Here is a 60,948-nt window from a genome sequence, read left to right on the forward strand (position 1 = left end):
TTACACAATTCAGATGCACTTATCAAAGACTTGGTTTCACACCAAATTAAGTGGAAACTGGGCTGGCCAGAGAACTTGTGGGGCCACGTACAAAATGAAAACTCGAGGCCCCTGTACAGAAAGTAGGAAAAAAACTTTTTCCTTCCTTCTGTGGCCTTTACCACAACTTGTCAGGGTGGTTTTTGTTAATTTGCTAGTTAACGTTGCACTCCTAGGACCGGGAACACTCAGATATGAGTGCAGACACTCACCTGCACCCAGGGCCTCTGCCTGCGACTCAGCACAGCTGCGGCCAGCTGGCTGTTGTTTCCTCTGGCACTTGTGGCAGGACAGAACCCTCCAGAAGTCTAGTCAGGCATCTCGCCCAAGGCCTGCCACCCAAACCCATGGAGGATGTGCGACCCCCTGAGTTAACTGCCACCTTCACGTTCAGAAGCCCCAGGCACCTGGACAGACAGAGGTGAGAGGCTCGCCCCGCACCATCTCACCACCTAACACTGTGTTCAGCCGCCAGCCTGGGCCGAGGACTCCGCCTTCCTGCCCCTCCCGCGGTGTCCCCAGGCACATGCGCCTGACTAATGATGCGTGCGATCCTCCTCGCACTCACATCCAGGCCTCCACAGCGGCCAGGAAGGCCGTGGTCACCGGGCAGTTGCAGGGAAAGGGGGAGCTGGGGCCCCAAAGGGCTTCGTTTACAAAACACAAACTTAAAGATAAATGTTAAGAATTTTGAGATAGCAAGCGCAGAGCATTAAACTTTGAGTGGCTCACTTCCAAGCATGGGACCTTAAATGACTGCACAGCTTGCATGCTCATGAAACTGGTCCTGAGTGGAAAGAAAGAGTGAGAGGCTTTCATTTTATGCCTGCGGATTGTAGCAACAGCATCGAGGTTCACTTGTCAGCAGTTTCCTGCAAAAATGTCAAGAAGACACTGTGAGGTTCTTGGCCATGCAGAAGCTGTGTGATTTTGGAAATTGGGAATTGTTCCTAGAAGCTCAGCCTAGAGCCTGCTCTTATAGCCCTTCTGGTAGTTTTGTAAACCATCTAATAGCTGGCAATAATTCCCTTAGCCCACCCAGAAGGGTTCCATTGCAAACAACAGAAACCACAGTGGATACAGTAAGTGGTATAATTCTCTCTGGAGAGGTATGAAGTAGGAAGATTCCAGAAGTAAACTGACTGTGGTGGTGGCCACTGTTCAGACACAAAAGAAAGCATTTCACATTGCAGAAAGTAATTCAGTGTTAGAAGAAAAACCAATTATACTATAGGAGAGGCGTCATGAAAATGAATAATTGTATCATTCTTCACTGTTCTTTATATTACAAGAGCTGGAGAGGACTGTCAAAGCAGAGCAGTGATATGGTTTGAAAGCAGGGAATGGAAGTAAATTGTGTCCTTGCTCAGAAAGAAGTAGGAATTGTTCCCATGACATGGTAGAAAAAATATGAGCTTCAAATTTAAGTAAATGTACTTGCTATCCTACCTTGAGTAAGTAAATTAACTTCTTCAGGTTCCTCATACTATCCTTTCAGGGTAGAGATAATATGTAAAAAGAACCTAGAATAATATCTGATACACAGTTGATATTCCATAAGTACTGTTATTGTGATAATAAAATCAAAATTTGTTAATATGAACATTAGGGTGCCTTTCTCAGGTCACCCCTGCATCTGGGCACATCACCCAAACAGAACTCTAATAAAGTGATACCACCTCAATCTCTATTGGATTCCTTGGCGCCCATCTCCTATCCTCCTACCCATCCATCCAACAATCTAGTCCATCCTCACACCCGCCCATCTATCCTTTATCCCTCATAAAACTGGAACTGTTGTAAGAGTTGGAATTCAATATGCAGAAGCTTTGAGATTACCTAGTAGTCACTCATGAACTAGAGAAGGAATTTACCCCAAAATAAAGTGAGTTTAAAATCTGTAGGAAACTTTCTCCTCAAAAAAGTTCCATCAACTTTATAACAATCGCAGGGATGCTAAAGATTTCTGTATGTTTGGTGGAGAAGGGGGACAGTGGGAGGTGGGACTTCATGTCAGCTCCATCCACCATATTGAATATTGATGAGAAATCTTTCTGTACCTTTGCATGTGCTATTTCCTCAGCTTGGAATTCCTTTCCCTGGTTGATTTGATAAATTTAAGGTCTATTTTATATTACTACTCTCTTTGAATCTCCTAGCACGCCCAGATGCTAATCACCCCCTCCTCATTGCCAACATTGTATCTTGTGCACACCTCTGTATAGCACTTCCTATAGTAAATTACGAGTATTTGTTTATATATCCATATATTTGAGATTTATACATATACATATACATACATACATATATACATATATAGACATATATATATATCTATATATATATCTTTTAATCTAATATCTAGCTCATTTGGATACATTGGGGTGCTCGATACTTACTGAACTAATCTCAAGCTTTCAGAGCAAGCCTACTCCCAACTCTACCCCATGTTGACTCATTCTGAGGTCCCCCTCTTCAGTTATAATCAGCAGCTCCACCCACTTTTCCCTCCTACCAGAGTGCCCGTGAACCCAGCTTGCTGTGTAGGGCAACAATGCCTCACCCAAATCTCATCCACCCATTCCTGTATCTCTGTTCTGTCCTGTACTCTCTCAGATATGTCCTGGGATTTAAAAGCATGAGCAGAGGAAGACGAAGATGTGTGTGTGTCTGTGTGTGTGTGTGTGTGAGAGAGAGAGAGAGAGAGAGAGAGAGAGAGAGAGATAGGGAGATTGGGAATGTTTAAGGAAGAACAGCATAGTCTACAATGACAGCTGTAGCACGAGGTAGTAATAGAGTGGTTCAAGTGTGTAATATATTGAGCCCTATCATGCTCCATGCTCAAATGATATGTAAAGGGTAGAGAAACCAACAAGGCAGATGTCCCTTCTCCTTTTGCACCATGTGTCCCACCATTCTATACACAATAAATGAATAAATAAATAATGTAATTGCTACTCATAAGTGCGACAAAGGAAGACAATAAGGAGATAAGAAGATGAAGATGTTGCCTAGAATAGTAAGCAATCTAATATTAGTATAATCTATAATCAATAATCTACAATCAATCCAATATTACTGCTATATATCATCTTGTAAATACTACCTGTGTATAATTTCATTTAATCCTTACGACCCTAGGCAATAGGTACAATTATTTCCTCAGTCATAGATGAGAAACCGAACAACAGAGAAGTTAAGTGATGTTCCCAAGGCCACAGATCATGTATTATTCAAGAAATGCTCCTCTGAGAATAGATATCTGAGGAACGAGAATGAATAAGCTGCGTGAGAACTGGTGGAGAGAATCCCGGTCTATAGGAAGAACAAGTACAAAAGCCTGGAAATTGGCAAGAGTTTGGGAGATTCAAAGACTAGAAAAGAGGCTAGTGGGGCTGGATGACAGGGAGTGAGGTGGGCAGAGTGCAGGAGATGAGGCTGGGGTGGGGGAAGGCACAATATCACATGGGCTGGCAGGTCAAATGAGAAGATATCTGGTGAAGCCCAAGTGGCTTGAGCAGTTGCAGTGTAGCTGCAGCGGCAGAAGCCAGGCTTAGTGGGTTGTGGAGAGAATGGGAGGTGAGGAATTAAAAAGAAATATTCATAAGTGCCTAGGGAAGCCTAACTCTTGAAAGAAGGAAGAGAATGAGAAGTTTAAGACGGGGGAGTGGAGAGATGAAATTCTGAGCAAGGTTTGAACGTGCATAGAAGGGCTAGGATTCAAGTACAGTGGAGGGATCAGGTTCAGATCCCTAATCTGACAGTGTGACAGGAGTGATGAAGGATGAGTTGGATACATATAAGCTCGTAGGTGGAATGAAAAAAAGCTGATCATTCTCACATCATTTTCCTGTTATCTCTGTGAAGCAGGTTCTCCAAACGCTGTGTCTCATTCACCTATTGAATATTCATGTCTAAACTTTACTGGAATTAAGGCTGAGTCTGCCCACTCTCAAATCAGGCTCTTTATTCCGATCACTGCTCCTGGCTCCTTCCCTGCTGACCAAAAGATGCTCAGAACAACCTAATGCTTTGTGCCTGTGTTTTCCTGAGACCTGGGAGTTTCTAAACTGTTAAAATGACAGTAACATATGCTCAAAAGTTAAAAATAACACATGAGAATTTATCTGTTTATCAAGGAACTTTGTGGCAAATGGCTCACTATATATGCAAACCTCACAACATGGAATGACCCAAAAGGAATTTCATAGTGCCATATCAAGGAAAACATTTCTACAGAGGGTGGAGAGAAATCTTATGAACAGTCCACTATGGTAGCATTAATACTGTCAACCTATATTTCACATAGATCGAATGGGATCATAGATTCTGATAGACATAAAACTCCACTGGGGCAAAACATCAGTGAACATGTTCAATATGTTCTCTTGTGATGAAATGACGTGTTCATTCTACAACACCCGCCCACAGCTTATTCATCTCCCTTGAAAACATTGTTAATGGCTTTGTTTCTCTCCATTAATATTAAAGATAATAAGGACAATCCATGTAGAAAAAGAATGAGTTACTTGCATTACTCAAAATGAGTTTTACATAACAATTTACTCAGTTTTGGAAGTAAATTCCTTCTTTCTATGAAAAGGCTGGAATTGCTGACTTAAAACAATTATAAAAGAAAACTTTCTCAAACTCTCAGCTATATGATGTATAAGGTCAGAGGACCTAATGTATAATATGATGATTATAGTTGATAACATTATATTGTGTAATTAAAATTTGCTAAGAGAGTAGAACCTAAATGTTCTCACCAAAAAATAAAAGAAAAAAAGATAAACACGTTAGGTGATGGATGTGTTAATTAACTAGATGGGAGAAATCTTTTTATAGTGTATACGTATATCAAATCATCATGATGTGTATTTTGTATATCTTACAATTTTGTCAATTATACCTCAATAAAACTAACATAAACAAAAATAAAGTTAAATGATTTCCATGCATCCTTCCCCCTCTCATCCCCACAACCAATTTTTTTCTCGAAAGCAAAGCTCTATTGGGCAGGAAAGACTATGCACTCTGAATCCCAAGAAAAATTATATTATGTTCAGAAAAATGTTAGAATTAAGTATATTATACTATATTATCCAAAAATCATATAGGACAATTAGAGTATTTTTCTGATTATCTGAAAATCACTATTTTAATCTAGATATTCTAGATTTAATCTAGATATTCTATCGATCAAATTATTCTTGTCATAACAAATAACAGAGACTTTACCATATTACTAGTCTAAAATATGAACAAACAGACTGAGAACTGGGTGGAACAGTTATGGAGAAAATATACAAAAAGTTAAAAAGAAAGCAGTAAGAAGCTCCAACAAAACAGGTCACATTTTTCTAACAATGCTACTATTTGTTTGATCAATGCCTCCCATGGCGAGATGCTTAAAGGCCTATAAGTTAATTGAGTTTTATATTACGAAACATAAAATTGCTTCTATTTATAGATTTTTGAATTACAATTGAATTTGGGAAGAAAGTTGGTTTCTACTAAGTTGTTAGGTTTTATAATGTTTTACTGTTAAGGAGGAAGAAACAGGAGTTATACTTGGATAAGTTGTGGGTATTGTTAAAAGATAAACTGAGGCATATTAAAATTTTAAGAGTTTATTTGAGCAAAAATCGATTCTAGTTGGGCAGCACTAAACAAGAAGTGATTAGGAACGTTCCACTGACAAGAACTAGGAGAAAGACTTTTATTGTAAAGATGTGACAGCAAAGCAGGAAATTATTTGATTGGCTATAGCTTAAGCATTTGCTTAATTTGTAAAAGCCTAGTTAGCTGTTTGTGATTGGTTGTCTTAAGGTTTTGATTTCTTAACCTTGAGGCATTTACAGGCTTAGGTTTTAGTCTGCTTACATAGGCTGCTGAGGTATTCACACCACCTCAGTCTAATTGACTCCTTGTTTAATTAATTTACCAGTACATATTTTTAGTTAGAAGTTATCTGTTCATTTGAGATAAGAATGGTAACTAGTTAGGGTATGGAGACAATACCACACATGACTAAGTTGAAAAAAAACAAAGATCTGAGATGATCCTGTGGATTCTCTATTGAATTTAATTAAATTGAACATTACTTTGCTTTTAGAAACTTTTAATTTGTTTACCTGTGGTTTTTCAAATAACAAAAAATACATTTTTATTTCTGTTTTGGTAAATGGATCAGTTAAGGGCCCTTTCAGCTGCAAGCAACCACAACCACCACCACCAGCAACAACTAAAAGTGGATTGAATAATCGAGGCGCTAACTTTCTTCTATGTAATAAAATGTTTATGGAAAGCTGTCAAGGGCTGGTCCATGAGCTCCATGATATCATCAAAACCCCCTGGTCAGTCCTCCTCTCTTTCTGCTCTATCTTGGCATGTGACTTTCCTCCACATGGTTACGAGATGGCTACTATACCAGAGCAGAGCAGGTTAGCATATCCCTTATAGAAAGCTATTTCAAAATTTCACACAATGACTTATGTCTTACTGGCTAGAACTGGGTCAAATGGTCGTCTCTAGTGGAAAGATAGTCGGAAAGGTGAATATTTTACTTTTCAAGTCATTATGCAAAAAAGGAGCAAGAATGAAGAATTGTGAACGGCTTTGGGGCTGCCTCTTTGAGTGAAGGGATGAGAAAGTTTATAAAAACATTAATCGCCATTCGGATCATTTTCTAAATCATAGAAAGAGAACATCTTCTCAGCAAATACTGACTTTTATAAATGTTATTGTTTGGCGCTCTAAGACAGATAGTATTGACTTAGTAAGTCTATGTAAAAGTCATTTACTTATCATTGAGATAAGGCTTCTCAATATGCTCTGCTCCTATTATGATTTGATCTTTGGCTGAGCTTGGTTTTTCAAATGCTTTTATTTAAACCCTGGACACTACTAGACAAACTTCAGAATAACAAAGATCTCAGCCCCACTATTCCCTTTCCAAGGTATATCAAGAAAAACAAAACAAGCATTGCAGGTCTGTCTAATTCTCTTAAGTATCAGCTAGGGAGGCAAGAGGTTAAATGGCCTCACTTATAGGTGATTGTAATATGTAGAATCATTAGGAAGCTCTTCAGAAATTCTGATAAACTAATTTTTAAGAGCTTTCTAGATAATTGTAATATACAGAAAGGGCATTTTTAATAGGAGAAAGAAGGGGAAAAGCTAGAAATAGCATGGAAAACCTCACACAAGCTACTGAACCTCTTTAAGCTCAGTTTTCTCATGTGTTAATTGAATGTGTTAATCCATATAAATATTTAGTTTGGTGCTGGTACATAGTAAAGACTTGATAAATATTAGTTAGTTATTATTGTTTTTGCTGATGTTAATATATTTTTGAAAAATCATTTTATTTGTTAGCAAGTGGAGTTTCTCCAAGCCCGGCAGTAATATATAAGAGCAAAGATATTGCAGGGAGCAAAATTCGTCATTTAAATTCCAGCTTGGCCACTTACTATTTAATTTGACATTGAGCAGGTAAGCCATTTGATCTGAGTCTCAGCTTTCTTATTAAATGTGAATAACATCTGTCTCTCAGGTTGTGAAGATTAGAAGATACTATGTATGCTAAGGTTTAATTTTCAAAAAAGTAAAATCACGACTCATACAAATATTAGATGGACATGTATCAAAGATTTTATTGAACTCTTTAATTATTGAGGGAACCAATAAGATGTTAGAAGTTGGCCAAAGGAGATTTTGACGCACAAAGCTTTATAATCTACCAGTCAAAATTCAGTTGCATGGCATAACAGGAATTATTAGCATTGCCATTAGTTTTCCACAATTTAACAGCTACTATCCCTACAGACCTGTAAAATCATATAGCCAATAGAAAGTCAATTAAAGGCATACATTCTGGAATCAGATAGTCACCTGAGGGCCTGCTAGACAATGACCAGGACTCCGCAGGACAACACCAGTAATCTTTGCCAATTTCCAATAAAGCACACGGCAGAAGATACCTGCCATGTAGTAAATACCGATTAAATGGTGGCTCCAGTTCTTGTTATTCTTGGGTAAGGTGATCATTTACCTAGACAACTCAAGCAAATCAGCTAAATGTATTAAGACAGATTTATCATTACTATGACTGTATGTGTTCATGCTTTATGTTCCTCACTCCACTATAAACATAGCAATTATAATTTTTTAATATAAAAAATTCATAGTCATATTCGAAAGCAAGATAATAGATAACCTGCAGGAATATGCAGGAGCTGAAGACTCAGGCAGCCCAGAGTTGGACTTATGTGGGATGGCACAGCAAGGCGGCTTGCCTACAGCTGGTAGCAAGGACAATGTTACCTTTTGCAAGCTCAATGGCTGGATATCCTGCCTGTAGTTAATAAGAGACAAGAGCCCTAAGCCACCAAGACCACGTCCTGGGCTAGAGATGGTGAAAGGAGAGATGGTGGTGGCAATCAAAAAATTGATAGACAAGGAGGCTTCACGTGGAGGAGGATGGAAAAGCCCACATAAGATTAAAATTTCAAAGGAGGAAAATTAACACTAAGAAAGACAACAAATAAACTTAACCACCAGAGATTAATAATTAATGCAGTCATTAAACGTGGAAGAATAATGACATGAATAAATGTGTTAAGGAAAGAAAACATTTCAAGGGAATATAAATGTTTTGAAGACTGATCTGCCCCTTGACCATTTGTTCTTAACTCCAATTCCACCCTTCAGTGCCCTCCCTCTTAGGCAAACACACCTTCCCTTTCCTGCTCCTCCAATCCTTCCAACGTATTTGTAACCGCTCTTCTGTACCACATTCTCTCTATTGGTTCTGACTGCCTGAGTGGACACCGATTGATAGCGTTGGCTACAACAGCAGAATAGGGATGACATTCAGCATTCTTATATATCTTGAAAAGTCAGGGACACAATTAAAAAACTGTGAATGCCAGCAGAAACTGATTTGTTATGCTAACAAAGCAAACCGCTTACACATTATAGAGATCTATAGAAAGGAGGCCAGTTTTCCCCGGTTAGTAGGATTACAGGTGATTTTCATGTAGTGAGAGGATCAAAATGCTGGAATTCAGCCTAACCAGGCTCAAATCCCAGCTCTGCCACCTCCCGGAATGTAGCCTTGGGCCGAATTTTTAACCTCCTTGCCTCAGTTTCTCTAAAGGCAAAGAGATTGTGATTATTTCAAAAAGTTATTTGAAGAAAAAAAAAGTTAATGAAGTTAAGGAACATAGAAGAGAACCTGGTATATAATACTATATATAATTTTTACAAATTATTTTAAAAATTTTATTTTCCAATTTTAATAAAGGATATATTTATAATTTACCAGAAAACATGTCATAAAAAGAAATATGTGACATTCTATAAAAAGAAAATATGAATAATCTTAAAGTTATTGTTAAGTTCATAATTTTTATAGTGTCAAAAGGCTTTAAAAGCCACATCGTTTTTGTCACACAAACCAACAAGCATATGAAGGAAGTGGGATCATTGTGGGCTATCTTGGAGACTGGCCAACACAATTTGGTAAATGAAGACCACTGTCATACTTATTGCCAAATTAATTTTTTCCCTGAGTCAGTAATGCATGAAGAAAGAGTAAGAGGAACCCCAGCAAATGGTGACTTAAACAAGGAAAAGCTTTCTTTATTTCATGCCACAAGAAGTCCCAGAATAGGGAGTCCAAAAATAGTATGGTGGTCAAGGACGCTTTCAAGGACACAGGCTCCTTCTGACTTTCAGCTCTGCTGCCCACAGTGATGACAGTAGCACTTCCAGAGCCCCCTGGTAGAAAGAGACCATATGGCACCAGCAACTTTCCCGTTACATCTCATTGGCTAGAATCCCCACATGCAACTTCTAGCTGAAAGGCAGACTTGAGTTTTTAGACATTCTTGCCTTTATAGTAGATGAAGGCAAGGAAAAACATGGAAAACTGTTGATCAAGCACACAGTTTCTGCCATATTTTCTAAGCAAAGATTTTGAACACTGCATTTTCCTAATGGTGGATCACAAGGCAATACATTATTGGAGTTACATGATACATAAAAGAAGTACAGAGCCTTACACCTAACAGATTCTCATTAACTATTTCTTCAGCGACTATATTTTATAGTATAGGGTTCTCTCCTAAGCATTATTTAGCTTCTCTTAAGCATTAGCTTTATACAAGTGTTTCCTAATATGACTTTGTATTGTATTTGGGAAAACAGATTTTCCACTACTTAGGAAATAAAAAGAGGAAAACAATGCAATCATTTTATGTGGTTTACTTTTCTCTTAATTTCAGGATTTGTAATACAGATTTTGATCTGTCCATGAAATGCTAAGAACAGCTACGCTTCAACACTGTACTTCCTCAGCCACCCCCTATACACCCAAACCTTTTCCCACTACCCTACAGCCCTGTCCTCACATATAAGTTCTTTTCTATCATTGTTCTTCTTGGTTCAGAATTTTCTTTTTAAATAACTTAAAAATAAAAGGTAAAAGAACAAACTAATTAAATATATTCTCTTTAGAAAGAAAAATGATTTTATAAGAAGCTAACTTCATGAAAGAGACAACCCAAAAAACAAACTGCATTCTGAAAATATCATGAAATGCCAACATAGCATTTTTGTACTTTAAAAAAATGTCCTCCACTTTTATGCCAAAATTGACTTTAAAATTGAAGCTGTTAAAAATACACACTTAATTTAGTAGCTTTTAATTCACAGGGCTTTTTCATGGGTGGGGTTGCAAAGTGGTGAGTTGAATCTTGCCACAGAGGAATATACTGCCTCTGTAAAAGTCAGACTTTTTACTAAGAATAGACTTGTGGGCTGCAGGATAATTAAAAAGCGCTTGGCATAATTGAAGTTCTGGTGAGGAAATGATTAAAGTCATGGCCTTCCATGTTGGGTGTATACAAACTTGAATAAAACTTGTTTAAAACTTGAATACTGGAATGTATGGCTTTAAAAGTATTGCCTTAAGGTGAAAACCATAAAATGCCACTGATACACCATATTTTGATTTTTCAATAGAACTAGAATCGTTAAAATTATATATTGATTTTACATGAATAGTGAAACTTGTTATATCTATTAAAAATATAAAATATCAGCTTTTTTTTTTAAGAGTAGCTTATGCTCTTACTCAAAACAGGCAATAAAAAAAATTACTGAAAAATGTTTGGTTGCCCATTTCAACATTAACAAACATTTTCAATATTATTCAGTATTCCTAGCTTTGTGAGTTACTAAAAGTTAAAATTATTGAAAATTAATTCTTATTTTTTGTAAAAGAACAAGATACTGCTTCTATCCTGGACTAAATTATTTAAGGAATTAGTCTTTCTTTTAAAGGTTAAGCAATATGATTAATCAATTATTTTCAATGGCTACTTTGGGGAGTGGAATCTGAGTGAGAAGCAGCTGAAGTAATACTTGTCATATCATATTCTTCAGTGTCATTTGAAATTGTCTTTAAATAAATATTTAATTTAATTTAATTTTTTTAATTTTATGATTAACAATTTATAATTTTATTTTTTAATTTTATAATTAACAATTTTATTAAATTGTTAATTATAAAATTAAGTTGAAAACTTTATAAAATCAAAAATCACTGAAGAAACTGAAAAAAAATTATGAAAAAAGAATTAACTTGATGGAAACTTGAAAAGTAGCTCCATATATGATATGAAGTAGTTTCAAAACAAAAAGATCCAACCTAAACCTAGAATTATCATCTTAAAACCACATAGGAAAATGGAAACGATTACATATGCTCTTGTTTCTAGTTTTTTTAATCTATTCTAATAAATCAAGAAACCCCAAATTCCTTCTTATTAAATATGAGTTAACGTGTTAACAAAAAGAAAGACCATTTTCCTCATCTTTTTCATAGTAATTCTGAAATCTCATTAACATGCTTTTATTATTAGCCTCAGAGTTCCCAGGCTAGGTGTGGACTCCATGAAATCAGTTAAAGATAAAAATTTAAATTTAAAATTAAATTAAAAAATAAAAATATAAATTATTTTATTACAAATGGCTACAACATTAATTTTTATTTTAAAGTAATATTTATATTGCACCACTATAAAACCAATAAATAATGGAATTTACAATCCCAGACTAAATTATCAAGGACTGGGAAGGGGAGAGGATGGGAAAAGTAGAAAATTCCTTGTCTCATGAAAAGGCATTGAAACGAATTAAAAACTATGAAATAGGCACAATGTATCAGGCAAATATGAAGAAAAAGTATGTAAAAGTGGCATTAATTACACCGTCCAATTATAATTCGAGGCAAAAAAGTTAAGATAAGACAATGAAACCTATTTAAATAATATAATTTATAATAAAGACATAAGGCATCAACTTTGTGGCTACCCACAAAGGATTAAAAAGTAAATGGCCTCAGATATCTTTATGACAAGAGTAGATAATATCCAAATAATAACATCAAATTATATAGAATAAAAACACTGCATATAGAAGGAAAAATAGGCAGAAACACACATGCAGTGGGAGACGTTAATATACATCAGCATTAATTCATGACATAAAATAGACAAAATAAGAAAGATATAAAAAATCAATACTGGTGTAGACAAAGACTTAAATTCTCAACAGGAGAAATTACAAAGACCATATTTTTACTATAACATAAAAATAAAAGCATAAAAATCTTTGAAAACACATAAATGAAATAAGGAAAATACAAACCAAAAAATGCAAACCAAACCCACATGCTTCACTATTATGAGAAGTAGCCAGATATAAATTGAAAATATTCTAATCTCTCAAACTGAGTAAAAATAAATCACTGCAATGGGTTAAAATATATATTATATATATCCAGTTATAATTCTCTAACTGCTAATAATGAAGTGATTCTGTAACCACATACTTCAATGAATGATTTTGAGATTCCTAAGAGAGACATTTTTACTAAAATTAACAAATAATCAAGTTCCCTATCAGATGTTACCAATTAATAGACTGAGAAGAGAGTAAAGAACGGGGTGTAAGATGGGTTACGGTACATTTAATGTTTAATAATTATTAAGGCAATGGGAGACAATATAAAATAGAGTTTATTAACTCTAATTCTCAATTTAGTTAAGTATTTGTATCTATCAGTATGAGTTCTATAGTATTCTTCAAAATCCACCTATTGTAGTTGGTGGACATGTCTCTTTCATCTATAGCAGTTCCCCTGCCTTTATTTTTCATGACATTTATTTATGGAATAAATTGGATCATTTGCCCTATAGAATTCTTTACAGTTTGTATTTGGCGAGTATATTCTCATGGTATTATTTAATATGTTTCTCCATCTCCTGTATTTACTGTAAATCAGTAGTTGGGTTCAAAATCTTGACTGGATTCAGTTTTAAATCTTTTTGGCAAGAATACTTCATAGGCAGTGCTTTATACTTTCAATTGTGTCACATTAAGAGCAATGTAATGTCTGGTTGTCCTAGTATTATTCACGTTAAAATAGATCAGTGGATTCAGGTGATGTCAGACTGATTTATTCATTAAAAAGAATTAATGATCATTGCCAAGATCTATTATTTCATTAGGGAATCTTAAAGTGATTTTTTTAATTCTATTATTATTCTGCATTTATTCATTACTACTTTTCTATAAAAATTTTTACTTGATTAACTATTTAATTATCCTTATATAGAAAGCCGAAATCCTTGATTCAATTTTTAGGATAATGAGTGAATGCCTAACTGCCTCCAAGTGACAAATAAGGTTGTTAGGGTTTTTTGTTGTATTCTTATACACGAGTGTATATCTTTATGTGGATTTTGAAGACTACTATAGAACTTATACTGATAGATACAAATACTTAAGTAAATTGAGAACTAGGGTTAATAAACTCTATTTTATATTGTCTCCCATTGCTTTAATAATTAGTAAACATTAAATGTACCATAACCCATCTTACAATACACTCCGTTCTTTACTCTCTTCTCAGTCTATTAATCGGTAACATCTGATAGGAAACTTATTTGTTAATTTTAGTAAAAATGTCTCTCTTGGGAATCTCAAAATCATTCATTGAAGTATGTGGTTACAGAATCACTTCATTATTAGCAGTTAGAGAATCATAACTGGATCTTTTTGCCTTTAATGGTTTGGGGTTTGCTAATTCATTTCTGAACTATTTAGGATTAGGAAATTGTTGCAGCCTCGTAAAATTTTATTATGGGGGGCCACAGCTTTTATCATTTCCCATGGCCTAGCCTCATTAAACATAGTTCTGCTTGGCTAATGTTCACTACTAACATACATACAGAAGTCTATTATTTATAAAGCTCCCACTGCCAGCAGCAACCTGACGACTATAAAATAGCTTAGGGAATCTTGTTGTTCTGGCCATTGCAGTTATCCCAGTCTGAGTATTCACAGTGATTACAGTATCCAATTAAAATCTAATGCTAGCAAGAATTAATGCCAAAATCATAGGCCACTGCTCTCACTACCTATTTATCATTCCATCAAAGGACATCACACTGAATCAATTAAACTCTAATGTATAAACACATTCTAATAATCTTCCATATTATCCCTCAGCTAAGTCTCACAGTAAATTCTCAAATTATTATTAATTCAACTATTTATATAATAAATAAAACATTTGTTTGTGAATTGGACCTAAGTTTCCATTTTTTATAAACCAAGAGATTTTCTGAGAACTATACAGACAATCTACATTTATTAGCTGAAAAATACTAAGAAATTTATCCAGACTCAGAATTTTTAAGAGTTAATAAAATTATGGATAAGCATAAACTCTGTCACACATACCATTTTGCTTCCATCATTTTCCCATTGCAAATGGTAACTATATTTCAAAGCCAAACACTAAACTCCATGTAATGTAAATTAGGGGTTCCACTGGATGAGAAAAAATATGTAATACACAGAAGAGAAACTGGTGGTAAACGGGCTGACAAGACACTAATTTCTGAGATTATAAGTAGTCTAGATGAGCCACACAATAGAGATCCAGACTGAGGATGAGTATAGGGGTTCTGGTCTACCTACATATTATCTCAGATCAAGGCGTCTGGAGTTAGTACCACTTCTTTCCCCAAGGGCTTGAGAAGATATTCAGAGTCTTTCATAAGAGAAAGGCTAAAACATAAGAGGAAATGCTAGCATAAGATGAATTTCTTAAATAAAGGTTCCCAACCAGTGCCACTAATGGGTTACAAATATGGAGATACTGATCTCAACCCATAAAGTGATCTGGTCAAGACCTATGTTGGCTAGAGATCTGGGCCAAAAACTTCTAGCTATGAGCTTCCTTCTCTATTTACTACAGTGTGACATTAAAAATATCATTTTCTGTATGTGTTGTGGTTTTAAAAAGGTAGAAAGCACTGTTGTAGGGAAAGGAAACAGGTCTTAATCATCTTCGCAGTTTCAGCATCTAGCAGCTACGTTTTCTGAAGGGGCAGTTGCTGATATTGGACATGGCTAAAAGCTGAGAGTTCAGGCTAGGTGCCTCACAGAAGACTGCTTCTGGGGGTCAGAGAAACGAGCAGAGCTTTTAGCGGTTGCTGGGAAATAGAGGGAAAAAATTGGAGGCTGAGGGTCCCAAATATATAGCTTGTTTCCTCGTCAAGCTATTTCCTGAATTCTGATGACTATGTGGGACAATTGGCCAAAATCTTAACCTAAAAATCTGTGAAAAACAAAAGAAAATTACCTGCAGTCAATAAATGCTGAATTATTTGCAGTCCATCAGACTCTCAGTGCCAAGACCAAAAGGGAGATGTCATTGGAAAACAAGTGACCAGAGGTTGATTGAGTCTTATCTAAACGATAAGTCAGGCTCAAATCAGCTAATTGGATTAAGGTGACTATTCCATCATCATTCAATCTGCCTGGAAAAAAAAGAGTGTAGACCTCTGTCAAAAAAAATAATCTTCAGCTTCTACAGCCTTTTAGTAGAAGGAAATTTGTAATAAAAAAATACTTGATTGATCTAGAAGATGAATCAAAGGAGAGAAAAAGAAACATAAAACAAGTGGATCATTTCTGTCAATTCTTTTTTAGATAAATTTTTCCAGCAGACTTACACTGCAAAACACTTTAAGGAAGTTTTTTGGACATAAAGGATACTAAAAATGAATATAAAAAAGAAAGAGTGCAAGAAATAGTTAGAATGAGGGTAAACATAAAACACGTATTTTCCTTATTTTAATCACTTTGAAAGATAATCGTCAAAGCAAAAATAATAACAATGTGTTGTGAGGTTTACAGAATATATAGGAGTAAAATCTTACAACAATAGCAAAAAGACTTGCAGAGAGGCAGTGAAATTATACCATTGTAAATTGTCCTAGACTATGAAGTGGTATGTTAGTACTTGAAGGTAGACTATAAAGACTTAAAGATGCATATTTCAAACCTTAGAGAAATCACTAAAAAATGAAAATAAAAGGAAAATATAGTAAGCAATAGTGGAGATAAAAATTAAATAAAATTATATTTAGTTAATCCAAAAAAGTCAGGAAAAGAGGTAAAAGGGAACATAAAATGACAAATGAGACAATTAGAAAACAATTAGCAAGAAAGATTTAAATTCGATCATATTATTAAATTACATTAAATACAAATGTATTTAAAAAGCAGAGATTGTCAGATTGCTTTCTATAAGAAAATTCTGTTAAATATAAAGGTATAGAAAATTAAAATGAAAGTATGAAAAGTGAAAGTCATAGCATGCAATCATTACTTAGAAGAAAGCTAGAATGGCTCTATTACTATGAAACAAAGTAGACTTCAGAACAAAGAATATTGACAGAGAGAAAAAGAGACATTATGTAATGTTGAAGGGTCAATTCACCAAGAAATGACCATCCTAAATGTATATTCACCTAAAAATAGAATTTCGAAATATATAAAACAAAAACTGATAAAACTGAAAGGGAAAATGTACAAATTCCCAATTATAGTTAGGAACTTCAATACTACTTTTTTGGTAACTGAAACAAGTAGACAGAAAATATTAAAGCTATTTTGAAGGACCTGAAAAATATTATCAACTAATTTGACCTAAAACAAATCTCAACAAATTTCAAAGGACTGAAACAATATAAAGTATGATCACAAAAGAATTAAACTAGAAAACAATTACAGAAAGATATCTGAAAAACCTCTTAGTGTTAGGACATTAGAAAGATAATTAGAAAATACTCAACTGCCTAGAAATTAGAAATGTATTGATAAATAATCCATAAATTAAATGTTAAATCAATATAGAAATCTAAAAATATTTTGAACTAAATGATAATGCAGATATACCAAACCTTGAGGGATACAGATAACTAGTGCTTAAAGGGAACTTTTATGTATATATAAAAAGGAAAAATGCTGAAAATTAATGTCCTACGACAACAATATCTATTCTCACTATTTCTATTCAAAATTGTATAGGAGGTCCTATTCAGTGCTATAAGAAAAAGAAAAGAAAGGCATAAGAATTAGAAAGGAGAAATAAGAATATTTTCATTTACAATTATGTACATAGAAAATCTGAAAAAACATAAACTATTAGAATTAAACAATTTCATCAAATATCTGAATACAAGATGAGTATACAAAAATTATTATAAATCATTATAGCAACAAAGATATAGAAAATGAAATTTTAAAAAAAAATACCACCGATAGGAGCATTAAAAAAAATCAGACACCTAGGACTTACAAAATATGTGCAAGGCATTTAATTAAAAACTACAAAACATTATTGAGAGAAAATTTTCTAAAAACTCTAAATAAATGGAAGGATATACAGTATTCATGAATAGTAAAGATGTCAGTCATCTCTCCCAAATTATGTATATAGATCCGTAAATTTGATACAATCCCAGTTAAAAGCCCCAACATTGAATTTTTTAGATGGACACTGACAAACTGAATCTAAAATTTATATTGAAATAAAAAGGACAAAGAATGGCTAAAGCAATCTTGAAGGACAAAGCTGGAAGATAGAGTGGTTGGTATCGGTACAAATACAGAAAAAATGAACAATGAAACAGAATGGAGAGTTCAAAATGAACCTACACATCTGATTTATGACATCTGATCTATCTGCCTCATGACAAAGGTGACACTGCAGTACACTGGGGAATGAATTTGATTTTCAATAAATAGTGTCATGTCAGTTGGATATCCACATGAAAAAAAATAATCTTATGTCATAGTTTGAACCATATACAAAATCTATTCAATATGGATTGCAGATTGAAATACGGAAGATAAAACAATAAAGCTTTTAGAAGAAAACATAGGAGACCATCTTCAGTAGTTTGGAGTAGGCAAAGATTTCTGAAATAAAACACAAAAGGTGCTAACCATAAAGGAAGCAACTGATAAACTAGACTATATTTGTGATAACTTTATGTATCAATTTGACTAGATCACAGTATGCCCATATATCTGATTAAACATTAATTCTGGGTCTATCTGTGAAAATGTTTCTGGAAGAGATTAGCACTTGAACTGGTGGACTAAGTAAAGCAAACTGCCCTCCCCGATGTGGGTGGACATCATCCAATCCATTGAGGCCCTGAATAGAACAATAAATGTGGAGGAATGGAAGATTCACTGGCTCTCTGCCTGACCATTCGAGCTGGGTCATCAATCTTCTGTCCTCAGCACTCCTGGCTTTCAGGCCTTCAGACTCAAACTAGAATCTATACCACTGGCTCATAAGAACACCACAGGATCTCCTGGGACTCCAGCTTGCAGATAGATCATGGGATGTCTCAGGCTCCATAATCATGTGAGCCAATACCATACATGTTTCTCTGGAGAATCCTCATTAACTCAATATTGAAATAAAGAACTGTAATCATAAAGTCACAGTTAAGAAAATGAAAAGGCAATTCATAGACAAGTAGAAAATATTTTATACATCTATCTAAAATAAAGATTCATATTTGGAATTTATTTTATACTATGATCTAATGTGACTTTTAACAACATAAGAAAATTTTAATACAAATGGATAATCAAATAAATAGATGTAAGAAAACAAATGTCAGCTTTAGGTATTACTTGAACTGCCATCGACTGAGTATTAAAGAGAAAGAAAAATACAGTATGACTAGAATTATGAACATTAATACTACAATTTTAGAACTCCTTATTTTCAAAGCACATTCACATTCCTACTTTATAACTAAAATTGAGAGATGACCAAATTGATAGTCACTTGAATGTCAAATGGCAAATTTTAATTGTTCTTAGTGGGTGCCAGGCATTGGCTAAGCAATGGAATGGCATAACAGAAGTATTTCCTGCCAGCATCTAGTTATTACTTTAGAATAAATGCCTAAGTTGTAAATTATTGAAGCAAACGGCATGAACAATTATATGTTTCAAGAACTTCAAATTTTTTTCATGGGATTTGGTAGAATAATTCACATGTAAGCATTTGTGTAAAGTAATAATTAAAGGCAGACAAGGATTTGTGCATTATGATATTCATGCAGAAAAACTTATAACAGAGAAAACATGGAAACAACATAACTCTTCAACAATGGAACGATACTTAATATATTATGGTATGTTGAGAGATGATCAGATAATAAGTCCCATTGTTAGTATGTGAGAATTCTCATTTTACCCCATCTTTTCAATAGTAGGAATTATCTCTTAAAACTTATTAATTTCTTGGTACTAAAGAAACTTATCTTTAATAAATCTGAACATTTTATAAACATGTTTATTGGCCATTAATAATTCTTCTGAGTTGTCTGTTTTTGTCTTTGGTCCTTTTATATGTTTTTATTAATTTATTAATTTAATTATATTAATTTTATTAATTTATAAGAGCTCTTTATATGTTGGACAGGAAAAAGTATAGCAATCTTTGTGTCTGTTATATTCACAAGTGTTATGCTTTGTGTTTTATGAGTCACCTCATTTGAAATTAAAATTCTTATTTCTTGAAATGCTTCAACATCTGAAGTATTCAGGTTAAAATATAGCTTATCGAATATGACAAGATCAAAAGAGTAAAAATCAAATTAGACTTCTAGTGTGGAAATAAAAATTTATGCAGGTTTAAAGTAATTAACTGTGCCTATCCATAGAAGTAAAAACAAATCTTTTAAAAATAAATTTTTAAAATGAATTTATTTATTTTAATTAGTTTCAAGCATACAGTACATTGGTTAGACATTTAAATAGTTTATAAAATGATGCTCCTAATTGCTCCTTCTCTCCTCTGGTTTTCTACCTACCCAATATATTAATGCTAACTGTATTCTCTAAGCCATGCTCCCCATCCCTGTGACCATCTACCAACTACTAATTTGTACTTCTTTAACCCTTCACCCCATTCTTCCAGCCCCTCAACCCCTTCTCCCCTCTGTCCATCACCAAATTGTCCACTATATTTGTGTGTCTGTTTTTGATTAGTTTGTTCTTTTTGTGCCTTAGATTCCGCATGTAAGTGAAATCATATGGTATTTATCTTTCTCTGACTTATAAAAATAAAAGTTTTGGATAGTATCACATTCAAGAAGTTTTTGTTATTAATTATTAAAATCAAATCATGATTTTTTTAAAGGATCATTTATATATGCCTGCCACCTTGGATTTAGATGCCCTTTCTATTTAGTTCTTTAAAAAAAGATAGGAAAAGATATCTACTTTACAAAAAAGTTGCAAAAAATAAAATTTAAGCTTGCAAAAGGTGGTTACAGTGTATAATTACAATATTTCTAATCAAATAATGTATGACAGTCACAGTTTTAATTTTTATAAACCATAATCTGTTGTCAATATTAACTTCATCTTACAACAACAAACTAGATATAGAGGATTCCTCACAGTTTTCCCTCTCTCCAAGCCCCACCCCAAACTATGCCAAAGTAAGAAGAAAACAAGCAAGTTATTTTTAAAAATAAAACTGAACTTCGCAATTTTAAGTTCTCTTAACTTTTAAGGAAAAAAAAATGTTTATTTTTTATGTTTTTTTTTTCTTTCGTGGAAGTGTTAAATCTTAAAGTACTACCATAAATTGTAATGTTAATAAATCAAAAACACTGTTACACTTGGGATTTAAGCAACTTTCCCAATCCAGTAGTATCAAAAGAAAACACTTGAGATTTTAATTAATTTTTAGAGAGAAAAAAATTAAAAAAAAATTCCTCTTTAACTATCTAAAGCAAGCAGCTATAAGGGAAGCCAATCTCCTTCCTGACTCACTCTCACTACCAACTTCCTCCCATTTTCCACTGTAGCCTCTGGAGCATGTCTGATTATAAACAAGGTCTCCTGCACCCCAAATCTCTTTAATCTCTACATCTGCCTGAAAGAAAACTAGACCCCTCACACAAAAAACTGCATCACTTGTGGCCCTCAAGAGTTAGTTATTCATTCTCCAAGGCTCTCTATAATTTCCCTACCTTTCTTAGGCAAATGCCCTCGCCTCACTTAAAGCTCACTATTCCTCCTTCTATATACCCTTCCAACAAACATGTACTAATGCCTGCTATATAGCAGGCTTCAGAACTATATACACTTATAGAGGTTAAAATGCACTGAGACATGAGACAAATACACACACACACACACACATACAAATTGCTAATTATGAAAGAAAAGAATAAAAAGGTATATGAGAATGATTTAGTCAGGTCAAGAGTAGGGGAAAGAACATTTTAAGATAAAAGGAAGGAAGGAACTTGGTTTTCAAGGAAATCAAGTGCAAGTGGGCATGGGGGTGGGGAGGGGAGTGGTATGAGAGGGTGAGGAGGTGGGCAGAGTCTTGAGGGTCATGTGAAGGACTTTGAATTTTATTCTAAATACAACAAAAAAATCGATAGTTTTAAAACCTCATTCCTATCACAGTCATCTACTTATCTGCTCACATTTAATTTTCTTCAGCTCTACCCCAATTCCTTCCAAATCCTAGACAGCTTGAACATCCAAAACTTTACAGTTCCTCAACATCCAGGACTCCAGTGGCATCATCTCCACCTCAAGCAAACTTCCCTTTACTTTTTCCTTGTTCCAAACTACTCCACCTTTGAAAATCAATTTTAATATTTCATTCTTAGACAATACCCCTCATCGATCCTATTCTTCTACTTCCTACACCTATCATGGTTGTCCTCCAACCATTAAAAATTTTCATCTGATTAGAAAAAATTGGAAGTAATACAATTTCATTAGAATAAATAAAAATGTATTACTATTTCTTCCATCCCGACCAAGGCATTTAGGCTCCTTGACACCCATCTCCATGCTCATACCAGCATATGAGAATTTATATACACAAAGAAAGAGATGCTTGTTTTGATTATAAAAAGTGAATCATGCCAAATACATAATTATGTGACTTTTCTTCACCTAAAAATAAAAACCATGGACAAATCTCAAGCCAGCAGATATAGATTGAATTCCTTCTTTAAACTGCTATAACATACTTATTGACACCAGAATATCTCAAAGCAGGCTCTTCAGTGAAGTGCTTCTAATTTTTATAGTTGGAAAAGAACTGATGCTTGTGACTGAAAATGTCTAGAAGAATGGTTTCTCATAGCACTTCAGCAGAGGGTAACAGGTCTCAGGCCCATGAGAACTAAAGCCATCATCATGCATTTTACCATTTGGTTTGCTACTGCCCAAGAAATATGCAAGGCAGGCTGCTGGCAGATATTGAAGGGACCACAATCATGAGTAGGCAAGGAAAATTAAAACTCACTTATGGGGCTTGGAAAGAAAAGATGGCTAGCAGAACAGAAACCTGAGATGCCTACTGAAGTAGAACCAGTGGAAGAAACAGAAGAGAATTTTAATAAAAATATAATGGAATTATGACACTAAACAAAACAAACCTCAGCACTTTCAGGAACTAAAAAAAAAAAAACACAATTTCTGAATTAGAAATTGCATGTCCAACAGAAAAAAGGAATGACTGCCCTGAGAACCACATTAGTGGTCAGAAAAATCAGGTGGAAGAAATATCTCACAAGAAACCCAGTGACAGACACCCTGAGGAAAAAGTCAAGTTGGAGGTCAGACCCAGGAGACAAAATGAGGAAGAGGAAAGAACATGTGGAGAGGCAATATCACATAAATAATGGAAGAAAATTTTCAGAATTTAAGGAAGGGATGAGGCCCTGAATATTGAAGACAGGAAGAAAATCCTGCCAGACTGTTAGTACTGTGAGGACAAGGGCATTCTGGGACAGTGGGAAGCTGAAAGCTGGGACAATTTTAGGGACACCAGGGCACTGACTCTGGACCTCCCTGAGTTTGGTTCACACTCCAGAAGATCCCAGTGTCATGTGCTTAATGCTCCATGTGGAAACATTAAGCAAGAGATTGTGAAAGTTCTTCTAGGGTGTGGCAAACTTCCTTTGTTGTCCTGTGACACTAGCACCTGAACATCATCCTTAGGGACTGCACAGTAGTCTTTCCTTCCATAGTCCATCTAAAACATTGCAGGTACCAACTTTTAAATGCCATATACAGAAATTACTTTGATAAAAATTAAAAATATAAAAGAGAATGCATTCAAAGATGAGGTAAATGCATGATTGTTAAATTTTAAAAAAAATTTATTTATGAAATGTATATGAAAGTAGCATGGTCATAGTTAAAATCAGAGATTCTAGATGCGTGTCATTTACTAGCTGTGTGACCTTGTGCAAGTTACTTAGCCTTTCTGTGTTTTGGTTTCCTTAAAAGCAAATGGAATAAATAGCACCTAGTTCATCAGACATAAAGATTCAAAAAGTTAATACATACGACATACTCAGAACTTTGATACACAATAAGTACTCAATAAATAATAGCAATGCAGCTGCTGGGCTGCTGCTCTTCTACTGCTTACAGTAGGAAAGCAGCACTGTACACAGAGCTTCGATTTTGGAATCAGAAGACTTGAGTTCAAATGCCAATTTTAAAACAAGTTTTATACCACAGCCACAGTAGTTAATCCCTCTATGCTTACATTTTTTTCATATCTACAACAGGAATATGAATATCTTCCTCTGTCAACATTCAGCCATCTATCCACAAACATCAACTGAGTATCTCCTTTATACCAAATATTGTTAGTAGCTGAAATAGAAATATGAATATGGTACAGTTCTCCCCTTAAGGAGCTCACAGTCTAGTGAGCAACACTCAAGAACTTTAATTTCTTTTCACATGAGTATTTCTTAAGGCTCCCTTTGCCTCAGGGATGAAGAAAAAACCACGAACATCAAACATGTGTGCAAGTACCTCAAGTACTATGATTTAAAAAAAAAGAAAAGAAAAAGGCAATGCTAATATAGTTAGCAACTGTTGAACAAAAAATGTGTCTAGTTTCTGAAACTAATATCTTTGCTATTTTAAGAAAAACACTATGAAGCAGTTGGGTCACTGGGGAGTAAGTCCCTGCAGGTGATATAGCTGTGTTAGGAATGAGGGGACCAGAGAAAAGTAGGTCCCCATTTCTGATCAGAGAAGAGGATAAAACATCTTGGGGAGATCGAGCTTTGTTTATAAGCTGGACTGTGTAGTACACAACCTGCCTCTTTGAATGATCTTTTGAGACCTGGGCATCCTCTGACTAAACAGCTCTCAAGCCATTGTCTGAGAGGAATCACTATTACGTGATCCCTTGTCAAGTACATTCACCCCCTTTCAGGACTGTCCTGCTTTAGCATGTAGGGTGGGAGATTATGGGGAACAAGTTCTCCTCTACATATCTCTTCTACATCATTCCCAAAATAAAGGCCTTATCCTAAAGCTTCTTAGTATTAAGAATGCTTATTTTGATTGATTCATGTGAGTTGGTCATGGGAAAGGGTGAGTGTTGTTCCCCTTGAGTCCTTTAGTTAACTCAAAGGCTTTAGAATGTCTAAATTCTAAATTATCAGATAATTGCTAATATAAAATGAAGAACAAAATAGACTATAAATTCAAAGGAGAGACTGAGAGCCTATTCTTCATAAAGAAACACTGTATGCCAACATGTTTTCATCTATTGCCATCAGTTGGCATTTAATAGCTATGACTTAAAATTCAATATTTAAAACCTCACAGATATTATAATGGCATCTTAGCATATACCTGAAATAATATTAAGTAAATTGAGGCATTGGGTATCTTTAGAAAATATGTAATTATATCATTATTAAAAATTAACATGCAGAATATTTCCTTTATTATATTAATATATATGTACATAGCACCACAATGTAAAACAATTATGTGTGTTATTAAAAATCATGTATTTGGCTCATAAATAGCCTAGATTTATTACAAATTCACTTGGATGGTGGGTACAGAAACACAAAGAATGATTCTGGCTTCTTTTATGTGCACATAAAAAACATTCTAAAAACCAATATAATATAAATAGAAAATAAACCAGAACTAAGTGAAAATTATCCAGCAAAAAAAGAATACTGATATCTATCTTGTTTTAAAGTTTCAATTGGATAATAAATTATGTTTCAAAATCTTTAAATAAAAACTCTAATTCTACCACCCACAAGTCATAAAGTAGAACAACAGATAGTATATTTATTTTTTACCTAATCACTTTGTAGACTCACAGTAAAAATCTATTGCTTATAGAAAACAAATTCAACAGTTTATCCAAACATTGTTACATAAGAAGTTTTAAGAAATTGTAAATAATTCTTAATACTCTCGTTTTGATTCTCCGACTTTTCAAGACTATGTTGTATTTCTTTCAAACATACTTCCTGATGTTGTGCTTTCTAAATAAAAAAAAAAAGAAATAAAGATAATCATTAATGACATTCATATCAAAGGAGAGTCATAATATAAAATTTATATATGTATACAATGATTGACTACATGATTTTTAGTTTTTCTAAAGGAAAGAATCCTAACATCTGATTTGTTCATTATTAACTCATCTTAGAGCTGACTTTCTTTAAAATCCCAAATAACTAAAGCCCATACATGGCTGATCTTACTATGAAGATATAGTTTGTGGTAATATACATTCACTTAGCCCCAAATTATTACATATTTAACATGATTAACTGAATAAATGAGTTTTATTTAAAACGGTCATAATTACTCTTACATTTAACATGACATATTTAAACACTAGTTTTTACCATTTTCTCTGCCTAAAATCCATATTTTATGCCATAAAAATGACTTTTACTATCTTAAAATTGACACAATTCTAGTTCTGATCATATAAACATTTTATTTTTAGAATCCTTTAAAAAAATAAAAAAGAACTCTTAATAATATAAATGTTCTTTATTTGTGAAAAAAATTTAAAAAATAAAAAATAAAAATCTAATTTGAGAAAAAAATAAAAATAATATTTTAAAATACTTTTTAAAATATTCAGTTGCATATAAATTCCCAAGTACATCTGTTCACTAAAAATACTTTAGACAGGCCGCAAATACCAATTAACTTCCAACTGAAATGTAGGCATCTTGAGAAAAAAATCTTTTATTTCCTTCCTATCAGGTGTTCAATGATACCTGATACCTTCTGAAACTCAGTAATACCCCTCAGGTGAAGAGAGGTGATATGAAGCAGTGTGCTACAGAATGAATATAATGAATCTTTGTGGAATGTCAGTTTTACTCAACAATTTGGAGGGGAAAATATTAATACAAACACACTTATATTGTTGGGCAGAATGCAAAATGTGCATGGATTTTAGGATAATACACGTGACTCCAAAGATATTTTAGGCCTCAGGAACACTGGCTTGTTTTAAGCTACTGAGGTCACCATTGGATCTGTGCATCCACTCTGCCTCTGACTGGAACACTTGGGCAAAAAATCTCAAGAGGCCTGCTACTATGGGCAGAGCACTGTGGAAGACACCAGGATACAATCAATTATGAGACAGGCTCTCAGGGTGCTTACGATTCAATTGGAGTTCAGGCATGTATACAAAATAAATACTGAACTGTCCTCTGGAAGAGAAAGAATACATAAACTCATTTTCAGCAATGTCTAAATCAATGCTTAGAATTCTAGATTTTTATTACTGTAAAAATCACCAGGTTTAATAAAATATCAAATTTTAAATCTATATATTTTGGCAGCTTTTGCCAAGTACTGGGAACATTATAGCAAAACCCATATCATCTCAGTATACCTATGTTATTTTTTCAGAGGCTTTAATTACACAAAGAACATCACACATATTTACAATATCAGCAACTCTGACAAAAACAAACAAACAAACAAACAAACAAAACATTTAGAAATAAGGAAAAGCCTGTGCTAAATTAAAAGCGGAAAACATTTAGTTCTGATTAAACTGCCATGGAGCTTTCAATGGTGATAAAATTAAAATAATATGGCATGCCAAAAATCATTTAACTTTTGAATCTTTCAGGTTTTCAACTTTTAGATATTTGGGGATGAAAAACTAGTTTTCATGGAGTCTCTGGCTCCTGGAAAAAATTAAGCATCATTATTTTCCGTGTTATGGTTAAGTAGAGTTTTCAAGTAATTTAGTCATGACTAGTGCTAGCTTTCATAATATCTCCTGCCAAATGGCTATCTCACGACTATTTAGGAAAAAACATTATAAGACTAATTAAACACAGCCAATTTGGTATTCTCATTTCATGACTGAGTGGACCAAAGCATCCATTTCATATGCAGATATAACAATGCTAAATATTTACTTAATACCAACTTATAACTTTCTAAAATATAATATTCATTATTCGAGACTGGTATCAAAATCTAACTCATAATAATAATTTAAATTGTGTTTATCTTTAAAAAAATGAAAAATTTATACCAGAATGAAAATAAGTAGATTATATCTGTAACTTTCATTAAGCAGCTGTCATGCAAAAGCAATATGTAGGAAAAAGGCCCAATGAGACTGGGGGAAATGGAATAGAAGCCACCAAGGATGAAGACAATAATTCTTTGGCATAATCCTGACATTTTTAATTTTTATGATTTGCTATTTTTAATGTTATCAGTAAAGCAAAAGGCCTGATTCCCCTTACTTTGTACTTTAACTGTTTAAGAAAACTGACATGGAATGTTAAGAATGTTAAGAATGTTAAGAATGTTAAATGCTAATTTATTTTTTTTTAGGAAAATACATTAAGCCATATTAATACTTACATTGTTTATTTTGCAAACGAGTTGATTTTGTTCTTCATTTTTCTTTCTAAGCTCAGTTTCCAGATCTAATATTTTAATTTGTAAAGCCCTCTCTCTAGATGACATTTTCTCTATTTCTTCGGAAACCTGTAATTTTTATTAAAAGAATAAAGTAACTAAACGCACTTTCTTTAAAGTATGATTGAAAGCCTTGACATAGTTACACCATATATCTTTTTTCCAAATAGATATTAATTGAATGCTAGACATTTTAATTACAAAATGTTTAAAAATATTCTATCTTAAAGAAGCACATGTAGTATAAGTATGTATATTTGCCCTTGCAGTACAAGTGTCTGCAAAATTAGCTTGGAGGTGTATGCATCTGCACCGCTCTGTGACTTAACCAGGTGTTTTCCCTAATACTATATTTTTATAATCTATTGAGACCAATTGCTATGTTTTACAGTATTTATATTCACCATGGTGGCTACAGTGCTAATGGAACATAGAAAGTTGTTATTAAATACTGATTATAGACTTGAATGGAAAGAATTGGGGGCAGGGCAGGTGATATATACACCTCACACATAAAAATGAAATTGATTTTTCACTCATTGACTTCTAAAGTGGTCTGAATTTGAGTTTTCACATTTCTCTAATTGATAATTTTAGTAGAAAGTCTAACTTCGCTATGTTCATCCAAGGATTCAGATATGTGGGAGCCTATTTGCAAGAATGTGAGGTTGGAGCCACCAGAATGAGAGTGGAGGCAGAAACTACTTAAGCACCAAGGAGCTAGTGGGAAGGGCTGTCCTCTAATCTAACTCCTATGGACTCAGTTCTAAGTTATTATAAAGTGATTTACAAACATATCTTGTGCACAAATTCTAAGGGTGACTGTGAAAGAGGGATGCTGGCAGTATTTGAAGCTGTGGGAGAAAGAGCACTCGGAACAAATGTCCATGCCCTTGACCATGTCTTAGTGTGGACAATGGTGACAGTGCAGTGACAGCACTCCTCATGGGGCAGAAACTAGAGATAGCCCCATATTCCATGGCAGCAGGAGGAAAATGAGAGGGCAGACATATCTCTGAGGACTCTGAACACATTTGAGCAGGAATCTGAGAGCACCTATCATTTCCAAAGTTCACTTAGGCTGAAAACAAGATAAAAGCACTTATTTTCCTCCCAAAAGTTGGTGGCATTGACAAATCTGGATTACATTTCTACCACTGGCAGTACATTTTACTACTTAGCTCTTATCCAATGATATGTCTTTTAATATCAATTTAAATTGGTTTCCTGGAGTTAAAAAAAATTAAAAATATATATGACACTTGTGATATGAGAGCCACATTTCAAGGATATCAGATTTTATCTGACTCATGAAATTATCATTAGCAGGCTTGAGAAAGAATATGCATAGCAGAGACTTTAGAAGGAAATACTCAGAATTTGATGTTGGATATATTAAATTTGAGATGCTTCTGTTAAGTGGACATGTCAAGTAAGTAACAGAATATATGAGTTCAGATTTCAGGGGAGAGAGGCTGGGGTAGAGGTATACATCTGAGAGTCATCTGGTATTGACAATCTCTCTTTAGCATCATTCAGTCCTATGAGAAACACATCATCCCCATCTTACCAACTAAAACACTAAAGTTTTAAGAAGTAACTTGTCTGAGGTCAGAGTATAATATGCCAGAGACAGAATTCCAACCCAGTTCCTGCTGGACTCCAAAGCCTACTTCCTGTCCTTTCAAGATTACACTTTCAAATCATTTGGTAAATTTACCTCTTCTTTGAGATCTTCCTGAATCATTTCTCCTCAACCCCAGGTTCAACCGCTTTGCACCCTCCCTTTATACCTACATGCTGGATAATATTTATTCACACTGTATCTCCCTACAGAACTATGAATGTCGTGAGAACTGAGGCCAGATCTTACTCATCTTTGCATCTCAAGGACTAGTAGAGACACACAGTGAGATATTTATTAAATGCTAACCAAATAGATTTAACCAGAATTTAATTCTTGCATGCATTTATGTAACAATATTTGCCAAAAGAAAAGGGATCTGAGCTTTATAGCTTACTGGGTCTTGACCAAAACCAAAATGTTCAATAATTTGCACATTTGCTTTGGTTTGATTAAAAAAGCGGTGGGTGGGGGAGAACATTCCTTCAAAGTGTTTTCCATCTCTGCCCTTTACCCTGCCACATCATCATTATCTGGTAAAGTAACTATGGACAGTAATATATTTGTTTAGCTCCAAAAGTCAAAAGTAGGTAAAAAAAAAAATAAAAATGTAATTGCTCTCTTCACCCTGTCATCAGGATAAAAACAATAACTGTAAATCTGGCAAAATGAGATATTGTTTGTTTGAAAAGAGGACTCTTTGGTAAACTAATTAAAAAGTTCTAAATAAAGGCCATCTGTACCTTTTGTCTTCCTTCTTCTAAAGCAGCTTCCAGCTGTCTGGCCAATGCTGTATATTCTGCAGACTTCTCTTTCAACTTAAGATTGCTGTGCTTAAGACATTCTTCTTGGTTTTCCAGCTTCTTTTCAAGTTCTTTATTTTCTGCATCCATCTGTTCTAATTTTCTTTTTACAGAAAACATATATTTTAAAATTATAGTATATAGAAAAAAATGTAACACAATTTTAAGTCGATTTAATACTTACTGTTTAAGGTTTTCACACTTCAATTGAATAAGATAATTTTCTTCCTCCAGAGAAAGTTTTGTCAGAAGATTGTGATTTCCATCAATCTAAAAAAGAAAATATTTTTTCTTGGTTATTTTCTTTATAATCAATTTCCAAAGAAATCTATACTTTATTGTAAGAGCAATCATAAAAATCAAGAAGGTATAAATATTATTATTACTTCTACACAGAGAGACACCAAGAAACATTGCATTGTTAAAATACAAGTTCTTAAATTCCTGATTAAGTTTAAAAAATCTATGCTGTCTCATGGCAACTCATCTACTACAAATTTTTCTGAGAGATGGTAATTAAAAGTTCCTGAAAAATGTTTTGTTGAAAAAGGACATTTATTTTTATTAAGTGCGAAATTTTAAACAGTATTAATATCCTACTGTAGAATATTTGGGGTTACTTTTATAGTTTTTTGTTTCACCTAAATAGTAATTGATAACTGAATATCTGTGAAGTTGTAATTATGAGTAAAAACCATATTTGTGAAAAGCAAATTAGATATCAAAGGCACGCTAGCCCATGCTAAGACAGAATGTTCCTCTCAATTGCTTCAAATACTATATTTAAATAGTTTCAGAAGCTTTGAAATAGAAATTTTTTTCATAATTTCAATTAATAACTTACTTATCTATGTCATTTGACATTTTTCTAGAAAAATCTCTTCTCAAAAATTTAAATTCAGCAAAGTTTTGTTTGTATGTTTTTAAAAATAGGATGTATTTCAACATTAGAATCAAGGCTACAATGAAAGATAGAAAGGGATCATTCCTAAAATAGTTTTACAAATAAGAAAAAAGCTTGCTGCCATCCTTGGACATGCTTCTTGGAAAAAAAAGAGGACTTAATTAAAAAAACATTGACTAAATGCTTACTATGTGGTAGGCATTGAATTAGATGTCTATACAGTAACTAACAAGGCACCCATAATCTGTGGTCCAATGGAGTAAAAAAGCATATACCAAAAAGAACAATTGAAATAATCCAAGTAAACTTGATGTACAATTCTAATTAAAATAAATTCTAATTTTTGTAAGATAAATTACAAATTGTAAGATGTTTACAACAAACATAGCATTGCTCCTTTTCTCTTGTCCGTCTATGTCTAAATACAGATTTGTAAGAGTAAACTAAATTAGCAATTTTGGTTACCAATTTTTTGCTATAAATTATTAAAATAGCTTGCAAAATAATATTACAGTATCTACATAAAACTGATATTTTATCAACTGACAGCTGGGAGAAAAAAAAATCAACCCCTGACATGAGTGCCCTCAACTGGTGAAATCATTCCAAAGCATTTCTTTAACACATCTAGCAAAATCAGAATGATGGCTAGACACCTGGCCCTGAAGCTCCCTAATGGTGTGTGCTTGGTCTGCACATTTCCCCTTGTAGTGATGCAGACTCTCCTGACACTCTTGAAGCTTCTGTTCCGCCGCCGTCAAGGAATCGCGGACGCACTCTAACTCCTTCAGATGAGACTCCATCTGGCCTCTCATCTGAGTTGTAGCATTAGGGAAATAAGTGCAAGATCACACATTCAGCATTAATGATTTTACTATCTTAAATACTAGATACACTTATATGTATTTTAGGTATAATGGTTTTAAATAAAATGGTTTAAAATAAACATGAATAAACATTAAGTTAGACTCTACTAAATAAGAACATATAACTCAGAAGTGGTCTGGACGTGAATTAGTTTTCAAAAAGTTTGTTGATAAATGATTATAGTAATATTAGCTTGCAGGGAGAATGTTTAACCTACTTAGGAAAGCAAACTTTTTGAATCTTTTTATTTATATTCAAGCAGAGATATTATTAATAAAGCTGGTATGGACAGTGGTAGTTTTCCACTGTCTAGGCATCAGTCTAAAGTAATTGTCACGTTTTGTCATTTAATCTTATAACTCAGGTATTCCAATTACAGCAACCTTGCTGCACTCATCTTAGTCCAAATTTGTGGGGTTTGCTATACATTATTGCAAGGTAGCTAATAACATTAGTCCATAGTAGTCTATTTGATCATTACTGTTATTATGAAATAAGTCTCTCTAATTTTATCTATATTAATCTCTTTGGTTGCTGCAGTTGCTCACTGTAGCAATTAGTGCTGTGACAAGAAGCAACTCTATGATATGCTTGTACTGTTAATTATGAAAAAATAAGCAGACATACAGCATTTAAGATATTCACAGGGAAGAAAAACAAGAGCTAGCTTCTTTCCCTGACACAGGAAACACCTAGAGCTACTATGCAACATCCGGCATTCTTAGTCACAAAAGATAAAACTAGAAGGAAGCATATCTCTGGGTCCCCAAACACCTTAAGAGCTCATACGAAAACTAGGAGACTTAAAACAGTGGAAAAGTAAAAGGAAGAATTTCATTTAAAAAAATAACTTTTCTGGTTTAATACAAATAAAAAAAACACTGTGACCTTATAGGTATCTGAAAAACACAGGCTCCTGCCCCATCTGCCTTTTGAACACGTTTTTAAAATAGGCTTCTATTTACACCGCTGCTTAGCAAAAGAGGAGACATTTGAATTGGTATGCCTATTGAGAAAAAGAGACCAAGAGACATGAAATGATTTCTTCTCTGATCTGCTAAAAATAGGCGAAAAATAATTTTAAAAAAGTAATAAGTTGTACATTTGATGGGTTATCTTTATCTCTGTTTAACCAGCAAAATGTCTGCTCTGGCTGACCTCTTCTTCGCATTGGTGTCTCACTTGAATGTCTCAGTCCCAAGATATGGAGAAAACCCAGAGACAATCACCTTATTACCCTCAGCTGGAACTGAACAGTAACATCCCATGACACTCCAGCCAAGACTTAGCATCCTACGACTTTCACTGCTTTCTTACCAAACAAGATGAAAAGACTCAAAAAGGGATGCGGTTTCATTTAAAAACTTAAAAATATGCACAAAAACATCATAACTTGCCAACACTGGCTTTCCCTTCATTCTGTTGCAATAGGGTGAAAAAAAGGAAATAATGTTTTTTTTATGATATTATTTTTTTCCAACAAAGCATTTAGCAGAGAATATTTCTTTTGTTTTTTTAGACACAAAAAATTTACTACCAGAAAAATAAGGTGAGATTAAAAATGAGAAAGAGGTATTCAAGTTTGCATACTTATGGTTGATATGACTCAGTGATAACCATTTTTGAGCTACTTAAGTCTGCTTTTGAATAAGGAAAATTAAACATTTATGATGTTTTCCAAAAATTATGGAAAAAGTGAAAAAACATTCATACAAACAAACAGCATTACAAGCCTGGAAGAAACATTATTTCCTCAGAAAACAAACTCCTACAGAGACTGAGAACTGATAATTCCTAGGTCTATTTATAAAGTATGAAACCTAAATAAAATGTTATTTTATTATTTAAAATGTCAAACTTACCTTTTCTAATTTTTTATTTTTGTTTTTTGTTATTTGGTTATTTTCACTTAGCAAATTTTCACATTTTCTTTTCACCATTTCAGCTGCTTCTTGTAACTTTTGTATCTGAAAATAAAATATATTATTAGAGTAACATGTATTATTTTATTATTAGGATCATAATTTGAAATAAAAGGCTAACTATTTGAATTTTCAATTTTAAACAAATCATTATTTCTCTAGCAATACTCTCAGTATGTTTACCTTATTCCTTCTTTAAATATTGGAATCACTCAATGCTCTCTTCTAATCCACAAACCTTTTATGATTTACCTGTCTTTTCCCATCAATACTCTAGACTCTTCGTTTGAGTTCTGAATATTAGAGAGATCTTCATTTGCAGGTCAATGTTACTTTAAAAAATCAACTTCTGGTTCAAACTAGCTCCTATACCAATTATTCTACCCTCCAAATCAAAATCTGCTCAAAAAATATCTGACTGAGCCCTTTATACAAGGCACACCACCTAGATACGGTAACTTACCCAAAATATTCTTGTTAAGGGATTAAACCCAAACAACCATTCCCAGATAACACACGCCATTGTCCAACACAGGCTCCATTCTGGCCTTGATGACCACAGTATTCTAACTGGGTGTCTCAACTCCATTTTCCCATCTAACACACCCTGATGCAGCCCTGTCCTAGTTACCAACAGCTTATATCTTTAGTTCATTATTCTTTAATTCAAATGTCCTCTTCCAATAAAATCATACTCTTTATTGACCAGTTATTACCCATCATTCATGGACCTGCATAAATCTCATCTTCTCATGGAGTTTTTCTTAAACACTACATTTCCAAAACATAATCTTTTCTATAAATTATCATTGAATACATGCTCTATTCTATATATATTGTCATATGTTCCTTCCTTGGTCTTTAATGGGAATAAATTTGAATTTTATTTTCTTAATTCATTGAAAAAAAGGGAGTATTGGGCTTTAATGACCTTGGAAGGGAGTTATTATTCTAAATTAATACCATATACAAGATAACAAACAAATATAATCAAGATTAACAAGATTACACATAAGGTTTACATTATGTCTATGCAATTAATTTTAGATCTACTTTTAGAAATATCCAGTGCATACGCAGGCAATGTTTGAATCATGAATCGGCAGAATCACCTTTTTATAAAAATATTTGGGACCTTAAGAAATATTTGAGACTTGTCATATTCGATCACAAAATAATAGCTCCACCTTTCCTCAGTTCTGCTTATTTAGATCATAAACAAATGTAGTGTTTTAAATTGTCTACCAAATTTAACAAACATTAAAATAAATGTAGTGGTCACCTGAGTTTTATACACTTCAATAAGGGTTTTCTGTTGTTTTTCTACTTCTTCCAATTCTAAGAGTTCATTTTCAACTGAAACCACCTCATCCTTCAAAGCAGCAAGTGTAGTCTAGCAAGAAATATATAAATATATGTTATAAATCATTAAAATTCATTTGTACTCCAGTGCTCTAGGGTTATAAAAACATAACTCATTTATCAACAAAGTTAATAAAATAATTATTTTTGATTAAATATAATTATTACATAAAAATTTAGGAATTTCAAAAAGTAAGTAATACTTACAAATAACCTTAAAAGACTGATGCAAGACATATTTTTAAAACTTTTAAAATTTACTCACACAAAAATAATTGTAAGATCGACCATGTTCTTGTATGGGAAGACTCAAAACTGTTGACATGTCAGTTTTTTGGCAAATCAACAAAACTTTAATGTAATTTCAACCAAAAATAGAACAGTTGGGGGAAAGGAGAATATGACAAAATTATTTAAAATTCATATGGAAATATAAATAGAAAAGACTAATAAAATTTTGAAAGGAATACTAAATGGAGAATTTCAGTATTTACTAGATATTAAAATGTATAAAGAACTAAAATTAACATAATAATATAAGAACATAGAGGTTAATGGAATAAAAAAAGAAAAAATTATATTTATTGCAATTATATTGCACTAAAATTATATTTAGTGTATGACAAAGTTTGGATATTTAAATCAATGGGGAAAATATAGATCACCAAATAATGGTAATAAGATAACTGTTTAACTATTAGAAAAATATAGATTACTTGCCTCTACCAAACCCTATGTTTTACATTTATTAAAAATAAAACATAAAGCTATAAAATTTTTCACAGAAAATTTTATTTGATTTTAGGATAGCGAAAGCCCCACTAAGCAGAAATTTTTTTAAAAAAGATAATAAGTACTGTAAAGATCTGAGATTTTACCCTCCAAGTCTATAAGTTAGCCTAGCACGGTTGCATGGATGCTAACAGAAGACACAAGACTCCTAGTTTTGAGACACAGGACTTTATTACTCCCAGCAATAGCCAGATATCAGTATTTGTGTTAACTTTCTAAGCCCCAGTTCCCACAGGCCAGCTGACACCTATACATGTATTGGGATACATTGCAGAAGAGCAATGCTGAGTTTTGGGAACTTGTGTAACAAGCAGTAAACATGACTACCCTTTGGTAGAAGGAAACATCGCTATCTTCCAAGCATTTGAAAGCAAGCATTGCTATCTTCCTATCTTTTTCTATACAAACATCCTTGAAAAGATAGTCTGGCTCTATAGGCAGTCTGTGTCTTTGCTTGCAAGATGTCCAGAAATATGAGATTCCCAATAGAAGCCATAAAAGAAAAAAATACACACACACAAGCACACAACTATATACACACACACACAACTATACACACACGTGTGTGTACATGTATATCTCCAAATGTCATAGGCCCCTCAAAAGATTTAACAGGCAAGCAAAATATGAAAAAGTAACAAATTATGGCAAAAGATTAATACCATTTATATATATAGTTCTTATATATTAATTAGGAAAAAAGACATAAAGAATAATAAGTAGATAATTCAAAAAGGCAGAAATATAAATGATCATTAAATACATGATATATATGTGTTATTTATATGTACACCATGTCAAGATAGACAAAAAGAAGAGATTGATGGACGAAAAACAAGAATAAGAAGTAAAATAATTATATGTGAAAGCAGGATAGGAATGATAAACAGCCTCCTGAGAAAAGGACCTGTGACTTTTTTCTTTTTTTCTAAGAGTGTGACTTTTTGAGGGAAGAGGGTTTTGGTTTTGGTTGAGAAAAGCAATGGTGGGAGAAGCTCTGGCCAGTTAGGGAAAAAAAGCAAGAAGGCCAGTGTGATAGGAAGGGAGAAAACAAAGGGAGAGTGGGAGCAGATGAGGTCAGAGAAGTAATGGGAAGCCAGATGGTGTGATGCCTTGTAAATGTTTACTCTATCGATCAAGGTATCATTTGGAGAGTTTTGAGCAGTGCCATGGGTATATTTTCATAGAAACTACTCTACTGCTACACTGAAGGCTAACTGCAGGGGCAAGAGAAGAGTTAGGAAGTCAGTATAACGACAAGAGACGATGGCTTGAACCAGGATAATGGCAGTGGTGCCGGTGAGAAGTGATCAAATTCTGGGTATAACTGAAGTAGATTCACTGACAGAACAGAAGCAGGTGTGAGAGAAAGGAGTCAAGGATGACCCAAAGTAATAGAAAGGATGATTGCCATTAACAGAGATGAGGAAAACTGTAGGAGAAACTATTTCAGAGGATATAGGAGCTCTATTTTGGACATAACTTTGAAATACCTATTAAATATCTAAGTGGAGATTTGAAGTAGGCAGTAGACTATTGTCTGGAATTCAGGGGCAAGGTCAAATCTAGAGATATAAATTTGAAAGCTTCCGGGATACAGATGATAGTTAAAGGCCTAATGCTAGATGAGATCATCTGTCAAATCTGGAGAGATTTGCTTTAAAATTGCTTAGTACTAGAAAAAGTATATGGGCCCATTTACAGTGGATAATTTGGAAATAAATACACCAGCATCAAAAATTGTCCTCCCTTTGACCATGTAATTCCACTTCTAGAAATTTACCCTAAGAAAACAGACATGCAAAAAGACTTAAAGAAACTATCCACATTTTTATTTACAATAGCAAAAATCTGGAAGTAGTCCAAAGTTCGGAAAAATATATATATTCTAAGATACTAACTTTAGTTATCTTTGTTGTGAGGTTCAAGGTGATTTTTCAATTTTTCTTTTTGTGCTTTTCTGTTTTTCTAACTTTCTATAATAAATAAATAGAACTTTATAATCCTTCAAATAAACTTTTGTTTTTTTTTTAATAGAGGAGGTAATATCAGCTAGCTTCTTTTTCATTTGAAAGTATAAAATCTAAAATTATTCTAAAGTAATTAAAAGTATCAAAAATATAACATCTAGGCAATTTTACATTGAAAATAACATATACCAAATATATCTAGACTTTTTTTCCTTAAACAAAATCCAGAGAATGCATAAAAAACACATTTCTGCATTATTAATAGAATAAGATGCGAACTTTAACTCAATGATTTTATATCTATGTAATTTAAAATTAATTCCATTACCATGTGATTAAAACTAGATTTATAATAAATGAAATATCCTTCTAATCTTTTCTCTCTGAAGGATATCAAGGAAATTAAGAAAATAAACATAATAAAATTGCTTCCTCTTCTCAGATAAAACATTTTAAGCACTCACTCAATAAATATTCACTGAGAGCTAAGTATATGTCACATCACTCTTGGAGTTTATAAGAAAAGATTCATCCTACTTGAGAAGATTTAAGGTGGTGGTGGTGGTGGGGGTGAGGAGTAGTATTTGAGTTAAAATTTAAAGAAAAGGTAGAGTTTAGATACTGAGAAAAATAGAATTCCAAACTGTAAAAGTAATAAAACTATAGAAATAGATACAGGAAAACATGAACGAATTGCAGGAAATAAGTATTCATATTTGGCTAGCGTTCAGGATAACTAGTAGACTACATTTCTTAGTCTCCCTTACAGCTATGTGGGGCCATATACCTAAATAAGTAGAAGAGCTGAGTGGTATGAAACTTTCAGGAAGTCTCCCTAAAGGGAAGGAGATTGGGGGGAAATAAAGGGAGATAATTCATCTTCCCCGCTCCCACCTCTATTTTGTTGCCTCCAACTTAGCTATAATGGCTGGAGCTCCAGCTGTCATTTTAAATCATGAGGATGAGCATCACAACCTAAAAATGGTAGAGCAGATAGCTAAAAAGAGGCTAGGTTATCTGATGCCCTATCAGCTTCGAACTGCCAACTCTGGCCATCTCTTAAATAAAAAGATTCTTTTCTGTCTTCTATTTACTGTCTTCCGAAAATAATAATATGGAACTGAAAATGATGCCATTGTTTTCAGTCAAGTTTTATCTTGACTGAAGAGGTTACATATATCTCTGAGAACTCAAATATCTTTTTTCCCAGAAAATATAAAAGCCTTTTCTCATCTTTTCTCTGGTACACATACAAACCAATCACCCCTTGGATTTAATTAAGTTGGAAAATTCTTTCTGGTTATGAAGCAGCCAAGAACATACTTTCTGGTTTCAAACAGACCAGGCCTGAGGTTATATCATATCGTAACCATGACACCTAGAAATAATGTTCTGCATTAAAGTTAATGTAATTTTGGATGAGTCATTTAACTGCTAAAATTGGAGAGTAAATAATCTTTTTTGGTTGAAACAAAGAGACAGTTATTCAACCTCATAAGTCTTATTTAACACTGCTGAAAACAATTTTAACATGTATCTGTGTATACAACTATAAACTATATAAATATGTGTATATACATGTGTATACATACAGACATATAAAGATAGATCTGTTAGAAGTTACCGATTATGATACTCTGAGAAACATAAGGACAAAATGATACAAGAGCATTATTCTAAATATGCTGTCATTTCCAGCTACTGCTATTAAGTAGCCTAAGTTGCCCTTACGCATTACACACACACAGACACACACAGACACACACACACACACACACAGTACCTTTAATTTTGTATTCTCAAGATTCAGAGTTTCACTTTCATATTCAATTGACTGAAGTTTTCTAAGAATTTCTTCACATGATGTTTTCCCATGGTCTTCCATTTTCTTCAGGTCTTCCAAAAGATTAATGATTTGCCTTTATAAAATAAATGATGTATTTGTAAAAATCATAGAAATTTTCATTCAAATAATATATTTTAAGTGTGTTTCTAAAATTATTTTGGTAGGATAAACTGTTTCAAAAGTTAATAGAACTCATAGAACAAGGAAAATATGAAGCAGTTACTTATATAAAGTTACTACCTTAGTAACCTTGATTAGAAATACTAAACATTGATGATGCCAACATTCTCTTTGCTATTCAATAAAACATCTAAACTAATCCACAGGTATGTTTGTCTGTCTGTCTCTCATTCGCACACATGCACACACATACAATTTCAGGACAAGGATAAATAAAAGGATGAGGTGAGGCAATAACTAATCTTTAGAAGCAAAGTATATATGCTCATTTTCAATAATAACATCAAAAGGAATATATAAAAAGCAAGATATTTAAAAGCAAATATTCAGGGTTCATTGGTAGCTTATCAATAAATTTCAAAGCATAAAATATGTATTTTTATCATTTTCTTTTTTATGCATTTCAAGCACTTTATGGAATAATATTTTTTAGAATTTTGAAAGCATTTATGCTTTTATTATAAACTTTATTATATATTCTTACTAATACATTCTTGTTCAGTAGAGAAATATCACTTCCATTTTAAGACACAGTTAGTGTTAACATCTACTACAACTAATAGATGACAGATATCCAAATACCACATACTTACGAGTTCAAAGTTTTGAAATGTGAACACCAACGGACTTTTATTGGTAATCATTTTTATTATATTTTTTAGAGCAAAGTAAGAAAAGTTTGTAGAATTATAAATAGAAAAATAGCAAATCATACAGATAATACCTTTACTACATGTAATTCAGAAGAACCAAAATACAAACCAAAGGAAAGAACTGAAATGGTTATTATACTGTAAAAAGATTCTAAATTTTTTTCTTACTTTTTCATTGTTTCTATCTGAACTTCCAATTCAGTTTTTTCTATTAAAATTTTCTCATAATGACTTTTCCAGGCATTGGAAGCTAAAATTGCTTCAGACAACTTGGCTTCCTGAAAAACACAGAAAGTACTCATCTTGTAATTTAATAACACTTTGGATTTGTTCACAGCCCTAAACACAAATACATTATAAACAAGGAAACATCCTGGAAAGTATAAAACTTCTGTTATAGAAAATTTCAGTGTATAACTCTGAATATAGGAATGTTTTCAAGTAAACTTTAATATCTTTATGTTACTATTATTTAATATGTACATAGTGGTAGTTCCAACATAACATTTTAAGGATGTTGTTATAACTACTTCAAACAATGTTTTATAATTAGTGAAGATAATTTCCTTTCTATGAACTTTTCATTTTGCATTCTATATACAGAAGATACTAACAACCACGTAAGCATCAGACAAAGAAGCCTTCTGGTGTATATGGAAACTTCCTACAATTCCACAATTCCATAGCATTTACTAATACAGCCTTATTTATCTATCATAATGATGCCAGGCTGTTTTGTGGAGGTTACCCCCATTGGCCTTCAAACACTGTTACTGCCAGCAAAGAGATCAAAGTAGTAGTGGTGGCTTATCCACTTTGAACGTGAGCTCACAGAAGTAGAGATTTTTATCTGTTTTGTTCATTGCTAGGCCTTTGAATACAGTGCCCGGCATACAGCAGACTTTAACAAATAACTGCTGAATGAATCTACTCTTTACAAATCCACCTAGTGAGCTATATAGCCATTGCGTAACCCGTTTACATTCTACAAAAAAAACAAACTCCCTGGAATGACAACAGTGCCAATAGTTACTAATCAGAAGGCCCAGAAGTACAACAGTACTTATCCACGGGGGTTATGCCCTAAGTCCCTCGGTAGCTGCCTGAAAATGCTGATAGTATCAAACCCTATATGTGCTATGTTTTTTTTGTATACATACATACCTATGATAAAGTTTAATTTATAAATTAGGCACAGAAAAAGATTAACAATAACTAATAATAAATTAGAACAATTATAACAACATACTGTAATAACTGTTACATGAATGTGGTCTTTCTCTCTCAAAATATCTTATTGTACTATCCTCACCCTTCTTGTGATGTGAGATAATAAAATGCCTTAAGTTGAGAACTTTCAGCTTTTCACTCAGGAAGCACTTTATGGCTTCTCTTTGGCATATCCAAATTGCCAGCATCTCTACTCTCCTGTTTTGGAGACATTATTAAGTAAAATAAGGTTTACTTGAACATAAGCACTGTGATACTGTGACCATAGATCTGATCATTGAGATGGCTAATGAGTGACTAACAGGCAGATAGCATATATAGTGTGGATGTGCTAGACAAAGGGATGATTCATGACCAGGCAGGACAAAATGGGATGGTGCAAGATTTCATCACGCCACACAGAATGTTGTGCAATTTAAAACCTACAAATTGTTGATTTCTGGAATCTTCCACTTAATATTTTTATACCATGATTGACTGTGGGTAACTGAAACTGAGGAGAACAAAACCACAGATAAGGGGGGACTACTGTAGTAATGATTAGAGTTAACATTTATTGGGTGCTTTCTTCTGTCCTTCTATCATTCACCCAGTTGTTGAACAAGTAGTTATTGAACATCTACTATGTGCAAGACATTTTTTGTTTATATTGTTTACAGTATCATTTTTGCTGTATTGAAGAAAGGCTAGTATTCTGTGTTTATATTTTGTAAAATAAATATGCACTATGAAATATAAGCTGGGCAATTATAAATTAAGATATTTAGAAATTTTACCTATAAAATAAATGCTATGAAGAAAACTTAAGACATTTATATGATTAACTGGTGTGGAGCTACTTCAAAATGAGTGATCAATGAAGGCCTCTGAAGAGATGTCAATTAAAAAATGATTAAAAAAAGAACCAGCTATTGTGAGCCAGAAAAGAATGTTACAGCCAAAGGCAATAGCAAACAAAACAATGAAACAAAAACAATGAAACAAACTCCTTGTATTAGAGGAACAGAAAGGAGGCCAATATGGCAAAAATGTAATATGGCCAGGCACTGTGCTCTGACATATATTTTCTCATTTATTCTTCCCTATAAGCATGAGACAGATAGTATTATCCCTATTTTATAGATAAGAAAGGTGAAGCTTAGAGAGGTTAGGTACCTTAACCAAAGTCACAAAGTTAATAAGGGTTCCTATACTACTATCTGGGGCATGGAAGATATGGCACTATTTAAATAGGAAAATCCTAAAAATGTCAATGACCCAGATGGTTTTTATCACTCAGGAATATTTTCAGGCATTCAAGTAGGTCTACAACGTTCGATATTTCGAACCTAGCCCTCAATTCTTTTATCTAGTTAAATTCTTCTGAATGTAGGTAGGTTAAATATTAGTCTTAAAATGTTAACACTTGCGATTATAAAATATTACATTGTTTTCTTTACATAAGCATTTATAAGTCTGTTTTCATTTCTAAAAACCTCAAATAATTCTATGAGTCTTAATATCTTAAGGTCTTAAGAGGAGGAATACCAGTGAGACATTAAAAAGAGTGAATGCTTTATTAATTAGTAATTGAGTAAATATAATAATTTGTTAAAAACAACAAAGTACTAAGTCCATTTTTCAACTTTGTACTACACGCAAAGATAACTTTCACATGGTGTGTTTACGTCAGCAAATGGTTTTAAATGCATTACAGAGTTTAAATGAAGTGAATTACTGAATGAAGTCATATGGTCTAATAAAATAAATCAGCATTTCCCAAACTGGTGTTCCTCAGAACCAGTTCCAAGAGCTGCTTTGTGGGTTAAAGAAGGGTTCTGCAGTTAAATAAGTGGTGGGAAACTCTGAGTTCAATATCTTCCATTACATTGCTTTACTTTTACTGAAGCCTTCTCAGTGCCTCTAATATGCTAATGTACACTGAAAATTTCAAGGGAAAATATGTATGAAATTTTACCCTTAGTTAGTTGGCCATAGAAGCTTTGAGACACACATTTCCTTTAAGTAAAATTCCCCAGGAAATGCTGATATAACTCAATATATAATTTGACATTTTATGTAATCTTTCAAAATAAAGACTAAAGCAAAACACTATGAGTAAAGTTTTTCTAGTATCAGTAACATAAAGAGAAGAATAAAATTATTTTATTAAGAATCATGACATTAACCACATAAACTGAGTACATAAAATAGTTCTTTAAGAAAGAATTTTATACTTACCTGATCTCTAATTTGGGAAGTAAGGTTTTCAATGTCTCCAGTAAAATGTTCAAGCCTTTGTTTGTAAACTTTAGATGCCTTTTTGAGGGCTATAACTTTTTGCTGACTCGATTCTTTCATTGCTATAGTCTCATGCTTATTGTTTTTCAATTGCAAGTTCCACTGGGCTATCTTGGTCTCCAAGCTCTAAAACAAAATATTAGCAGCAATTATTTTAGAGTTCCAATGTTTATGAAAACATTGCAAAAATATGTAAATAATCTTCCACATAGAGTTTACTAAAAGGATGCATTGTATGATTAATAAAAAGCAAAACAGTGATGAAAAGATGATTTCATCAATGTTTATCTGTAACTAGTCGCAATACGAATTTAAGATACAAAAGTTTACATAAAACAAATGCTACTCTTCTTATAAAGATACCAAAATCACTGATTACAGCACAAATACTAACTTCCTTAAAACTATTGTGATTAACTAGAACTTCGCATCTAGACTATTACACATAGGACTAGTTATTGTAAATCAAAAAACAATAATTGAGCGGGAAACAGTTCAAACAACAGGTACACAAAGCTCAAAGAAATCAGTAGCTCACCAAAAATATTAGGGCTCTCTAGCTAAAATGAGAAAGGTTTTAAGGATATATGATCAAAATCTATAGAATATGAAGGGTAGGGATAAGATAAACACAGATAAAATTACCAAATTTTAATTTACTAGAATTAAGGGGCATGTCTGGACACTTAAAAGAGTTCACCAAGGACAACAGAAATACTGCTTTATCCAATGAGTCGTAACTTTGGGGAGGGCATTATTCCAAGATTGAACGAGTTTAGATAAGCGAATGACTACTAGGTCCATTAGAGTTAGTAAGAATAAAAAGATATTTGAAGGGGATGTTTCTACCTATTGAGTTTAATAGTGTTAAGTAGAATGGCTGTTTTTTTGATGACATAATGAGAGACAGACAATATTAGGCTCGGAAGATGATGGATATGATTTAGTGTGACTACTATCATGGGTTTTTTTCCAAATTATTTTAAGAATTTGTATTTAAAGTATTTGAGTATTAGGTATCTAAGAATTTAAAGACTTAAGGTTTTAATGCTTTTATACTTTTTGAACGTTGCGTAATACTGAAAAGAATGTAAAATTGTTACAGAATTTAAGTTTTAGTCTCCCATTCATTGGACAATCATTTTAATTTTAAAGACTCAAAGAAGTTCTGGTAAAAAATGGGGCTTTTCTTCTTAACTCTAAAATCAGCAAAAACTATGCTTCTCCGTTTCCACTAAAATTAAGATTAAGATGTAAATCTAAAACAAGATTTAAAGACTTGATCTCTTTGAAAAGTGACAAGGTAGAATAGGGGAAGCAGTAAAATATTCTCAAATTGTCTCTAAAAATTTTTCTTAACCTGAAAAATCCCAGGAAATGTTTTAATGAGTAGTTGGGGAAAAACAAATTACTAACAATAAGTCTACTTAAGAGAAACAAAGACCCCTGCAGGAAATACAGCTGTTATTCCTCTGTGAAACCACAGGGTGTCATCATCACATCATGAATAATTGCTACACTTTAAAAAATCCTTTTAAATATCAAAAGTGAAGTAAATTTTTTGAAAAAGGTTCCAGTCAAGACTTTCTTAATGGATCTATCAAATTCCATACTATTAGGGATTGTATTATCAAATTATTTTTAGTTTCAGAATAACTAGTCATTTGTCAAATCAATAGACACATATTTAAAGTCAATTATTTGCCTTTTTCATATTTCCAAAGAACTACACATGCTGCATATTACAAGTCATTCTGTTCTTCTAAAATGTAAAAATATTCTAACTCTAATTGCTATATTATAAAGATCCAAAAATAAAAATAGGTTCAAAGTATCTTTTGGTTAGTTCTCAGAGAATTATAACGTAATTTATATTGTTTAAATGAAATGACTCAACAATACTAAAAAATTGAGATTTCTGTTGCCAAATTGAGTTCACTGTGTTTGTACTCTAAAAGATAACTTGTTAAACCTAAACTGAAGAACTGAATTCTGACCCCCAATTACTTACTTAATGCCTTAAATTCCAAAAGTGTGTGTGTAAGAGAGAATGTAGAAAATTATAGCACGTAACCTAATGCAACTTCTTTTAATCATTTCTAAACAGCTGAATTTTTTTTTAAGTAATTTAATTCAAACTATTAGACAGTAGACTGTCATGGTAAAATCTTAGGATTTTAGCTTTATATTCTTTCCCCAAATTAGCATGGGTATATGAAGTAACCATTATATAATCTTTTTTAAAAAAATTATTTATTATTATTTATGCCTACAGCACCTGGTCTTCCTAGGTAGTCTTCCATCCAAGTACTAACCAGGCCCGACCCTGCTTAAGCTTCCAAGATCAGACATAGGGCTTGTTCACGGTGGCATGGCCACACACCATGGACTGAGGCTCCACTGGGGTGTGAACCCAGGACCTCCTGCGTGTAAAGCAGATGTGCTAACCACTACACTATGGAACCACATCCATGAAGTAACTGTAAACTTTAAAAAATCACTTAATATTTCATTTTTAAGTTGAAGAAAATAATTTCAAAAACTTCACCAACTGCTATTTGAGGACATAATTAAAAATTGTGTAAGATAAAATTGCAGTAGATGATTATCTGAGATGTTAAATCCTATGTATTTTCTTATATTTACCATGACAAGCAATGCAACAGCAACTTTAGTTCATGTGCAGTGCCCAGGACACTGATCAAAGGACATAGGAAATCTATGAGAGAAAGTGCTTAAAGCACATGTAGGGGGATAGAGGACAAATTTTACATCTCTCATAATCCTGATTAGTGTCCCTTCGATAGGCAAAAGCTTTTTGCTATTGAAAGAAAAAAAAAGAAAGACCCCAAGTGCATTCTTGAAACATGTGTCACAGATTGTGGGCATCTGCTACGATTCAGGAACGCAAAAGCAAACAAATTTGACACAGAAGTCCTCACACCCAATAGGATTTGTCTTGGTATACTTCTCTTCTGAAAGTGGGAATACTTTTTGTTTTTCTTTGGCAAAAATATTGACAACAGATCCAATTAGCTTGTGTCATATCAAAGCAACCTCAAATTCCTATGAAAAAGTGACTGTGAGGCTTCCTGAAAAACATTTAAACCACTCAGTTTAAACCAATAAATTCTTCTTATTTATATCGCTAAAAAAAAACTATATGCCAAGGAGATTATTTGACTGTCTGAATACCAAACCTAAGTTATCTGATTTTAAAGTTATTACCATTAGTAATAAACACAAAAATAATAAACATTTATTGACTACTTACTAAATATGTGTGAGAGTATGTATGTATGTATGTATAGATGTAGGGAAAAAACTGGAATACTATATACCAAAGTGTAAACACTGGTTTCGGTATATTTATTTTACAAATTATCCACAATAAACATAAATAAACTACATACTAGAAAAGTTTTTTTTGTTTGTTTGTTTGTTTTAAGTAATTCAAGCTCTACAAGTCATTCTTAGATTAGTACTAAAATGAGACAGCATTTTTATATTGGAATTTGGAGGCAAATCTTTAGACAGCTGAGAAATCTTAAAATTAAGATTTGCCTCAAATATATATTTCCCATGGCAACACTTCAGTTTAATTCTTTAAACACCATCACATTCCAGAATTAAGTAAAGGCTTTTATACTAGGTCATTAACTTTATCACAAACTATAAAAATGGATGAATATAACCTTTATGTATTCTTTTAATTTATCATTCTCTGCTTCCTTTTTATGAATTTGGAACTGTAGTCGTTCATGTACTACTTTCACTGATTGTGAAAAACGGTTTGCTTTCAAAGCATTTGCCTAAAACAGAGAAAACAAAAAAATGCATTACTTTATATATTTCTCCACAATCTTTAACTTTACCCGTATTTAGACACAAGCTGAAAAATTGATAAAAAATAAAGTAAGATTTTACATAAACCATGACCCCCCTATTACAAAATATATTTTATGTAAGGCTTTTGGGATGTTTTCTCCTTTTATTTAATGGCTCTTCATAATTATTTCTTTTTAAAATTCCTATCTTCCAAAGTAAAATTATGGGTATGTCTAAAATGCTCCTACAAACACCCAAATTCCTTACTTTATACTAAAATTGAAATACAATACAAATTTACACATAGTTCCTAACAGTGATTTATGCCAAGTACCCTGACAGAAACATCATAAAAATCTTTTAAAAAACCTTTAAATAATTAAGATGTCATATTTGTTACATGAAACTTGTAAAATACCAAAATAATCTAAAAACCTTTTGTATCTATTTCTGATATGGGGGCCAGGATAGAAAGAAGGTAAGGAATCAATATTAAGAAAATAAATGAATTAAGCTCAAAATTTGCTTACCTTTTCATTCTGAAACAAACAAGAAAGTTCTTGGATATATGTCTCCTTTTCAAGTACCTTCTTCTTAAGATTCTTCAGCAAATATAATGTAAGAGTTAGAAATATCATAACTTTAATAATGGTGGCTAATTTTATAAAGCCAAGCAACATACAAATAAAAAATAGACACAAAGTATAAAAAGACACAAAGTGTAAAAATAGACACAAAGTGTAAAAAGACTTACAGTATTTTCACTTTCATTATCAGTTAGCCTCTCTAATATGCTGGACAAACTGTCGCCTATCTGTGAAAAAAAGATTCTATAAATCAGTGTTTAAAAGTAGTAGAATGTGTAATAAGTCTCAATTAAGAAATTAATATGAACAACTACTATGCACAGTTCAGATTTTTTTTAAATTAACATCAGAAGGATTTTTGCCCAAGTTTTCCAAATTATGTTTTGTACACAAGTTATGAAATTAGTGGAGTTACTAAATTAATCTCTAAATGACTCAGAAAGTACAAGCCCATGACATAAAAATCACAAAAATCTTGCCTACAGAAGCTCACAGTGCTGTTAACAGGTCAAAATTATAAACAACCTAATTCTATCAATAAGAAATTTTTTGTAATTATAGCAAATCAGTAACAATTCTATGTAGACATTTGAAATGAGATAGAGAAGATCGTGTATTCATTTTGAGTGTTATATTCCCAGTGAAGAATGTGAAAAAGCTATGAATTCCTTTCACTCAAAGCACATATGCATATACATATAATGTAAAATCATATACACAGTTCGTGGACTTCAGGAAACACATCCTTATGTTCTATAAGGGCATTGCTTGGCATACATATATGTTTTCATTTCTTTAGGTACAACATATAAATGAATGTTCCCAGCAGCTTTATTCCTAACAGCCAAAAGCAGAAGCAACCCAAGCGTTCATCAACTGAGGAATGGAAAAGTAAAAGTGGTCTACCCATACAACAAAATATGGGTCAGCAATAAAGAGAGATGAAGCACTGATAAGTGCTACAGCATGGATGAACCTTGAAAACATGTTAAATGAAAGATGGCAGTCATGAACAATCACACATGAAATGAGCCCATTTATATGAAATGTCCAGAATTGGCAAATGCATAGAGACAGAAAGTAGGTAATAGGCTGGGTGGGTATGGGAAGTGAACTTCTAAATGGCATGGAGTTTCTTTTTTGTAGTCATGAAAATGCTCTAAAATTGATTGGAGTGATGGCCACACAATTCTGTGAATACACTAAAAATCATTGAATTGTACACTTTAAAAGGGTGAATTGTATGGTATGTGACTTATATCACGACAAAACTGCTACCAAAACCCCCCATAAATTATAACTATAATGTACACAAGAGCTTAAATTCTAAGAGTATTCTATTGTAATCAACTGAAAATTATAGTATAACAAAGTTTTTGAGATATAAACTAAAAATATTATTTTCTATAAAAATGTTGCTTTCTTGTAAGACTATTTATAAAATAATAAAACTAGGGATTAGTTTAAGGGTTGCCATTTCAAACAAAAATTCAAGTATTATTTCCATTTCAAATATACCATTTTAATTTCTATAGTTTGAGAAATAATATAGCCTTCAAATGAAAGCTATTAAATTAGTGGTTAATGTTCCTTACTTGTTGGTATTCTGTCTTTCTAAGAAGATATTCAAAAGATTGTTTTACACGTTTAAAAGTGTTTAATTCTTTTGTTAATATCTCCTTCTGTTTAAAAATCTTCTTCAAATTGGATGCAGAAAGATTAGCCTGACAAAATATAAAAACCACATACATATTTTAAGATATAGCATTAAGATACTCTAAAATGTTACTATTATCAAAAAACTTTTTCCTAGTATCAAAATCATTTTGTACATAGTAATAGTAAATTTTGCCAAGTTTATTGATAGTAATAGGATGTTACCTAGTATATTAAAGTAAAATGAAATCAAAATAAGGGCTTAAACCCTAAAATATTTGTCATTTATTTAAATAAAACTAATAGAATACAATCCAGTGTTTTGTTCTTTACTCAAACTTTAGTATACTGAAATTTTAGAATACAGATTTCTATTTCCACATAACATTAGAGAAAAGAGATTTATTTCATCTCTCAGAATATTTTTTATTTTAAATTCACTCTTGAGAAAAACTGACTCCCTAATTCAAATCCAGGTAAATTGAGCATCAAGGTATACAGTTTCTAGCTTGGCCTCTTATCAAGTACATGCTTGAGATTATCTCTGAGGAAAAGAGTTACAGTTACTGACATAGGAATAAAGAACACTGATGATAAACCTGCATTTTTTTATATCAAATACCAGTATGTGAGTATAACCACTTTAATATATGAGACCATAGTTAATGCATTGAGTATTATGCTAACTTTTCATTTTATTAGATGTTCACAAGTACTCACATTTTCAAAACTAATTTCTTCAATGGTGTTCTTAAATAATGGCAAAAGTAATTCTACAGAGTAGGTTGCCAACTCGGCTTCCTTATATGTTGCTTCCAATTCAGTTGTTTCATTTAAGACGCCCTGCTGTAAACTAATTAGATATTCACAAACAAAATTTAAGTTAAATCTGTCACATAAACTAGGTATACTTTTAGGCAAACATATTATAGCCTAACTAAATATTACAGTTCCATAAATTGTTCTACAAAATGTAACAGTAAATTGTCACTGAAAATGTAATAAATTTTTCTATACTTCCATATTTTTTCTACATTTACTATAAACAAAGACAGTTTTTAAAATGTTAAGATATATAAAACACAAAGACCACCAACAGCAATGTTTCACTGTGCTATCTGATAATTAATCAACATCCCTTTTACAGCTTGTAAAATGATTTGTGTGCATGTTTGTCTATTTTAATTCCCTTCCTTCTCCCTCATCCAAACCCAAAAGATTTGTCTTTCCAGATCGTATTCCCAAACCTTTTCTTGAAACTTACAGTTCACAAAAAAGTCCTCCAGAAGAATGAATAATCTAAACTAATGGAACACAAAAAACCTAAAGCTCTCTAGGTACATCAAAATCCTTCACATCTGTGTTTATAATTATCATTCAGAACAAATCTGATAATATTTGCCTTCCTGATTATGTTTTGCCTAGATACTACTGTGCAATATCTGTAAGATACATTTTTTGGGGGGAGGGTCACATTTTTACATCCTGAAATCACGATGCTTCTTGCAAACTTTGTCAATCAGGAGGCAGTCCTGAGCTGGCAATCCTGTACATGCTCAAAAGGTATAGAATGGGTGTCCAACGCTTTGCCAAATACCCAGAGATAGGGTGCAGCACTTTTTTAACCCCTAAGAATAAAGGGTCATAGACAGAGTTTGAGGGAGTTAGTGAAGTAGGAATGCTTAGCAACATTTCAGAAGCAAGACTCAATGTAGCCTTGCTGTATATGGTAATTAAGAGCCCAGTAACAATAAATTTTATTTCAGTTAAAGATCCTAAGAAATGTCATGTCACCAATAATCTTAAAAGCAAGGACTACTTGAGTTAAAAAGTGACTCAGAAGAGTTGGACTAGTATACAGAGAAGTTTTGAGAATACCTAATTCATTTATTTCACTTATATTTTATTTTTATATAAGCACAGAGTTGTTTGAATAAAACTCTATGTATAATTAAGTTTGAAGAACTTTTTCAACATTTATAAATTCCAAGTCTTTAATTAGCAGTATTTTTCTTTCTGAAACATAATATAATGGCTCATCAGCAACTGATGGCATCTTAGAGGTTATGTCAAAAAGTAGATGTGTTCTTAAATACCACTGGCTTAAAATGATGGGCCTAAAAAGATACTGGCTATGAATGACAAGTGTCCATTATTAAAAACCTTGGGCAGAAAGTCAAGAATGATTATATATGACCAAATATCTTCATTTGTAACAAGCTAAACTGGAAGCTAAACTAATGGTATTTTGATTGTCATTTTGTGGGGCAATGAGTCATATAAATACTGAGTATATTCCCCATCATAAAGAAGCAAAATATGATAAGTATTTGTTTGATCAATATGCCAAGTAAAAGTAAATTAATACTCATAAACTATATTTCCAAAATTCCATAGTATGTATATTTTCATTTACCTTAGTTAAAATGCTTTATACTTTAAAAATTCTTTTAGGTAAGGTTTTTGTTTTTAAGTGCTTTCATTAAGATTCAAAAAAACTGGCCAAATTTTGCTAAATGAGTACATTTATAATCAGATTAAATGTTAATCACTAGATTTGAAGAAAATATTCTTAAAAGAATGCTATATTTGATTCGAATAATTTACAATGCGAAAACATGAAACTCTGAGATCAGATAATTAGATAGCCCCTATTTTTGAGAATACCAGCTAAGATGACTTTCACTGGCATGAAGTGGTAAATGTTCTTTCTCTGGTCTACTTTGAAAATGTGAAAATAGTTCTTCTGAATGACTTCTATCATTTGCAGGCTTCTCCATATATTCAGGAAATGGATTGATAGATGGCTTCCACAACTTCTTCACATAAGCTGAAACCTAGGAAATATTTTAATTATTAAATTTATCATTTCATTAGATTCTTTTTTTCCTGTCATTACTCAATGATATAAGATAGAAATCCTGGAGATGTTTAAACGAATATTTCACAGACAAATTGGAACTCTTAACTGTTACTCATTGTGATAGTAATTCAAAATTGTATCAAAATTGCATAGCACAACCATTCAACAATTGCCAATTTCTATAAACATTTTCCAAAAGACCACTCTTTTCTACATAATCACAAAAATGTAGACATTTTTATTAGTCTATTTCTTCAAGCATTATAATAATATCTTAAAACAGACTAGAAAACAGATAGAAAAACCATGGGTTTTTCTATCTGTTTTCTAGTTATGCCTAGAAGATACTTTTGAAAGTATTTGACAATAGCTACAAAGAAGATGTTATCTATTTAAAAGTGGACCTTTCAAAATTACATTCATTCATTCTCATTTTGTAGCTCAATCTAGGATATTCCTTGGTGATAATGAATAGACAAACGGCATTACTTCTAAGTTTTACTGAATAAAGTAATTGCTTTCATTCAAACTTAGAGATGTCATTTTAAAAACGTGAATATTTATGAATTTCTTTAAAACTGTTCCAGTTTAATGAGTTACTGCTTCAGTAATCCTTAAGGCTGTGTTTTTACAACTCTGATATATGGTAATGTGTCTTCCTAACTTCATTTTGTTTATATAAAATCAAATAGTATAGTTAAGGTTTTCTGCATTTTTTCAGATATTTATCTCTTTATAATTTAGTTTTATATATCTGTGTTATAAAATACTTATGTTTAAGAACTTTCAATACTTTAGGTAGATGAAATAAGTTGAAAATTACTCACAACATATATTTAATTAGCAATTTCAAAACCTTCCAAAATGTCTGTAAAAATCTATTTTTGTCTGAAAGTTCTATATACCATAGAGGCAAATATTTAAAATATAGGCCAATGAAAAGCATTTTTATATTTTTGAAATACCAGAGACTCATGCCCAAATGAAACTGCTAAATAACCTACAGATAGACTAAGATGACCTACTTGAATGCTGCAAATATGTAACATCTGCTATTAAGGAATAACAATATTTGAGCTAGCTGTAGTCTAGAAGAATTAAAAGTAAACAGATATACAAAATCAAATGAAAAACCAAACCTAAGGGTGAAGAAGAATATGCTCTGGATAAGTCACTGCAATCAAAAGAACTATCGCCTACTGATTTCATTTGCAATAGTTACCCCACTAAAAAAAGAATTGGTATTTATCTTTCAGCCATTCACTTCTTTAAATATTTGTTCCTCTGTACAGTGGAATCTCATAAAAGAGCCTTATAAAAGTTAAGCAATAATTAGAGAAGACTCGAGGTTTATAGCCGTTAACGAAAATGATGAATAAAAACTGTTGCTTTTTACTTATTCACCCCTCGATTCATCTTTTCTTGGATCGTTAAAAGAAAAATGGTTTCTATATTTGGAATAAAATTTTAAAAATCAATGTAAAGGAATAGGGATCTTCAATTTGTAGGAAATTTTATGAGATAAGATTCAGTTTTGTATCAATATTTTAAATGAGTTCTTACTTAGCTTTGTGGGCTACTGGGAGCTACTTATACAATTTTTCTAAGTTTCATCACAAGATAAAAGCATACATCATTTTTCTGCTTTATCTCCTATAAAAGTGACTGTCTTATTTTAAATGGTAAGCACTGTAAAAATTGGGATTTTAGATTGACTTTTAGTCCAACATTCTAAAAGTTTATCTTCATTACAGACTCCTCAGACCACAAAGCAGAGAACTATATAAATCAAGTCTCAGATATTTCCATAGAAATTATCAATAATCATATCCTTACAATCTAGAAATATTTTCCAGGATAAAAACTATTCAGAGGTTCTCAAGCATTCCACTATTTCCATGTTGCGACAATACTATAACTAAATACATGTGTGTGCTGAAGAACAATGTAGTAATTTTATTTAGCATAATAAGTCCTACAGTCATAAAAAATGCTATCATGTTAGTGAATCAAATGTATTATTCTTATATGGAAAAGCAGATGTTTTGCAAGAAAATGTTTTCCATTATGTAGAATAATACTGTCTTTGACAAATGTATTATACTTTTGAACAACTTGTTAGTAATGAACTAACACATGTTGTGCACATGAACACATGATCAAATCACTAAAGGTTAGCAATTTTTAAATATTTTTAATGTTTAAAAAATTAAATCTCCTATATAGAGATGACTTTACCAGTCCCCTACCAAAAAGGCATGTACTTAAGTCTTTTTCCAGGTCTGATCATGGGAGTATGCTGATCCAGCTACACTCACTCAACTGTGTTCCATTTTGGCCAACGACAAGCATTTGAGAGATGGCTGTTCAGTGACGCTGGCCATGGTGAGAGAAAAGAAAGATCACGATCCATGACCTTCCTTAGCATCTAGATGTTCTGAGTAAACTAACCAGCTGCAGACACATATGTATTTAAAATTAATCTTTCCAAAGAGAAAAGCATGTGAATCTTGAAGATTTCTATTTGTTTTGCCAAACATTAATTCTTGAAAATTAGCTCCCACTGGCTTCAAATAAAAGCACATAGCTTCTACTGAAGAATTCACTATAAAATATTCAGCAAGGAACACAAAGTACATATAGTAATGCTGCTTGTTTCTCATTATTTCTAGACACTAGTCAAAAGTTTACTAGAGAAGTAATTGTGTGGCTTTTTAGATACCATAATGGAAAAAAAAAAAAGTATAGGAAATTTGTAAATAGGCAAAGAATAAAAATAACCACAGGTGGAAAACAGATCTTATGAGTAAAAATTACCAAAATTGGGGGAAAAAAAACATTTTCTGGTATAATGAAGTTAACTTAGATAGAGTCATGCACAACTTAATGACAGGGATTCATTCTGAAAAATGAATCATCAAGTGATTTCATCATTGTGCAAACATCATAGAGTGCACTTACACTAAACCAGATGGTATAGCCTATCACACACTTAGGCTGTATGGTATAGCCTACTACTCCTAGGCTACAAGCCTATACTGCATGTTATTGTACAAGATTAATCAAGTAGCAAGCTTTTTTTATAAGTAGAAAGAGTACACTCTAAAATAACTAGTAAATACATAAACAAGTAACATTATTATCAAATATTATGTACTGTATATAATTGTGTGTGGTATAATTTTATGCATCTGGCAGCTCAGGTTTGTTTCACCAGCATCACCACAAATGTGTGAGTAATGCACTGCACTATACGTTAGGATGACTATGACATCACATGTGATAGAAATTTTTCAGCTCCACTGTAATTTTATGGGATCACACCATCATCTATGTAGTCCAATGTTGACCAAAATGTCATTGTGCAGCACAAGACTGTAAATAATTAGCTAACGCCTTTGTCCAATGAATAAAGGAATTTAAATATGAAAGCGTTGCAGATTGGATAATATAGGGGGAAGAGGAAACAGCGACATTGACTTATTTGTAAATATGCTATTCTTACTTCAAGGTCCAGTTCCTCCTTGTTCCCAAAATATTCCCCTGACTGCTCCAGCCCTAAATGTCCTAAACATTAAATAGTATTTTCAGAATCATACGGTTTAGAATTTAATTGCTCCGTAAATGCTCATGTTTTAGTTTTCTTTCAAACTTGCTACTAAATCTATAAGAGCAAATATCATACCCATGACCCTCTGCCCTCAAAAAATACCTAATACAGTTAAGAGTATAAGTAAGATTCTACTATGTAAGTTATGGTGATTGAATAATTTATTATTCAAACTGGGACACTTTTGAAATGAAGGGAAACCCATATAGAATCCAATTATCCAAGAGAGGACTGGACCAAAGATGTTCAGAATATCATCTAATCCCAAGTAAAATCTGCATCCTTTACCAGATAAACAAAGCATTTTCCTCCCCTTCCACATGAAGGCAAGTGCTGCCATTTGTTAAAGGAGAATTGACTGACTTTATAAACATCACCTCACAAAAACCCTTACAGAGTTGTTATTAACATCCAAAAGCTATAGAGGGGAAAGACACGTTTTAGAAAAGTTAAATAGCTTGCCCAATATTATAAGCAAGGAAGTGACAGAGCTTAATGTAGTCAGATTTTAACAACACTCATAAATTCAGTTTATATTTTAAAATGAAATCTGTTCTGTACAAGGAAATGTGAAGGATGAGTAAGGTTGAGCTCCTTGAAGGCAGAGACTACAAGTATAAAGAGACTGCAGACACTGAGCAGACCACTAAACTCCAGTGTGCTAAGGGATGTGAGAGGGAGCTCATGAGGTCCCAAGAGAGCATACAGGATATTTAACACCAGCTGGCATGATCCTGGGAGACTCCCCAGAGGAGGTGAAACCTCAGTTGAATCCTGCAGAACAACTTTGAGCTTGGCAAAAAGAACAGCAAAAGGCATTCCAGACAGAGGATAAAACAAGCAAGGAATCAGGAAGGAACATGACTTGCAAGGGCAAGTGGCAGAAGATGAAACTGGACGCACTGAAAGCGGCAACTATATGCCAAGTTCAAGAGTTTGAATTTTTTCCTAAATGTTAAGACACCATTAAATAATTTTAAGAATAGGAATGACAGATTAGAAGTGCACCTTTAAAAGATAAATCAAGTGGTCTTTTGGAGAATGGACTTAGGCATAGAGAGGGGAGGAGAGAAGCAGCCAAACTGATTTTTAGGGTCCCAGAGAGATGAAATTCCAACATTGTTTTCCTATAAAAAATTTCGATCAAAAGGTGTTTATATTGGTAATAAAAACATGAAGAACAATGAAAGAATTAGAATCAGAATGCCAGAATAGCAAGAAATCAGTGCAGCTTAAGTGATCAAACTCTTCATTTACCCATTACCATCTAAATGGATTGCTCCACATGTAAAAAAAAAAAATGCAAAAAAAAAATGACAGCTTATCCCTTTGAGTATCAAAATTAACTTAGAGGAGATTGAAGAAAATCTTTTAAAAGTATTTATTTTCTCCTTCTCAACAGAGAAGGAAGACTGAACATAATTTAACCATTCCTTGATGACCCAGAAGCAGCATATTAAAATGAAATACTGGGCCTGACTCATCAGTTCTTAGTCCTTTCGAGCCACCTGATATGGACAACTCTCACCCATAGCCTTGGTTTTCTGGTATTCAGAATGAGAGTAATCTTTGTCAGCCAAAGCTGTGGTGAGGTTTGAACAGAATGATTTAGAAACACTTACAGTTGGGGTTCTTTGGTTCTATTTAGGGCCCTCTGGCTCACTCTGTTGGGGCTGCTTTCCAATCAGGTCTTCAAATTTTTTCATGTTTATAAATACAATAATCACCCTCAGTCAACCACAATTCCTGAAATTACTTGCAAGTCTGAATTATCTGTATAGAACCAACTCTTATAGTCAAACCAATTCTTTCAGTGTCTATTCTTTGCAGAATGAATACAAGTCATCTTCAATGTATTCATAAATTGAATACTACTAAACCACAGCCCGGAGGAAAACAATTATTGACTTCCAACATAATTGTGCCCAGAGGGTAGATGTTAACTTCATTGCTATACGCAGTTTCCTGGGTCTCATTCATTTGTACAGACCAAGCACAATGATTAATAGTAATATAAGCAACGCCATTTTCTCATACCTTTGAGTGTCTGGAATACAAAAAGCAATACTATTAATACACATCAATTGCGAGACCAGAAGTAAATAAGTAGCAAAAAATGAATACCTAGCTTTTAAAGAATTACAAACATGACCATGACATTATTTTAAGCAGAAAGGAAGCAAACTAATTTTAAAAGCAAACATCTTTCTGTGGTTTAACTATAACTAACCAAGTAGTGCTTAAAACTGCTTCAAGTACGTCATTCACTCAAAAACACCTGAAACTTTACTCTGCATGAGGTTACAGAGAAACTCTCTCTACGACAGACTTCATCCCCACCAGCCAGTCTGGCAATGGATTGCTCAGTAACAACGACCACCACTTACTAACCACTCACACTCAAAACTTGGCACTAGTTTACTTGATCTCTTCTATTACTTAACCACTCCAATGTGACTATCATTGTCTTCTTTTACAGATGAGGATACTGAAGCCGGGAACATTAAGTGACCTGCCCAAGACCACATCCTTGAAGGGGTTTCCTACAGAGGCTGGAACCTAGAAAGACCCTGAAGAAATTCATTCCTGGAGTAGTCTTCACTTAGGAACCCCAAGGCCTACCACTATTTTATGCGCCCACTATTTAATATTGCATATTTAATATGCAATATTAAATAATAATATGCAATATTAAATAGTGGGCGCATAAAAGCCAACCGAATGAGTAAAAGCACTATTTCCGCAAACAAACCCCGCCTTGCCCCGGGCCGGCCCGGTCAGGGCTTCCTTGTGAAGCCCATCTCACTAAGATCTGCCCTGCTGTCCCAAGGACCACACCCTCTCCAAGGAGTACGAGACTCGCTCCTTTTTTCCCCAGCCCAGACAGCCAGTCCAGGGGAAGTGGAGGGTGTGGGCTTCAAGGAGCTGAAGTATGGCCCTGGGTGGACACAAGGGACTTCCTCTCCTGGGACCCACCACCACCCGAGTGTCACACGCCCGAAGACCGACACGGTGGCCCTCCCAACCAGCACCCAAGCCCAAGCTTCCCCCCGCCCAAAAGCGCGCCTACGCCCCCACCGCTGCGTCAGCACGTCGCCGTGACGTCAGCCCGCTTTGCTCTGCTTGAAATGGGTCCGAAGGGGCCACATAGAATGACGCCGCGCGGATGTTAGTGGGAACCCGGCAGGCGAGCATACCTGTATTCTCTAGCCCTGGATGGGCTAGGAGGGTGCAGGAAGCAGTGGGTAAAAGCTAAGAAGAAAGGAAAAGGCTCCGAGGCAGAAGCAGGCGAATTCTTAGAACTGCTAGCGGTGGAAGAGTGCCCGCTAACGTGCCAGTGAGACAAGCAGAGCTAGTAACCAGCAAGGGTTTCTCTGGCAACGGCCGCCTTTTCCGTTGGGCCCGCTGTTGCGCAGCCAATTGGTCGGCGGGGAAAAGAGCGCGCAGAGGACTGTTGCTATTGGCTGGAGTGGGGGGGGCGGGGAGAGGCGCAGCGTCTCTCAGTTTCTTAGTTTCCCCCGCAAACCTTTTGTTTTATTAGAGGACAGAATTTGTGTGTAATTATAAAAATCCATAACCAGAAAGTATGACAAATTCCAAATTTTTGGACACGTGTTCTGGAAGTGACCTGCTTTTGCTTTTTTTTTTATCCTGGAAAGTTGCCTTGTGCTTTATTTTTTTTTTTTAATTTATTGGGGTGACATTGGTTAGTAAAATTAGATGGATTTCCAG

The 60,948-nt window shown here is 33.2% G+C and overlaps 1 protein-coding gene across 3 annotated transcripts; it reads right to left on the reverse strand.

Annotated features, from left to right (window-relative positions):
* Positions 1–25,213: 25,213 nt before the first annotated feature.
* ODF2L (outer dense fiber of sperm tails 2 like) lies at positions 25,214–60,626 on the reverse strand. 3 transcript variants are annotated; one of them, XM_039838734.1, is made up of 17 exons: positions 60,414–60,626; positions 53,411–53,580; positions 51,464–51,596; positions 50,683–50,811; positions 49,255–49,314; positions 49,031–49,102; positions 48,368–48,484; positions 44,613–44,798; positions 41,331–41,440; positions 40,267–40,402; positions 35,642–35,752; positions 34,300–34,404; positions 32,227–32,385; positions 30,851–30,936; positions 30,607–30,769; positions 28,183–28,308; positions 25,214–25,805 (listed from the first exon to the last, which is right to left on the reverse strand). In XM_039838734.1, the coding sequence occupies exons 2-17, from the start codon at positions 53,521–53,523 to the stop codon at positions 25,677–25,679; spliced, it is 1,935 nt and encodes a 644-aa protein (XP_039694668.1). In that variant the 5' UTR covers positions 53,524–53,580; positions 60,414–60,626; the 3' UTR covers positions 25,214–25,676. The 3 variants fall into 3 exon arrangements, with proteins under 3 accessions (XP_039694668.1, XP_039694669.1, XP_039694670.1); XM_039838735.1 differs by lacking the exon at positions 50,683–50,811; XM_039838736.1 differs by lacking the exon at positions 32,227–32,385 and having other exon boundaries at positions 60,414–60,625.
* Positions 60,627–60,948: the final 322 nt, after the last annotated feature.

The sequence above is a fragment of the Pteropus medius genome, unplaced genomic scaffold (genome assembly GCF_902729225.1).
Source record: "Pteropus medius unplaced genomic scaffold, Ma_sr-lr_union100, whole genome shotgun sequence".
In the NCBI taxonomy this organism is placed as follows: Eukaryota; Metazoa; Chordata; class Mammalia; order Chiroptera; family Pteropodidae; genus Pteropus; species Pteropus medius.

Excerpts from the sequence above, each read along its gene's own strand:
- ODF2L (XM_039838734.1), bottom strand. The coding sequence starts at position 53,523 with ATGGAGAAGCCTGCAAATGATAGAAGTCATTCAGAAGAACTATTTTCA. Across the intron at positions 49,315-50,682 it reads GAAAGACAGAATACCAACAA|ATAGGCGACAGTTTGTCCAG; the intron begins GTAAGGAACATT and ends TTTTTTTCACAG. Across the intron at positions 41,441-44,612 it reads CTTCCCAAATTAGAGATCAG|GAAGCCAAGTTGTCTGAAGC; the intron begins GTAAGTATAAAA and ends TGTGTTTTTCAG.